The 70,707-nt window shown below is 39.6% G+C and overlaps 6 protein-coding genes, 1 long non-coding RNA gene and 1 pseudogene across 7 annotated transcripts; 3 read left to right on the plus strand and 5 right to left on the minus strand.

Annotated features, from left to right (window-relative positions):
• Nucleotides 1-12,388: 12,388 nt before the first annotated feature.
• Nucleotides 12,389-15,209, minus strand: LOC115744069 (L-ascorbate oxidase-like). The gene is made up of 5 exons (XM_030679161.2): nucleotides 14,859-15,209; nucleotides 14,652-14,744; nucleotides 14,329-14,541; nucleotides 14,045-14,233; nucleotides 12,389-13,455 (listed from the first exon to the last, which is right to left on the minus strand). The coding sequence occupies exons 1-5, from the start codon at nucleotides 15,111-15,113 to the stop codon at nucleotides 12,490-12,492; spliced, it is 1,716 nt and encodes a 571-aa protein (XP_030535021.1). The 5' UTR covers nucleotides 15,114-15,209; the 3' UTR covers nucleotides 12,389-12,489.
• A 7,813-nt stretch (nucleotides 15,210-23,022) lies between these two features.
• Nucleotides 23,023-26,027, minus strand: LOC115744071 (annotated as a pseudogene).
• Nucleotides 26,028-28,839: 2,812 nt separating this feature from the next.
• Nucleotides 28,840-32,492, minus strand: LOC115744093 (putative box C/D snoRNA protein SPCC613.07). Its single transcript, XM_030679185.2, has 5 exons — nucleotides 31,887-32,492; nucleotides 31,430-31,631; nucleotides 30,421-30,489; nucleotides 30,144-30,276; nucleotides 28,840-30,004 (listed from the first exon to the last, which is right to left on the minus strand). The coding sequence occupies exons 1-5, from the start codon at nucleotides 32,116-32,118 to the stop codon at nucleotides 29,402-29,404; spliced, it is 1,239 nt and encodes a 412-aa protein (XP_030535045.1). The 5' UTR covers nucleotides 32,119-32,492; the 3' UTR covers nucleotides 28,840-29,401.
• Nucleotides 32,493-33,082: 590 nt separating this feature from the next.
• Nucleotides 33,083-34,066, minus strand: LOC115744095. Its single transcript, XR_004015782.2, has 2 exons — nucleotides 33,748-34,066; nucleotides 33,083-33,593 (listed from the first exon to the last, which is right to left on the minus strand). It is a non-coding gene; the product is annotated as an uncharacterized LOC115744095 (long non-coding RNA).
• Nucleotides 34,067-34,165: 99 nt separating this feature from the next.
• Nucleotides 34,166-38,935, plus strand: LOC115744103 (trafficking protein particle complex subunit 12). The gene is made up of 2 exons (XM_030679199.2): nucleotides 34,166-35,328; nucleotides 38,367-38,935. The coding sequence occupies exon 1, from the start codon at nucleotides 34,208-34,210 to the stop codon at nucleotides 35,324-35,326; it is 1,119 nt and encodes a 372-aa protein (XP_030535059.1). The 5' UTR covers nucleotides 34,166-34,207; the 3' UTR covers nucleotides 35,327-35,328; nucleotides 38,367-38,935.
• A 1,882-nt stretch (nucleotides 38,936-40,817) lies between these two features.
• Nucleotides 40,818-45,690, plus strand: LOC115744092 (bifunctional aspartate aminotransferase and glutamate/aspartate-prephenate aminotransferase). The gene is made up of 10 exons (XM_030679184.2): nucleotides 40,818-41,200; nucleotides 41,945-42,182; nucleotides 42,265-42,358; nucleotides 42,452-42,555; nucleotides 43,608-43,856; nucleotides 43,949-44,062; nucleotides 44,222-44,305; nucleotides 44,634-44,804; nucleotides 44,935-45,048; nucleotides 45,273-45,690. Exons 1-10 carry the CDS (start codon nucleotides 41,058-41,060, stop codon nucleotides 45,411-45,413), a joined length of 1,452 nt encoding a protein of 483 aa, XP_030535044.1. The 5' UTR covers nucleotides 40,818-41,057; the 3' UTR covers nucleotides 45,414-45,690.
• Nucleotides 45,691-47,008: 1,318 nt separating this feature from the next.
• On the minus strand, nucleotides 47,009-54,853 carry LOC115744072 (chalcone synthase-like). The gene is made up of 3 exons (XM_030679162.2): nucleotides 54,697-54,853; nucleotides 53,613-54,602; nucleotides 47,009-47,052 (listed from the first exon to the last, which is right to left on the minus strand). Exons 1-3 carry the CDS (start codon nucleotides 54,851-54,853, stop codon nucleotides 47,009-47,011), a joined length of 1,191 nt encoding a protein of 396 aa, XP_030535022.1.
• A 7,959-nt stretch (nucleotides 54,854-62,812) lies between these two features.
• Nucleotides 62,813-65,673, plus strand: LOC115744073 (omega-hydroxypalmitate O-feruloyl transferase-like). The gene is made up of 2 exons (XM_048272448.1): nucleotides 62,813-63,250; nucleotides 64,608-65,673. The coding sequence occupies exons 1-2, from the start codon at nucleotides 62,813-62,815 to the stop codon at nucleotides 65,469-65,471; spliced, it is 1,302 nt and encodes a 433-aa protein (XP_048128405.1). The 3' UTR covers nucleotides 65,472-65,673.
• Nucleotides 65,674-70,707: the final 5,034 nt, after the last annotated feature.

Here is a 70,707-nt window from a genome sequence, read left to right on the forward strand (position 1 = left end):
TTATTAGACGTTATTTTCATGCAAAAAGTGAAGAGAAATATGATTTAGCTTAAGAAAACGTGACATCTTTTTTTGGGATTTTTTAGGAAATTATTTAAACCATGAAAACAGTGAAATTTGAACAAAAATAAACAATATTGCCCATAAAACACCTTTAAATCCGAAATTCCGATTTTTATTCATAACATCCCCCAAGATTAGGGTTAGCAAGTGAATATAGTATAGAATTACCGTCGTCCCTATATACATAGGGCAAACTTTGAAATTCTATTTAGGAATTAGCGATCCGCTCCTCGAGATCGAGGATTTGATATCTAATTCACACGTACGGGCACGATCATACTTTGAGATCGAAATCATATGTTGCCTTTAATGCACGTTTTCCGAGGGACAAGGCACAAATAGGGAGCATGTGTTATGGGCAAGATTGTTTATTTAAGTGCAAATTTTAACAAACAATCAATCACATGAATAAATAAATATGCATAAGGACATAAAATGCAAAAGCCAAGGTTGATTGAAGGTGATGCAGCAAAGCAACGTCTCAAAAGTCCTTTGACAGTCAATTAAAAGTTCATTCTTTTATGATCGAAAGGGTTTGCTCTATCAACTTTTAATTACAAATTGATGCACGTTTAGCAAGATACAATAGTATAAGTGCAAGTTATCAACTGAATAAGCATAAATCCACAATCTAAGTTGCAACATGTTACCTTTTCCAAGTTAAAATTCTGCACATGCACAAGTTGTAGATCTCGCCCGATACCGCACCTTTTGCTCAAGACGAACTCCGGATTCACCTAATCTTTTCCAAAGCCTAAAATTCTGCACGTGCGCAACCTTGATGATCCGCCCAAAACAATCCCCTTTTGGTTCAAATCGGACTCCGAAATCGCCAAAACTCTAACACAATGAGTAACTTGGTGAGATCTTCAGAATCAAAACAAAAGGAAGCTCTTTTACCACCAAACAGGGCTGATTTACGTCCGAACAGTGAGCTGGACCAGCAAGCAACCCAGATAAACGGTGAAGGACTTGGGTGGCTTCGGTGAGCTTGAACAAGGTCACGAATTGGGCACGGCACAAAGGATGAATGGGGGTGATCATGCGAGCTTGAAACAGCAACCTTAATGCACAAATTTGATGGAGCCCATGCACCAAGACTCAACCCTTTCTTTATATGCGTCGAAATTTTCCAAGGTTGTCGACCTCTCTTTCTCTCTTGTATCTCTCTTTTTTTTTTTTTTTTGGTTGTGCGTGAAGAATCTTCCCCCCCTTAAACCCTTGTACGAACATTATCTTATATAGGTCGGCTCACTGACTCCCTCTCGAAGGCTTCGAATATTTTCTTTCCTTTCTTCCATGATCGTGCAAATATTCCAACCTATCTCTTCATTCTCTTGGTTTCCTATTTTGCCTCCTCTAGCCATTAAGTCACGTGTATAGGCCTCCATTTTTCTGCATGAATTGCTGAAAATATAGTCAATTGCTTGCCCTCACCAAAAATTCAGCGAAGATATAAATCTTTTGTCGCTTTACATGCCAATAACTCAATATTTATTCAGCCCATATTTCCTTTTGTCTCATCAAAGAATATATTTGTCTCATCTTTCCTTTTCTTGGCCGAATATATGTTATTTGTATAAGATTCAATGAAGATTTGCAATATAACCTTTCGCCATGAGAGAAAAGCAATGAGTTAGGCCACATTTCCAATTCATGTGGGCTACATCCACTTAATTAAATTAAGAACATATAATCAAATTCAATCGATCGCCGCCGATCCAATAAAGTGAGGATTAATGCAAATGCTCCCTATTGCTGGTGAAAATCTCATGATGGATTCAGTCCATTGCCTATCAAATCAAGTCAATCTCGCATCGCTGATGCATATAAATGCAAATGCAAATGCGTGAACATAAAATTGAGAAACATTAAATATGTTATGCATGAAAATTATTTTTGGCGAGAACTAAAGTTAATTCTCGAAATATGACTGATTTAAGGAAAACGAAAATTTAGGTATCAACAACTACATTCTTACTACTCGTACTCCATTATAATCTCATATTACATAGCATAAGGGCGCATGCGGAAGAAAAGAAGAACATACATGAGGCCGTAGCTTACGTAATTAATCAAACCAATATGCGTGCCAAAAGAGTATGGCCATTAGAGGTTCATCTAACATGTACTTGTTAGATGAACCAGTGGATACCACAAATCCTAATTTACATTTATTTAAAGTTGTCCAGTTTATACTCCAGATTACAAAAAGGGAAAACAACTGGGAAAACAACAAGCATCTTCTTCTGATCCATCATTCTTATCTTATCATCCATTGTTGTTACCACCACTTCCATCCACGGTTACTACTATGCCTGGATATCGTTCAAAAGTGTCTAATGGCTCCATCCTGTTGCTAGTCTGAAATAGATGGAGCTCAATGGGAGTGAGTATAAAACTCAGCAAGTAAAGTACCTAATAAATCGACTTTATCATGCACCAACCACCCAATCAAGCAACAACAAGCCAAGACCCGTAGAGAAACGCATAAAACCATGACTACGGACAATCGCCAAGAAAAATTGGACAACGACTCCACTTTCACGTCGAATGACCTTTACCATTCCATAAACCACACACATTTAGTCTTATTGTTATTGTCGAATAGGACAAACCCATCTCACCATAGGACCAACTCGTATTTCGAGACAAACCCGACGGTCAATTCTAGGATCAATCTATACCTTTCGGAATCCTTCCGGGCTTCACACTCCGCGCTATTTAACCAAAGATAGAGGTGCCAAAACCCAAAGAATTCAGGGCCGAACGTTCCTCTATGGAAGTGGACAACTTCCTCTATAGTATAGAGCGATACATTGATGCTGTCGGATTTCATGACGAGGCAGTGAAGGTATGAAATGTTTCTTTGTTCCTTGATGAAAACGCCACATTGTGGGGGTGGTTTATGTTTGATGAAGCCAGGAAAGGTGAATCCGATCCCATAGAAACGTGGAATGATTTTGTCAAGGAACTTCGGGATCACTTCTATCCCGAGTTTGCTCCACAAGAAGCTCGTAGCAAGCTCCATTGTTTTGAGCCAAAAGGCACGATTTGAGAGTACGTGAAGGAGTTCGCCGAGTTCAACGTCCAAATTCCCAAGCTGGGTGAGGAGGAGGCTCTCGGAGCGTTCATGGAGGGACCGAGGTTATGGGCGCAACTTGAATTAAAGCGAAGAGATGTTCGGAGCATCACGAAGACAATCTCCATGGCCGAGTCTCTGATCTACTTCAACAAAATCGATTCGTCTAAGTCCAAGGGGAATGGGTGGAAGGATCGAATGCAAAGATGATGATAGCTATTCAAACCGTAGCCAAAAAGACCATGGAGAAAGAGAAAGGAACTGTGGGAAAGGATTGTCTAAACCTCCAAACCAACATCGGAGTAACCGATCCCAAAACAATTACAACCTAGAGGACAAGTTCAAATATCCTCTATCGTAGCCATGCGGCATTTGTAAAGGTGCTCATTGGACTCAGCTATGTCCGAAGAAAAAATCATGGGAAAACTCTATACTCCGTCGTCGGCAAGGAAGGTGATGAGGAACTGAAGCAAGAAGATGAAAGGGTAGTGTGACTTGGAGGCATAAGGAAGCTCAACTCCTTGCGAATTTGATCACCGCCAAAGAATCCTTGAGTGGAGTAATGCTAAACTTTGTAGAAGTAAAGGTGCGTGACAAGCCCTTATTACCTTGGTTGACACGGGGGCGACAAACCTATTCCTCTCGAGTGAAGCGGCGAAGTGGTTGGCACTCTGCTTTGAAACCTCCGAACATTGGTTCAAGACGCTCAATTTAGATGATAAACTAGCTAATATTGTTGCTAGAGGCATCGAGATTCAAGTCGGCAGATGGAAAGGCAAGCTCGATTTCTAGGCAATTCCGCTCGATGATTATGATATCCTTTTGGTTATGGATTTCCTTGACGGGGCTAAAGCGATGGTTCACCCGAGAACCAAGTTGATCATCATCAACGATCCCGAATGCCCATCGATCGTGACCATGTTCATTGGGGTGAAAGACACGAAGAATATTAACACGATTTGACTCATGGAGAGAAAACCAAGAGTTCGGACGCCGAGTGAGTCAAGCATGAAGACCCAACATTCAAAGAAGCCAAAGGAAGAGTGGGAGCTGCCAGCACAAACTCAAGACACCCCGCCAATCCATGTGCTGTTCCCGAAGATGGAAGACATTGGAGCGACCAAGACAAAGAATGAGTCGCTAATGACTCGAGATGTGGTTCCAGGACCGACCAAACATCAAGTCCCGAAGCCAAAGAAGAAGAGCTCTCGCATGACGAAAAAAAAAAAAATCAAAGAAGTCGTCTATCTAGGAAAAGTATGTATGCGTCAAAGCAAAGATCCACCCCGAGCAGTGAGCATTGAGGACGGTGCTCAAATGTGGGGGGGAGAATGTGACGGCTCGGTATTTTCTTGGCCGGACCGGTCAATCCCATGACCGAGAGCTATCCCAAGACTTGCTGTGTCTCGGCGACCAAGGGTTTCCAAACATTCTCTAGGACTCTCTAGAACTTTCTCAAGGGCGGGCAATAATGCAATTGTCCCCCTCTCTAGAAGTTTCCTATTTATTGCCCGTGGTTGGGAAGATGGGAGATGTGAACTTAGTTGTTGGATGAGACAGAGATCTATGGTTGAAATCCGAGGCCCTCTACTATATAAAGAGGCGCCCTCCTTGTCATTTGATCATCTACAAACCAAATACCAAAAGAGTTGCTCCTATAGTCTCTCTCTCTCTCTCTAAGAACTCTCCTCTCTCTACGTGATCTGGGTGTAACATCAAGAGAAAAGGCTTGGCTTAGGCACTCTAACGATACAAAGGAAGCCTAAGTTGCCGCACTCGTCGACCCTCAACTCCCAACACGTGACAATTGTCTATTGGATCAGTTTACTAAGATGAAAAATTGAGCATGTTGTCATCCCAACTTGGATCGTGACTTCGATTTGTCTTTCTCGCTCTCTATTTGTCGGTTGTGTTCCCTATTGAGTTGCTGGTATGTTTTTTTTTTTTGGGTCCAAAGTTGTTGGTATGTTTAACCGACATATTAGGTGTTTATATATTTTGACACTAAATCATCTTAACTAGAAACGTGACTTGCATTGATGAGATACCTGCTGTTCGTACTTAAATAATTTCGTTCAAATTTGTTTTCATAATTGATAATGAGAATCATGGTCATAGATTGCATATAGTTGATCCTCGAGGCTTTGGTCTACTCTCCTTTTGATTAGAAAGTGACGTACATGCTCGGTTCTCTGCTTGCACTGCCTATTGGTGTTGTACATGGTTCGCATATTTTAGATTCCTACATATTGTTTATGTAAATGTTCAGAATGTGGCTATAAATCTTGTCATGCTTAGAACTTGCTAAATACATTTTCACAATTGTTGTTCATGCCTTGAATTGGTTGGATAGGTGATTGTACAAGCTGTTCATGGTTTGAATTTATTTGACTGGTATTCATGCTTAGTCACCGTATACATTTTTGTTCAAATAATGAGGATTTGGTCCTAGTTGGATATTATTTTGATAGCATCAAAAATACGTTCAAGTGGAATGAAGTTTTTGGAATTTATATTATAGATTGTGAGTTCGGAAACTTGGTTATGCTGGACTTGGCTATCCAAGGACTTGGTCATACTTGCAATGCATGAAATCTATCTAAACGCAATGACAGGGAAAATATGCAAACCGTCCTAATGGATGAAAATATCAAGAATTTAACTAACTACATGACTAAACTAATGCGCGACGGTCTAATTAATTAACCTATTATACAGCTACATGACATGCAAATTAATTAAATGACCCAAACATGCAATTTTAAATTTAATGCAACCTGACATGCATACTATATGACATGTCATAATGTTTTCCATTTTTGTATTGGCGGAATTAATTAAATGACTAAGTAAACTATCTAGCAAAAATGATACTTAGCCTAGATTATGCATGAATTGTGCCTAAGCTTATCCCATCCTAAGCAAGCTGATTTAAACATGCAAATGTAGCCTAAATATGTAGACATGAACTAAAAATGCAACGGTTATCTTAAATGCATAAACTTGAGAAAGAGAAATCAATACACAAGGTTTATCCTGATTTACCCTTGAACTAGCGTATGATTTCACTATAGTTAGCGTCTCGCACCACTTCTTATATCACTCAATTACAAGTAAAAAAGAATATATATATCAGTAGCTATTCATGGGCCCAATCTCAAATTATCAATGAATATCCGGGTTCAAATTATAAAAGCCATTTAGTGTGCAATGGAGACTGCTCCCTTGAGATCCCCGTCGAGTGACTCCCCTAGATCTTTGCCCACTCATTCCCGATATTTCGCGGTCGGTCCAACTTTTGTGCGGATGAATGCAATGCAAAAATTGAACTAAATTGTATGCAATTAATATACTATATGGATGCACATTAATATGAATATTTTCGCTAGGGACTATGGTTAGGCCCTAAATTATTATGCAATAAATGACTAAATGAATAGCCAAAATGTAGGTGTCAATATGGTACGAGATTCTTGGGTTGGATTTTCATGTTATTCGAGGAACCACAAATTATGGCATCATACATAGTGTTGTAAGTTGGAAATCAGCCAAACAAAAACATAGGGGAAATGACAATCCTGTTTCATCAAAAGTTAACTTGGTTGAAGGAGATGACTTTGATGACATAATTACTGTGGTCATTTCCAAGCCAATATTGTGGCCAATGCGAAAGAATGGTTAGTAAACTCAAATGGTACCATGCATATATGTAACAACAAAATGTTTTATCCTCCTATATTCTAGAAGGGGAAGGAGAAGAGATTATTTATCTTGGTGTTCAAGAACTGCTCAAGTTCTTGCGGAAAGGAAAATTCTTCTCAAATTCACATTTGAAAATGAGATTGAGTTGTTAAGAAACTTCTTAGCATATATTTCTTTGGGAATGTGACCGACACCTTCAGTGTCTAAGCATTGTGATTGGTAAGATGCAATAGCCATTGCAAAAAGTGAAACTTCCAATCTCAAAAAGAAATGCAATCGGTTGAAAAATGATGTGGTACAATAATTACTTAAAGATGAAATTATAGCTATTGATTATGTAATGTCAGAAGTGATTTGGGCCGATCCTCTAATTATATATAAAGGGAAATGAGAGTTAGGCCAATTGAAGAAAATAAATAGTGATGGTAACTCAACCTATGTGATTGGCGAATATGAATAAAAAAAAGTCACCTGTTGATTTAGTAAAGCATTAATAAAAATTTCGACGGAAGGATACCACAAATGCCAAAGTTTGTGTACGGCGCTCATTTTGGTGCCAAAATTTTTTGCTAGGTCACTTAACTCCCAAATCGGAGAAAAAAATAGACGTAGCATTTATATTTAAAATATTTTAATGCCATGTCATTTGTAATCAAGAAATAAGTTTATGTGACAAATTTTCTTTTATAACAAATTAGTCCACGTGACAATTTTTTTTAAAAAATAGTCCATGTGGAAATTTCTTTGAATAATTCAGCCTTAAATTAAAAAATAAGCTATAAAATGAAAAATAAATAGAGATGGGTTGGTTGCGGTGGCGGGGCACCGAGGGCTTGCACAACCCTTGCCGCCAATGCCCCATTGTTGTCGGCAATGACCGGCGGTGGGTGGGGGTTGATCGACGGGGGTCACCGAGCCCCGACAAGTGGCCGACGACGCCCGCCGACCGCTAACCCTCAAAAAAGCATTTTCAAGATCGGAACTTGGTTTGGGCATTTTGTCGAACAGCTGGTGTGCATTAGCATACCCAAGCCAATTTCTCTTAGTTGTGTACATGGCCTTTGATCTCAACCTGGAGATATTATTAAGCACAAATGACGCAAAAATTGATATAAAAGTTCACACCAAGAGCATACAAAACTTAGTAACAGATTACAAAACTCACCTAATCGTGCTTAAAATCCCCTCAAATGTCACAGGTTTGATTGTTCCTGCAAGTTTGGGTTTGAACCCGGAACAACCAGATCCATAAACTACCCAGATTCACGCCCTTATATCTAATACACTAAAGAATTCGAGAAACACACACTCGACCACCATTAGCAGTCGGCGGGGGTCCCAAGGGGCTCGGCGACCCCTGCTCACATTACCGGCTATGGCGGGACGGTGGCGAAGGTGCAAGCCACACCCTCGCCGCTACAAGCAACCCATCTTTTAGCTTATTTTGTAGTTTTTTAATTTTTCTTTAACTTTTACATTTTTTATTGCTGATTGGATCCTCTAACGAGTCATATAGATGTCACATAAGATTTTTGGCTAAACTCATCGGAGCTGATACTTAAATTATGGTTTTTAAAAGAAAATTGACACTTAAGTGATTCAAAAAAATTTTGGCATCAAAGTAAGCGTCATACAACCTTTGGCACTGATGTTGTCCCTTTGTCTAAAAATCTCTATCCCTCCTAAAGTGAAAATAGTGCAAGACTACAATGGAAAAGAGGCTGAGCTAAGCTCTTAATGAATTTCATAGCCATTATTGGTATTGTATCAAAATCCAGAATACACATGATGGAGTCACCTATATAAGCATGGAGTGTTGCCACTCCTATGAGAATTTTTTGCTAAAATCTCTTGAGCACTATGAATAAAGAAACCATGTGCATGGCCTATTAATGCAAAATCGTACTGAACAACAAAACTTGTGGGAGTGCAATGTGATTGGTAAAAATTACAATTCACAAAAAAAAATTTCTTGATTCATAAAAGTTTCAAACTTACCAATGGTTTCCTAAATTATATTTCATTCTTTCTAAAGCTAGTTCATAGCCTAACGAACACCGATTCTGATGCATTATAAGCCAATAACTTAGCAATATTCTATTTTTACTCTTCAAAACTTCTTGAAATATGTGGAGGATTGTTGGATATTTCAGCATGATAAAAACGATTTTGATAGTAGTTATGATGTCATGAAAACAATCATTTCGTAACGGTATTTGCAACGGTCGTATAACGACTTTCTACCGACTATATAACTTTTGATTTTAATTCCTCATAAACCCTCTATTATTTTACAATGAGTTCATAACGGTTTCTTAACGGCTATACTTCACTTGAATATAAAATAAAATTTCAGAAGACAATCGTGTTTGATACACGAATTGAGAAAGATATATTCTTTTTCTTCTAAAAGCATTCATTTTTTTGTTGGGTTATACTCATGACGTTGTTCACGTTTCTTCTAAGGTTCAGTGCAGAGTATAAAAGAATGTCTGTCGTAGATTGAGATGATAGCCGCTAGTGCCTATCGCATCGAATTCTGTACTTTGATATGCAGAATTTATCCTCAATGATAGTGCTTGCACGTCTCAGAAAATTTTATGTTATTCTCTCATTTTTTTCAACAACTTTTATTTTTGCGTAATATGTAATAGTTTTTCAACATGTCTTTCTCACTAGTCTGGCAATCACTTCTTTGTGACTGAAGCTAATTTCTTCCATGACTTTCTTCGCAACTGAGCCGCTAAACACGCTACGAGGTACCATCTAGCATGTCCATCAAGAACACGACGTGAGTGCCTGGGTCCAATTTTCGCCGATCCTCCCTCCAAGTCCTCATGATAGTGACGCATGACATGACTCCAGTTGACCGCTACTCCTTCCTAGCGCTAGGCGTTTCACCATTCAACGAACGAATATTATTAGGACATAGGGGATTAGCTTCGTCCTCCATCCGCATTAGTTTAGAAATCATACGATTTTCTCTTCCGTAATTATAGAGTGATTATATTTACTAAGACATCGAAAATACCCGACGCTACCATCTGACCACCCCATAGAAAATTATAAAGCTAGGGTTTCTGCTCTCCCTTTTCTCCCATAAAGACATATATATTATGGATTATGCGGTGAAGTTTTCCAAAATGTCCACATCGGTGCTAGACGTGCCACGTAGGATGGTCATCGTTCATGTTAGTGATTTTTAACCAAAATTAACCGGATAGACTCAATTGAAAAAAGAAGAAAAAGTTTAGTACTCAATTGATAAAATTAAAAATTTTAAGACTGAATTAATAACAGTGCGATAGAACTTTCTGGATAATTTTCCCAATTTAATGTTTCACTTTTATCGTTGACAAGGCACAACAGACTGAGGTTTGCGTGGTTCAGCTTTTTCAAGGAGCTTTTAGCCTTCAAAACCCCTTGGGAGAATGCTCAAGAGCTTGGTTTAGCTTTAGGTCAACATTTAGCCAAATATTGGTATTGGAAAAGCTGAAAGCTCAATACTGGTAGGGACCAATATTGGACTTTCAGCATTTGGTCAAATTCTAGAAGATATTTTCTCCTTTCAAGACTACCCTCATAAATTCCCTAATTTTTCTATTTTGCCCCTTCAGTTACTGTCCACCTTCTTCACATTTGAGGAGGCTAGATCTGGCCGGCGAGGAGCCGACAATGGGACAGCAAGAGGTGGGTGAGGGCCACCTAGGTCACACCAACTAGGTGACGATCGCCCGAGGAGGCATGACCTCGGGGTGACGGCGCCTAGGTTTGCACGACCTCGGGGCGACGAAGCTCGAGGTCGCACGACCCAAGCGCTGTTGCTCGAGATCACCTAACCTCGGGCGGCCCTCACCTAGGTAGCGTGACCCTCAACGGGGCTGGCCTGAGGTTGGGTGATCTTAGACGATGGCCGCCGGTGCTAGATTTAGCTTTCTAGTGGCCTGAAACCTTCTTTGGTCTTGCGAAGGGTTTGATTATTTTAATAAAAATAAAAACAAAATTACATTCAAAGCCCTTTTGTGAAGTTGTTTTTACCAAACATCATTTAATCCAAAGCCCATTTCCAAATGAATTTTTAACAAACACAATTAACATTTTCTCAATCCTTTTTATGTTCAAGGCATTTGCATTTCCTCAAAGCCCGTTTGAAATGCTAAACCAAACCCTCAGTGTGAGAAAGAGATAGGTATTAGAACTAATCATTTGATTAACAACTAATTAAAGCTAGTTGACCGATAAAATTTACCATTCTTTGGACGTGGTTTGCTGACGACTTTCTCTCCGCTGTGTGCTTAGGTCCCATCTTGGACCTGGCCAAACCACGCAACTGCACATGCACGAGACCATGTCCAAAGCCAGGACGAGACAACATCATCTCCAATGACTTTAATCGAAAGGATCACGGCTAAAGAAAAAGGATCCAATCAGCAAGGAGGCAACTCCTCCTTCCCATTCATTGACCGATTGGGTTACACACTCCAATTAATTCTTGTTAACATTTAAACTAAATTCATTGTGAAGTCGCCGATTATACAAAAAAGTTGTCAATCTCAGTGAAAAGTTGTCGATGTCCATTCAAGATTGAAGTTGTTGATTGTCGATCAGTGAACCTCAATGTCTATTCATAATTGTCAATTAGCTTGTCAATGTCTGTTCGGTTTCTAAGACTGGTGCAAGAATTAAAGTCATAATTAAGGACTCCATTTTTTTCTTTTCTTTTTTTTTTCTTTTTCCTTCTTCTTCGGTCGATCGCCCACAAGTGAGCGAGGCTAGGCGTTGTAGGACTTGGCTAGCGGCGAGCCTTGCTGGAGCCTCGTGGCCCCGGCTAAGGTTGGCAAGGCTCGACCGCTAAAATTTGGTGAGCACGAGCCTGCCAGCTGGTGGCGAAGCTTGGCAACCGGTCACGAGCCAAACAAGAAAGGAAAAAGAACATAAAAAAAATAAAAATCAAAGAGAAAAAAGATAAAAGAGAATAATTAAAAAATCATTTTTTTAGAAATAAAAATTAAAAAAAGTTATTAAAAGGCATCTACAATGGAAATTGATTTTGTTTACCAAACGGCAGAAAATATTTTCCAGTTCTTTTTCAGGTTTAAGCCAAATATCGAAAAATATCGTTATGTTCCTGGAAAATACTTTATGGAAACACCACATTTTGCATGAAACAAACGGAGCCTAAGAAGTTTTTTTTGTATTTCTATGTGTAGTCCTTTGTTTTTGAGAGGTCCCAAGAATCTATATCCTTGGAATGCTAGACGCGCTTATGAGTCATTTAAAAGGAAGATCAAGAGTCGTGTAAGAAGCCTATACATGTGCAAGTCTTGTAATCATTTCGATATGGGTGAATTAAGGTGAAATAGAGAGAAATACAAAGGCCCATCAACTTCCTCTCCTTCTTGAGTTATGTGAGTTGTGAGTGTTTCGCCTTAAAATGGTCCCATCACTCGTCATAATGTGATAAGTTTAATTTAGAGTTAAGAGTGAATTAGGAAGAATGCTTAAAACCTTCTTTTTTTATAAGTCCAAGATATGCCGGAAGATTGTCACATGTTTATAAACAGGAACAAGAATCGGTGACTCTATAATAAATGAACGAACGGAACCCTAAATGTATACAAAACAAGTGACAAATAGTTCAATTATGGTGTCTTGAAGCCTTTTGTCTCGCCACATCCCATGATCTCAGAAGGCAACTTTCCCACCTTGTCGACACCTTCTTCAAACACCGCGCCCATGCCCATGTAGAAATGAGACTCTACATGGCAATGGAACAACCAAACGCCCGGATTATCTGCGATAAATCTGAGGGCAGTCCACCCGTAAGGATGGACGGCTACCGTGTTCTTCTTTATCGGGTTCGCCAAATTGTACTTCTTCGGGTCGTTGTCGGGGTCGAATTTGCCTATCCCGTACCCAAGGACCCAGAAATCGTGGCCGTGGAGGTGCCATGGGTGCGTCTCGCTGTTGTTCACGATCATGGAGTTTGCATTTTGCAATATGATGTCCACTGTAGTGTTGAACTTCAGTCTATAGATCGCGTTGCTAGAGGTGGCATTGGTGTTGTTCGCGACGCGGTAGATGGGGTAGTCTGCAAAGCCGGGTAGCTGGTCGGGAAGTGGGCGCTGATCGAACACGTGGTGGAGATTCTCCTTGAGGGCAATTAGGTACGGCGTGTTCGGGAGCGAGAGTGATACGTTGTTCAGGGACCAATGGTAATAACCGTCGATCTTGTTCTGCGTGTTGAGGAACACAATCACTCGGTCCGATTTGGGCGGCGGAGTGTGGATGTACCCTTGGCGGGCTTTGATCGCCGAACTCTGAGCCAATCGTGGCGCGACGTCGTTCCACATCGGGCCGGCGGGTGGATTCGTGGGTGGGACCCTCTTCGGGTGGTTCGGGTAATAATTGAGGACGGCCAGACCGGGAGGGGTCGTGGCCGTGGCGTTCCGGCCAACAATGTTGGTCGTGATCCAGTAATTTCTTGATGGTTCTTGGTCGATTTTGATCAAGACAGAGTACGTCTCGCCCGAGTAGATGAACAGATTTTGGACCACAATTGGCTCTACGTAATGCCCGTCTGCTTCAACTATAGTCATGTTGTGACCCTGCAAAATATATTTATATTTGTCATATGATCCAGCATCGAATTCCAAATTATAATTACATATTTCACTTGATTCCGGAAAAAAATAAAAATGAAACGAAGAAATTTCTTTTTTTGGTCGGAGAAGTCATATCTCAAAATTAAGGTGGGAATGTAACGAGCATCCAACGTTGTTTTACTTTCTTGGTACAAGTGGATATTCTAATTTGCTCAGGATGTGGACACATTTAATAATTGGCCAACACCGAGATTGCTGTTTACCCTTTATTTCGTTACTGTTCCTCGACTTCTAAATTTTGTGCAAATTTTTAAATATCCCATCCAAAAAATTCAACTTTAGACCAAAAAAATAAAAAATAAAAAACCAAAAAATTCAACTTATAAAGTGGAATGAAACTAAGAGGTGTATAAGGTCATTATAAGGATTCTTGTGTGTAAACTTGCAAGACAATTTAACACATCATCTCGTGTGTAATCTGAAATGAGATGTTAACAGTGAAGGTCTTTCGTCTTCGAGACTTTAAAATCGCTCTAGGAAGCCACGAAAAAAGAAGAACCAAAGGAATAATTTTTAGGTGATGAAAGTTTACCTCAATTTGAAAGCTGAGAGCCGAAAGAGTGGCCGTACTCGAAATCCTGAGGCGATATTTTTTACCGGGGACGACTGTTAATACGTATGGCGAACATTCGGGATTGGTAGCATTACAAGCCGATGGATCTGAGCTTGGAGGGGCCAATTTGGAGCAATCAAACTTTCCCTTCCCATGAATTAGCAGTGACTACAATTCAAGCAAAAAAGGTAAAAAAAAAATATGAGCAAAGAGTGAAAATGGGGTTTAAGTTTTGGAATTGGGAAGCAAAGAAACTTAATTACTTGAGGCTCCCCAACCCAACCGAAGGGAATGGAGGATAGACCAACAGCTTGTTCATAAGTGCTGTTGTGGTACCAGTCGCTGAGGATGATGCTCTTGTCATAGTCGTAAGGGAACGGCTCGGCCATGCCGTCCGGCAGCGAAACCCGGATCGATCCATACAGTCCGGCCCCTCTTTGCATCCCGTAATGAGCATGGTACAAGTATGTTCCGGCCTACATAAGGTAAGAAGTATAATGTCATCCAGAGCTGCTTGATATGACGGTTTAGAAAAGCTCGCATGAACAGGGTGCGAACGATAATCTTTGTATTGGATGAGACTCACCCGGTCAACGATAAAGCGATAGGTAAAAGTGTCTCCAGGCAAAATAGGGCACTGAGTCACACCCCCGGTTCCGTCGCTCCACGGGCTTCCAATCTGCAATTTAGTCCAGCCGGAATCATCATCTCAAGAACTTATCATCACCAAATCATCACGAAACACTCGACCGAGACCTTCTTAACATAGTTTCAATTTGGTTCACCATAATACCTGTCTGATTCCGTGCCAGTGAATCGCGAGATTCTCGGTCCCCAAGTTGTTGGTGACTTCCACGACGACGGTGTCCCCCTGTTGTGCCAGAATGGCCGGACCCGGGGTCTTGCCGTTGACGGTGATGGCCAGCTTCTCATAGCAGTCCGGCGACTTGAACTCATACTTCACATCCCACTTGTAGTGACGAACTCTAGCCTCCGCCAGTGCCATCGTCGCGAGGACACATAGCGACAACGTGATTAATCGACTCATTTTTCGGGGCTTATGGCGATCGAACTGCACGCACCGTATCGAAGAATCGCTCGAACGGACGGGACTTCTGCGGCGAATGTCAACAATGAGGATAAAAGAAGAAGGAGGAGGTGGTATTGGAATATGCCACGGTCTCTTGGGCACTTCGTCGATGAAAACCGAGAATGCTCTTTCGTCGTTATTTATAATGTCCAAAGAGAAACAATTTCATCACGTTGTACCGTATGTCAAGTTACTTAGTCGCATATATTGTCCCTTACTATTCAACGCGTTTTGCCCTGGAGTTTTGACCTGCCCAATACGAATGTGTCGATCAATCCAAAAAAATACCCATCAATCGAAAATGCTTGGTGATTTCCGTAACTTTCAGGAACTAAATTGTTCAATGTTAAGTACCAATCAATTAAAATGCCGCGTAATTTCCGTCACTTTCGGGAACTTAGTTGTTTAATGTTTTCTGGGGAAGAACTTTTCCGCCGTCTGGCTTGTCGCCATTTTCTAAAAATTTGATTCTTGTTTATTTTGTGGAAAGGAGAAGTGCATTTACCATATTGGCCTCGGTCAAAAGTTAGAAGATATGTCGCCGGGTCCTGGTCCGCACTTCCAAATCCAGAAGGGGGGAAGTATTCTTTGGACCCGAATTCGATAAGGCTTAGGGCACCCCTGTCAACTTATTAACGCAGATATAATTTGTCCGCCATATTCATTGTGATTTCATTTATTTTGGGGGTATTTTCTTCGTTAGAACTAGAATGTTAAAGAAAAAGCAGTTGCACACATGTCCTGTTGCCTATGACCGGCCACCGGCGAAAAAAAAAAGAAAAAGAATAAAAAAAGTTGTCAAAAAAATTTAAAAATAATTGTCCATTTTAGTTCGAGCCGCTCCACATAGGACGTTAGTGTCCACGTTAGCAATTTTTAGCCTAAATTAGCCGGATGGATCAATTGTCCAAATGTGAAAAGGTTTATGACTAAATTTGAATATTTTTATCAATTATTTCAAAACATGTAGAACATTTAATCTCAAGAACTCAACATCTCTTGATTGTACAATGATATTTGAATCTAAATCAAGAAGCCTATAAACTTTAGTGTTTTTAGCATATCCAAGAAAAACACTTTTGATGGATCTTGGATCAAATTTTGTCTTCTTGGGATCATCTAGAATATGCCAAACAACCCCGCACTTTAAGGTGTGATCATAATATGAATGTATGCAGTATATGATTTTCAACACTAGTATGCAATATTCTATCAAACATAGTAAGATGAGTTCAGAGATAGAGAAAATTGCACACTATGATTATGGTGGTTCGACTTAGATCAAATCTACGTTCACTCTCCCATACCGACAGCCGATAAGTTAGATTCTGCTAGACGAATCAAAAAGGGTTTACAACAAGTAATGATTCTCTCTTTGATAGATCACATTATCCTCTCTCGATCACTTTTATAAAACCTCTCAAAATTATTCTAATGTATATATCATGATGGCAAGTGTATAGAATCTTAAGTGCTCTTTGAACTTTGGAATTGTTGATTCTAATTCACGCTCATAACTGTGCCGTTGATCTCCTTTCATACTCCTTTCCTTCCAAACTAGCTATTGTAGGTCTTCAAAGGATCCCTCTTCCACCTGAAATAGAATAGATTAAAGTATTTACCAAATGCAATAAGGTTAAGGATAGTTTTGTTAATATGAAAATATTTTAGAGAAGTGTTTCTCAACAACATTCAGTAAGCATACCTCTTCCGAAAGATTGATTGGTAGCTTTGAATTTGAAAGCATAAAATTAACTATTTTCCCTAAAGACCTATCATTTCTTTTAGCTAAATCATTTTGTTGTCGAGTGTACGATGCTGAAACCCGATGAATAATATCATGTTCTTCACAAAAGGCTGAAAAATCATTTAAGAAATATTTTCCACCTCTATTTGAATGTAGAACTTTGATTTTCCTTTCTAATTAATTTTTTTTACTCCAGCCTTATATTTCTTAAACATAGTAAATGCTTCGTTTTTTGATCTTAGGAGATAAATATATAAACACTTAGTGCAATCATCTACAAAAGTAATGAAATATCTTTTGCCACTGCCGATTAACATGCCATTGAATTCATTTGTCACTATGCACCAATTTCAATAAATTTATCTATGGTTTTGCAGCAAATGATACAGGTAAAAAGTCTATGTATGATTTGAAATAAGCTTCTAAACAGTGGTACTTAAAGTTTTATATTATTGTTACTTCTTTTGGGTTTATTGAAAACAAACTGGATCGGTCTATATACCGCAAGGTCAATAGGAGCAAATTTATTTTTCTTGTTTTTTATGTTAATGGCATCTTGCTTGCTAGCAACAATGTTGAATTATTGCATGAGACAAAAAGAATATTGTCACAAAGCTTTGATATGAAGGATCTTGCTAAGTCGTCTTTTGTCATTGGCATTGAGATCCATAGGGATCGTTCTCGCCGCATATTGGGCTTATCTTAGAGGGCATATATTGATCGTATTTTGGAGAGATTCAATATGCAGCAATGCAAACTATGAATTGCTTCTGTTTGCAAAGATGATAAATTGAGTCTTTCATAATGTCCTTATTCATATATTGAAAAAGCACAGATGAAGAATGTACCTTATGCTAATGCACTTAGTAGTATCATGTATGCTCAAGTCCGTATTAGGCCATACATTACTTTTGCAATAGAACTTCTACGCAAATATCCATCAAATCAAGGACACGATTACTGGGTTGCTGCCAAGAAGGTTTTAAGATACTTAAAAAGGACTAGAGATTATATGTTGATTTATATATATGTTCAAAACCCGTAGTTAGTAGGGTATTTAGATTCAGATTATACTGGCTGTCAAGATGACAAAAAGTCAATAACATGGTACATTTTTATGCTAGCAAGTGGTGTAGTATCATGGAAAATTGAGAAACAGAAAATAGTATCATCCTCTACTATGCAAAAGGAGTTTATAGCATGCTTTCGGCTGCTACTCAAGCTATTTAGCTCCGGAATCTCATTAAAGAGTTGCATGTGTTTGATTTCGACGATAGACCCATATAGTTATATTGTGACAATAACTCTATAGTGTTGTACATTAACAACAACAGAGATCTCAAGGGGTTTAAGCATATGGAGGTCAAATTTTTTACTATAAAGGAATCCGTACAAAATGATGACGTTATAGTATAGCATATTTCTACAGATGATATGATTGCTAATCTACCGACTAAGGGTGCGTATGGTAACGTTTCTGTTCCCGGAACAACTTTTGGAACATAAACACTTTTTTCTGTTTCTGTTCCCGGCAACGATTTTTGAGAACAGAAACGCGTTTGGTAACTATAAAAAAAAATGTGTTCAAAAGCTTTGATAAAAAGTTGTCGTCTTTGAGAGTGTGAAGGAATAGTCCAGGAACAGAGGGTTGCAAAAAGTGTTCCTCTTGCGTTATAAAATGTGTTAAAATTTTTTGATAAAAAGTGTTCTGGGAACAAAGAAACAAGTATTTTTTGTTTCTCGTTTCTGCTCTAAAAGTGTTCCCGTTTCTGAAAAGTGTTCCCGGAACACTTTGGGAACATTTTTTTACCATACGCGTTTCTGGAGCGTTACCATACGCACCCTAAAGGTCTACGTCTTTGTGTATTTGAATGACGTGTCATTAACATGGGCTTAGAAGCATTAGGGGATGCCATTGTTTAGTGGGAGCTCTTTAGTTTTTGCTCTAATAAAGTTTACATCTATATTATGTTACTTTTAGTAACGATTTTGATATGTATTGTCTCTTTTACATTCAATGAAGTGTTTATGAATGTGTTGTTTTTATATTGAATACATATATGTTGAAAATCTCAAGGTATTGTGTAAACCTTGACTAATGGCTAGGGTATTTATTTTTAGCCATAAACGTATGTATTGTTACATATAAATTATAGTTAACTATAAATATAAGACATATATAAGTTCGTTAAAACCATAAAGATATTCTCTAATGGCACATCGGGTTTCGTGGCACTTAAAATAAGATAATGGTGGTTGACAAAGAGGATAACATATAAAGTTTCTCTATCATTTGAGATGTTATCCGTTTGTCAATATACCATATTAAATCCATATCAGTAAAGTTAAGAGCATTTGTGACCATGGATGGCTCTGTGTCTTTTGATGCGGTTTCTGCCATGATTCGGTGCTTAAGAGTTTATGGGATCGGATTGATTATTGAGAATTATCTCTAGATCAATATAAAGATACGCATATATAGTACAATTTCAATTAATATAGCTCATGTGGAAGAATTTTAGAATATATTTTTATGTGGCCTTTATTAATTGTTATTGTAAATATTAATTGATCTAATAAATAAAGATATACAGTTTCCTATTTAGTCTAAAATGGAGCTGGATAGTATGTGTTGAGATAAGCCTTATCTATAATGAGAGGATATGTTACAATTTCTATAAATAGAGCTAAAGTTCCTCCTCTAAACCCTAATGTCCACATAAACTCCGATAAAGAGTCGTCAGAAGCGATACGTGAGGGGCCGACTCATTGAAGCCAGTGTATAAAAGGATTCACAAAGAAAAAGCTCTTGAGCATCGGATCTTCGTAATTTTGCATTAAGAATGATGGATTCAAAACAAGGTGCGTCAATTCTTCTACTTTGTGAAACTGTGATTTGAATATCTGTACGTGATGATCTTGGGTCGTTGCATAAAGTAATCAATCACAACTTGCAAAAGTCACATTAGAAGTCTTAATGAACTCTTCCACAGGTGTTGCATTAGTATTTGTGAGTATTCATTGAGTATTATGTGTCATTAGCAAGTCAAAATAGTAATTTTTTTTTAATTACTTCTATTTGTAAAATTTGGGACTTTTTACGGATCTTGCAGGATCCATACTTTCCAACATTAAAATAAACAATTTGAGTCACATACTATTTATGGAAAGCCATATATACAAATTACAAGTTGCTGACAGGTCAGTTCACAAAACTTTCAGTTTCAGAAAGAAATAAAAAACAAGAAAAGTTTCTGAAAATCATCCAAATAAAAATTCCCAAGAATGTACTGTAGAACCGCCTCTCGTCACCATCGGTGGACCTTCTAATGTTTGTAGTCATTTGGCAGTAAAGCTGGAGGTGGATGGACTATCATGAAAATGGCCAATAAACTTTTGCCAATACAGTGGTTTGAATCTTATGATTCCATGACCGAGTTTTGCCCTGCCTTGCCTTGCCTTTTTTCGATGACAAATTCTTCTTATGCCTTGCCCTTTTTCTAAGGTGATCAGTTCCCAGTTCAATTTTCGAGCGATCCAATAAAATCGGTAGATTATTATTAGGGGTAAACAACACGGACTTTAATTTTAATATATTAATTAATATCAAGTTTACATTTAAGAAATAAAAAAGTAACCGATAGATTATTGGGTTTACATTTAAGAAATAAATAAAAATATATTAAAAAATAATCGTTCGGTCCGAGCAGTTCGGGCGGTCTGGTTTCTCTCTAGAACCGGGAACTAGAGCAAAAATCACTACTTCCAATTTGCCGGACCAATGCCTTTTGAAACCGGACTGGACTGGTGGTTTCTAATTCGATCAGTCCGCCTTGCTCCCTCTTAATTTTTTTTTTTTTATGTCAAATCCTTCTCCCACCACAATATGCAAAGAGACGACCTTAATTTAGAACCCCACGGACACGGCAATCTCAATGGCGGTCACTTTCACTCTTAGTCCAAGACAGAGAAAAACCATCAAGAAATTTGCCAATTTTCCTACTCTGGTCACTCTTGTCTTCCTCGGAATCTTTGCTCAGTCAAGCATGAAGCAGTCCCAAATCAGAAAATCTAACAATAATCCACAAAGAAAGTGCAGAACCAATGAATTTAACTATCGTAACCTTCTTACAAGGCTTCGTATGGTTAAAAGGTGACTTACTAGACTGACTCAGGTATTATCCTCTCTTACTCATATCTACAACCAAGCCTTACTCTTTTTTGCTAACGCCATCACCTAGAAGCGATGAATAGGTGAATATAATTACACTGGATAAAATAATATAGAAATAAAATCTTTAAGTTTGATAGGAGCGAATGTAGTGAATAGAAGTGTGAAGGGCTTCTATCGGACAACAAATAGATGCGAGTAGAGAGTATAAGACAATGCACAATAGATTATAGTAATAGTTCTGTTCACTACGTCCAATCTCTCACACTAACAACCTCCTGGCTGGATTTCACTAAGTAATCAAAATGAGAAATTATAGAATGATCATAAGCAATTTAATGGAAGCTAGTGTTGCTTCTATCAAAGCTATCTCACTCTATAAACTAGAATTATGAATTTCATCTCTCATAAGATCTCACTCATAATCTCGAATAGACAAATCAAAATAAGTATAGCTCTCTTGAAATATGGATAATGATCTGTTGATCTCTCTTACTTCTCTTCGAACATTGTGCTCCTTATATCCTCCTTGTCACCCAAGCTTCCCTTTGGATAGAACTACACCGATAATTAATCTTCAAACTAGCTATTGATAGATTGATAGATAAGAATCACATAGCCGTTGAGGTTGAACACGTCATAGATTTGACAGACTTATGCCCATACAATCAAATTCTTGAACTCATAAATCAAGCTTTCAATAAAGGGAAGTTATTTATAGGGTGATTGCCAATCAATTAAAATTCCTCATATAAAAATTTATGAGAATATCATTTGGATTGTTGGTCAATCAATAAAACTTAGGAACAAAATAACAAACTGGATTATTGACTGTGAGTGAGGGATATTTTCCTAATAAACAATTGATAATAGATTTATAACAACAATGAAGATCAATTGAAGATCGAAATATATCTCGCCACAAATGTCTCGTATGAGTCTGTCTTTGTCCATGAAACCTGCTTCAATCTGAATAAAACACTTAGCAAATTAAGCATAAAAGGCATAGTGATCTATTTGTAAAATATCCTCAGAGTGTTTTCACAGAGTCTTTTCAACATAATGGAGTAGTTTTGTTTCCTCCAAAATCTAATATAATTTCTTGAACGTTTACAACTTTATCCTAAGTTATAATTTGATGTAGCTAGATAAGCACTTTCTCTCAAGAAGCCATCCATTTTGGTAGTGCTCTAACTAGAGCACACTCTATGTTATAGTTCTAATATTAACCAAAGTCGTTACCCTATATACACCTATTGTAAGGTGGTTCTGTTTTCACATGCCGACAATACCTACTTCTTATCTGTCATATGTCACTCTTATCTCCTTTGCCATCTTAAAAGTCAGGCAAGAGACAACTTTGTCTGAGCTGTTTGGCTCTAACTATCATTCCCCATCCTAATCAAATCAAGTCATTTCGGACAATAATAAAATGTTTGTGTTGACACATAACTATTCAATTGGAAACAGGATTAAGTGTACTCTACACATACTTTTTAGAGCTTTTATTATACTTATTCTTGGCGACGAGTAGATACGTATCTACTTCAGTAATAGTAGTGGGAAGGCTCGTTATATTGTTATCGGTCAACCTTTTCTTATCTGTTGTGTAACTCCACACCCTTTTACTCACATGACTTTGGTGATTGGATTCTCAAAATCCTTTCTAATTACATGGTTTGAAGAAGCAATTTTATTCAATAACTCAAGGATCTGTTGTGAAATGTACTCGAGAGTACTTATAGCAATTCAATTAGGGTACTAGCCGAGGCTATTCCATCTAATGCTTTGCAGACCAAAAGAAAGATTTATTTCCAACTATTACATTGAAAGCCCAATTCGTCAGGCATCACCAATCTTTCGTGCCGTGTTGAAGTCTAAGGTTGCTAGCATCTACACCTCTAACTTGAACATGTTCTATCGCTCTTAGGGATGTTTTGTTTTTCGTATCATAAACGGAACCTTAATTGTATACAAATAAGTGACGAATAATTCAATTGTGGTCTCTCGAAGCCTTTTGTCTCCCCACATCCCATGATATCCGATAGCAACTTGCTCACCTTCTCGACACCTTCCTCAAACACCACGCCCATGCCCATATGGAAATGAGACTCTATATGGCAATAGAACGCCCAAACGCCCGGGTTATCCGCCAGGAATCTCACGGCGGTCCATCCGTACCATGCTCTTCATGATCGGGTTCATCAAGTTGTTCCTTTTCGGGTTATTGTCGATGTCGAATTTCCCCGTCCCATACCCAAGGACCCAGAAATATTGGCCGTGGAGACGCCCTTGGTGTGTCTCGCTATCGTTCGCAGTCATTGTAATTGCATTTTGCAATATGATGTCCACTGTGGAGTTGAACTTTAGTCTATAAATCGAGTCGCTAGAGGTGGCATCGGTGTTGTTCGACTTTTGGTAGGTGTCGTAGCACGCGAAGTCATGTAGTAGATCGGGCTCGAACACGTGATAGAGATTCTCCTTGAGGGCGATCAGGCACGGTGTGTGTGGGAGCCTGAATGGCATGTTCTTCACGGACCAACGGTAATAACGGTCAATCGTGTCCTGTGTGTCGAGGAACATAATCACTCCGTCCGATTTCGGCGGCAGAGTGTGGATGTATCCTTGGTGGACTTTGATTGCCAAGCTCTAAGCCAATCGCGGCGCGATGTTGTTCTAGATTGGGCCGGCGGGAGGATTTGTGGGCGGTGAAGGGATTTATCGGAACCGAATCGGATGATCACACAGAGAATCGAGAAAAATTGAAAGACGCACGAGATTACCCGGGTTCACCCCAAGATTAGGGCTACGTCCCGCAAAGAGATTTTCACTATATTTTTCGGTTTACAGCCAATTCGCAAATTACAATAATAAAACCGAGCAAAATATATATGCCCAAAAACAGGCTAAAAAACCTAAATCTCTTAATCCCAACCATACGGGCCAGCTTAAATAAAAGCCCAAACCCGTAGAGGTTTCGGGGGCCCGCCCGCTCACCGACGAGCGGGGCAACTGTCCGCTAACCGGGCAGCGGAACCCCCATCGGGAGGCTCTCGCCCCGCATCCTGCGCGCAGGGGTCACATGTCGTTGGGTAACACTTCGGTTTCCCTAAGCTCACGTGGGCGTACCCGGTGTGAGAAACAAGGGTCTCCGAAGTATTCGCCAACTCCAACAGGCGGGACCCGTTTAGGATGGTTCGGCTAGTAATTGAGAATGGCCAGACCACGAGGGGTCGTGGCTGTGGCATCCTGGCCGACAATGTTGGTCGTGATCCAGTAATTCCTCGACAGTTCTTGATCGACTTTGATCAAGATGGAGCATGTCTCGCCCGAGTGGATGAACAGATTTTGGGCCACAATCGGCTAGTCTGCTTCAACTATGGTCATGTTGCTTGTGAGCCCGCAAGATATAGTTAAATTCCCCGTATGATGGAAGTAGTAAATTCCAACGTACAAGTCTTGCCATGTTGTATCCAAGAAGCATTCTAAATTTTAATACTATATAAAAAAAATCAAATAATATCTCAAAAAATGTGTTTGTACCTAAAATGCATAGCAGGTTGTTTGACTTTTCTTTGATATAACTAGATATTCTTATTTTCTCAGCAAGTGAAAACTCATTTAATATGGGGTTAATACCACTAAAAACCTCAAACCGATACACCTGCGATAAATTTATCCAAAATTATTTTTTTGGCCACAAAAAATCCCAAACTGATACACCTATGATAAATTTACTCCAAACTGGTACAGCTTGTGATAAATTTACCTTCCATTAGTTTCCGTTAAACTTTACCGTCAAATTGCTGAGTTAAATGACACGTGGTAATTGTTGGGTGTACATATTACCCTATATTTGCTACAGATGTACTAATTTGAGATTTTTCGTGGTATTAACTCAATTTAACGGAAACTAACATAGGGTAAATTTGTCATAAATGTATCAATTTGAGATTGTTTATGTTAAAAAAAATTATTTTTGGGTAAATTTGTCACGATTACACCGGTTTAGGATTTTTTATGGTAAAAAAAAAATTGGGATAAATTTGTTATAAGTGTACCAGCTTGAGATTTTTTATAGTAAAAAAAACTAGTTTGAGGTAAATTTGTCATAAGTGTACCGGTTTGAGATTTTTCGTGATATTAACCCTTTAATATTTGACCGACATCGAGATTGCCGTCTACGACTTTTTTTGATATCTTGACCTCCCTCCTTTCGCTGACTCCAACCAATTTGGCTCATCGATTAAAAAAAAAAAATCTTTTTATCATACTACAAAATGTCAATTTAACTTTTCGTTACCGTTCCACCAACTTTAGTCTAATGAAAGTTTTTTGTCATACCAAACAAAGTGTTATAATTGAAGATTTTTTTGTCTTTGAGACTTTCAAATCATTATAGAAGGCGATGAAAAAAAAAACCAGAGGAATGATTTGCTGGTGATGAAAGTTTATCTTAATCTGGAAACTAAGAGCAGATAGAGCAGTCAAACTCGCAATCCTAAGACGGCACGTTTTATCCGGGGTGACCGTCCGAACGTACGGCGAACATTCAGGATTGATCGTGTTACAAGCAGTTGGATCGGAGCTTCAAGTGGCCAATTTGGAGCAATCGAACTTTCCTTTTCCTTGAATGAGTAACGACTAAGATTCAAGAAAAAAAAAGAAGAGATAAAAAGAAATATGGCCAAGAGATAAAAAAGAAATATGACCAATGAGTGAAAATGATGTTAAAGTTAATCATAACTGAGGAAAATCAAATAAAGTTAATTACCTGAGGCTCCCCAACCCAGCCGAACGGAATGGAGGATAAACCAGCAGCTTGTTCATAAGTACTATTGCGGTATCAGTCGTTGAGGATGATGCTCTTGTCGTAGTCGTAGGTGAATGGCTCGGCCCCGCCGTCCGGCAACGAAACCTAGATCGACTTGTAAAGTCCGGCCTCTCTTTGCATCCTGTAATGCGCGTGGTACAAGTATGTTCGAGACTACATAGGGTAAAAGTATAGAGTCATCTAGAGTTGCCCTTGCAAAACGATAGGTGAAAGATCATCTTCGCACTGGATATAGGGACTAACCCCGTCGACGACAAAACGATAGGTAGAAGCATCTTTGAGAGTAAATACAACAGGCTTAAGACTTTTTTGATACTGTTCTTACTATTCTCAATAGGAGGCTTTCACATAGTTGCCGACAAAACATTTGCTTGGGAGGGTTTACAATTATGGAAAAGTGAAACCCTACTTCTTACAATTCTGTGTGTCCTAGCCAAAAGAGGATGCATCTCAAATGACTTATTTTGGAATCATCTATGATTGCACTTCATCTCAAACCCTTGAGGAGCCGCGCTTCCAAATTCTTGCCCTTTTGTGGCTCTTATCATCCATTGAAGTTCAAAATCACATCCTCCTTGTGAACTTTGGATACCATTTTGTGTGAGGATACTTCACCATGTACTCTCAGTCCACCTACACTCAAAAGAGTAAATGAGTTCTGTCTTTTATATCGAACAAACAAAAGTTACACTAAACATCAACTGAAGGCTTCTATCGTGATACGGACTCTGCTGTCGGCAATTCATCTTTACTGGCAAGCCGGTCTGTAAAGATAACTCCGGGGTGCCCGAGGCAAATTTTTCGCATTCTCACACAACGTCCTTACTTCTTACTTTCGCAATTCAAGCACCTATTGAGTCGGGTCGGGTTTTATTCAATTGATTTTAAACCTAAGACAATATTTCAACAAGGAAAATCTATTGTTAAGAAATACATACAAATTGTCCCTCTCCTTGGCGACTTTCTTTTCCTTGGAAAAGCAAATATGGTCAAATAAATGGAACCGGAACGAGTATTACCTAGATTAGGTTCATCATATCAACAATAAGAACTATTTTATAAGACGGATGATGGGAATGCGAGACTGGGTTTACGTGCAAAGATCGAACAGTCACTATGACTCGTGTTACGACCAATTTCAAAGACATTAAGTCATTTTTTCCCATAATATAGGAAGAGAAACCACATTCACACTTGATAATGACGCATGATATGCTGCGTGTTGACCATTAATTTTCCTCAGATCATATGCGTATCGAATAATTGGCAGACTTTTAATAAGTAGAGAAATGAAATGTCACTTAGTCAAATATCGCCCATTGCATAGATATTACTTTGGTTAATGTCATCTGCACAGATCAAAGGCCATGATTTGACCGATTGATGAGAATTCTACGACATTTTGTAGCCCTTCGTGTAATTGGGCATGTGCACTCGTGCTCTTGGATTATAAAGAGAAAAGGCATATAGCTTGTTTTGTATTTTACATATGGCCAAAAAAAAAAAACATGTATATCGTCCAAACTTTAATTTTATTGAAAGAGACACTGAATAATTTAAATAATGAATTTTGTATCAAATCACTTCATTAAAGGATAGTTTGATCAGTTGACAAAAAAAAAAAAAGTATGTTTAAGATTTCGCTGAAAATGAGTTTTTTTCGGAAAATATTTTCCAGTAAGTCGTTTTTCAGGAAAATCACAATCTTTTTAAGTATTGGGTTGGAATCTAAAAATGACTTGGAAAATATTTTCTGTTGTTCGTATGGAAAATCGGATTTGATTTTCCTTCATGAACTTCTTTTAATAAATTTTATTTATTTTCATTTTTCCTTTGTTTATTTTCTTTTTTTCTAAATTATATTTTTTCTCTTTCATTTATTTTTTCTCTTCTCTTCTCTTCTCTTTTTAAATTTTTTCTCTTTTCTTTTATTTTCCCCCTCTTCTTCGACCAGTGGCCAACGATCAGCTCGCTTGCCCACAAGAAAAGAGAAAAGATAAAAAGTAAAAAAAAAAAAAAGCTAAAAGAAAAGAGGAGAAAAAATAAAATTACAAAAATAAAAATTTCAAGTAAAAATAAAAACAAAATAAAACAATTAAAAAAAGAAATGTGAAAGAATGATGGAAGGGAAGACAATGGAAAATGTTTTTCTCTTCTTAAAAAGAGAAAATCATTTTTCCTACTTTTGAAAGTGTTTTTTCCATCAAAGGAAATCATTTTCCTTGACTCGTTTATTTTCAGTGAAATAAGCGCTGAAAAATCCGAAAAATATTTTCCTAAAAATTAATTTTCGAGAAAAGAATGGAACCAAGGCATCGGGATTTCTAGAATTCATGGTTGTCAGTCCACGAAAAAATAAACTTATCATAAAACAAACAATTATAAATGACACAGTGTTTCCATCTCCTACGTCTCCAACTTAATCGGCCTAGCCCCAAAAATTACATTACGAATCTTTCTTCCGAAGAATATCAAAGTCAACCCTACTTGCATTAGGCCGAAGTTGCCTCACAAAGCATGTGATGATGAAGTAGGGAAAAGAAAAATATAAACCGCGTAGATCAACTTCATTTCAAAAGTTGATCACGCGAGCCAATGACCGGATCAACATAATGAATGATTGAGATGATATTCGTTCGCATGATATCTACAATAGATGCAACGATTTTTTCCAAGTCAAGACCATTTGCATTGATAAAAGGCCATGACTTTACCGGTCCACGAGGTTTGCAGAAGAATATTTCATGGTCTCTTGATAACCCCGAGTCGAAAAAGAAAATTTACATGAGCCGAAATATCATCCAGACGTCCACTCATATGAGAAATGAATTTTATCACTATCACTTAAACAGCCTTGGCCACCATAAAATCTCTTCTAAAATTAAGCAAATTAGAAGATCATGCCAACAATCAAGTTAGTTATTGAGGGTAGCATACAAGAACCTCAAGTTCAAATATATTCATGTCATTCATACAGGTGCAAATAAAGACCTACACAACGTATGTGTAGGATCCAAAAGGAAAAAACTACAGTGCATTTACGAATTTGCATTTCGCGGGTCACTCTCAAGAGCACCGAAGACATTAATTTTTGCATCGTTTCCACAGCCGTAATGTTTAAGGAACATGAAGACGGTGATCCGAAGGATTGAGGAGAATCGGAGTTCAAACTACAAAACCAAAGCACAAATATGAACCAGATATGAAATCAAACTCCACTCGCCCACTCCTATTCCAAACCAAACCCAAAACTCAGCTACAAAATGGGTTACTCTGTTGTAGAGAGAACGAGAAGCGCGCCTCTCCTAAAGTTTGTTCAATCTTCCTGCAAAATATGATGAAGAGGAAGAAACAAGGAATTTGCTGTAGTTGCAATTCTAACATCAAAAGGACTCCTCAATCTTGCCATCTCAGGCATCTCAGGTCACGTGATATTACCAAAAACCGAAGATATACAGAACATAACAAGCGAGAAAAGTCGTGAGAGTGGCTCCTCATTCCAAAATCTCTCCTTCCTCTAATTCATCTTCCACTGCTGCCAAGTTGCACCCTCCAGGTAAGCCTCTTCTTTCTTCTCTACCTTTTCTGGCAATCTCATCATCCAATTCAAGAAAATCATCAGGATTCATTTGTGCGATGAGATTTGAATAGGCATCTAGAAGTCCCTGATCAAATTCGAATTCCATGTCCTCAATAATCCCCGAATCCCCGACACTGGAGGGAAGTGGTTCACTTAGTCCAGATACATGTCCTGCCAAGGGCCCACTTGATGCCTTTGTATTTTGATGGGAAAGTTGAGATTCTTGACTTGAGTTCCATTGCTGCATTAGGTCACACACCCGCGATTCCAAACAGCCGTTATCTTCAATAACCTCCTCCTTGAAGTGGACACCATGCACATTCGAGTTATCATTTCCGACAGAGCACTGCAAATCTGATTTGGGATTGATGGCTCTCCTGTCTTTCACGACTTCAAAATCACAACTGTGTGATGGAAGGAAGATGTGTATTACAGGATATTCTAAGATGACAACGTTTGCCAATAGTTGCCTGAGAGGGGTCCTTATGTCCAACTCCTTGAAAGGTGATTTGGGACCCTGGATTGGCAAAATGTATAAATGAACTCACTAGGCTGAACATTTACGCACCCCCTCCACTGAAGAGAAAGATTCATAGCATGAACAAGCACAAGGAAAGACTAAATTTCATGAGCACGTTTGAAGAACGGAAAATTACCTTGGGATATTTACGAATAAAAAATCTGAGATTGTCCAGCTGTTCATCACAAAATTTCTTTAGCTGATGGCTCCATGGACCAGGTTTCAGATGTTTCTCAATGACGGTACAAAGGGTCATGTCCTCATGTATTCTGCAACAAAAGTGATCCTCAACCACTGTACTTGAAATCATTGCTTTTTGGAATGGACAGTAGCACAAATTAATTCTCATCATTAGAGGTATACATAGATGCAGCACATCAGATTTCATCAAGATTTGACTACACATGACTCACCCATGGTCACAAAGAACCACATCTGTCGAGTGAAAGTGCCATTCAATCGTCCAAGAAATAAATTTCTTCCTGAAACAATTAGAAAAGCATAGTTTACAGATGAGAACCTAAAAAAATTCAAAAATCACATGCCAATGATAAATCTTCACATGAAAGAATATCTTAAAAAAAGAGAGCTGATAAAGGGAAAAAGTATTAACCAAAAGCATGGGAATGCCAAGGTCAAGCAGACTGAAAAACTGCTTACAAAATTCAATGAAAATCATTCTTAGAAAACACCTGACATTTACACACACTTTAAATCTGTAAATCAAAAGCGTGACATAAAAAAAATCAACACCCGACAAGTCCTGCACTTCCTAATCTCAGAGCAAAAGAAAATAACACACAAATGAGATTAAAACCTAAATTAGGGGGTTAGATAAGTTCAACCATGCTAGTTTAAGAAATGTTCCTGATAATGAATGTAAATAATAAAGAAGGAACACTTCCTCATAGCATTTTCTCAGTTAAATGATCTATTCCAAGTATTTTTAGGAACTGCTACTTTGATCAAGCTATAAACCCATACAACGACAATTCGGAGACATTATAGAGATAGAAGAGCTGATCTTACCCTTCAAGGGTAACCTCTTTTATCATCAAATGGTTTTATAATTGACTTAAGGAGTAAAAAAGATAAGAAGTAGCTCACAACATCACAGGTAGAGCATACACTGACAGTGTTCTCGCAAAACCCCTAGACGAAAATCCGATTTTGAAGATAAATATTAAATGCCTTCAGAAAGACCAGCAGATTTAATGTTGTATACCCAGCCACGAGAACAATCCCATGCAATATAATCAAGTAACTATTAAAAAAACAGAAGAAGAAGAAGAAGATGAAGAATGCATAAAGCCTACCACAAGGATAATCTACACCTAATGTGAAGGACTTAGTATATCACCTTATAAAATCGATAGCATAGTATATATAGACCACTCTAAGGTCAAGATTGTGATGTCACACCTTTGATCATATCGAGACTGATTTCTTGCCCTTTTTGACAGTCCACTTGGAAGGAACCAGAGTTTTGTTCTCCTACTAGCAGCGGCACGCCGGAGGTTTTGGAGGGGAAATGGCAACTTAAAATGAGGATGCACACTTAATTTAGTCCTCATTCTGTGAGCAGATTCAGTCACCCTCTTCACTTCCTCAAGCAAATTATAGTCTATGTCCATCATGAGTTTGAAAGAATTATAACCATATAAAAATCAAGAATAAATAAAAGATTTCTTTAAAAGTAAACTTGAAATTAGAAGTAACCTTTAGGCTTAAGGTGATTTTCTGAGGAAAAGAAACCATTCAGATAAAGCAGGCAATTACCAACATAAATTTGTGGCTTAATAATCATACTCAAGACAGCAGAAAAACTAAACTTTGGATACGCATGCATGTGCAGTGCAGAGAAAGTGAGAAAGTATACCAGAGAGGAGAACATTGTCATTAAATTGAGAGAGAGGGATGAACTGAGTCTGATTCCTCTTGCCACTGCAGCCAGTACGGTGTTTATGAGCATTTACGCACGGAAGGCTACATGAGCGGAAAGAACATGCAGGGCATTTGTATTTTGATGGGTTCTTTTCACACTCTTGACATGGACAAGCTTGTTGCTTTGCATGTGACATTCCTACTTCTTCTTCCGCTTGATCTCCCATCTCAAGGAAATTTTAGAGAGCTGAAAAGAATGGTATTTGGAATACTAAGAATAATGGGATTGCAAGAAGAATGGAGACTGTGATGTATGATATTTAAATAAAAAAGAAAACTAATATCTAGTCAAGAAGGTAATAGTCAATTCTCCGATTATTTCACAGCGACAATCCTTAGACAGTAAGAATTAGATCAATAGAAAATAAAGGCATGTGCCAGAGATCTTTCAAAATCTTGACCAGTAAAGTCCTCGGTCTTGACAAATGGCCATCATTGAGAGACTATGCCAGGTCAGCTGCATTTCGGAAACTTTTATGATAGGACAAAGAATCTGAGGAATCTCTTATACTCCTACCTCATTACGTCAATCACTAGAAATAAGGCAGAATGTTGTCGTGTTCTATCTATTCTGGAGTTTAGCGAAAACAAGAAACAAATATTAACAACAAAATACACATTTGTATGCAGTTCATAAGAAGTTATCTTATCATTATTGACCCTCCAAAACAGACGGCTCGCAAAAATGCACACTACTCATCACTAAACACTATGTTTTCATTATAAAGCTAAAAGATACAATCATAGATCAAATCCATGTCCAAGAACCATAATAAGGTGGTTGAACTGATGCAGATTCTACCTTTGCACGAGCCACATACGGAATGAGACACCATCCCAACAACCCATACAAACATAAACAAAACATTGAAAACAAGTACCAGAATAAAAAAAAAAAGACATAATTCTAGATAAGAGAACTAAGTTGAAGGGGAAAAAGGATGGCTCTGAAAGGACTCACTACCCAACCCAAGCTAAACTAAAAATTAACCAAATGGGCACAAGCAGATCTGCATTTTGAATATACCCAGTAAAGGGAAAAGACAAAGGCGTTAGAAGCAGCCACAACTCAGCAAAAAGGAACATTTTTTTATAAATGCAAAGAATTGCTGCTAACATTGTCATCCAGACCTCAAAACCGCACAACCCAGATTCACCATTAAAGCCAAACGTTCTTGTTACCCAAACACAGATTGAATATGCACGAGGAAACAGGAATCTAAATGCATAGAGCATCGAAACAGTAAAAACACAGTTATCCAAACAGTAAGGATATTCAAAATAAGGGCACTGGGACATTAAACGACCTTAAAAAAAAGGCACATTTTTGCAGACAAATCAATGGACACCATAGTTTTGAGATAATGAAGTAAAGAGAAGTGCTTTCAAAGCTAACATAGCTTCTAATCTCTGTCATCACTAACATATATACCACCAACGATAGTCAAAAAACTCAAAATCGTAAGTTCAGAGATAGAGAGATCGCATAGTATCCAACTTCTAAAACAGCATTGCAGTGAAATACGAAGTCAAATTCATCAAATTAAACAGGAATTCCCGGAAACAGAACAAGTAGCACCCAAGGAATATGAAGCCATTCAAGAGAAAACACTGTCCGGTCCCGATCGAAAGCTTCTTCGACCTACCAAAGTGCGAATTCAACACACAAAAAAAAAAAAAAACATTCGGGTAAATTTCAAAACCCTCCGTAATTTCCCGGAAAGGAGAACACGAATCGAGAAGCAGCGAAGCTAGGAAGAGCAACGACAAACTAAAGACGAGGAAGAGGAAGGTACTTGATGCAAAGGGAGACGACTCTGTGACGGCAACACGCGTCCGGGAATCCTACATGAGCAGCGTGAGCTAATCAACGCTGAAGGGTAACGAGACCACGAGGGTGTCGAGGGGTGACAGCGGCGGTTCTCTGGTGATTCGTTGAAAACGGAGGAAGTAGAAGGAACGATGAAAGTGAATGATTGAAGACATCTCCAGGGCGTCTTGGGGTTTCTGAGAGCATTGGGGGCTTTTAAGTTTCGGGCCTGAGTTAAGGCTAATGGCACCGGCCCTTCAAGGAACAGTACCAAGGCCCGGCCCGAAAATTACCTAAATTTTCAGGCCGGGTCGGGTCGGTTAGGTTCGGGTCTATTTGGGTCAGTTCGGTCCGGGCCGGGCCGGCACGGCTTGTTTTTTTACACTTCCTCCTCCGTGTGTAGGAGTGTGTGAGAGAACACTCGAAAAACTAACACGAAGAAAGCCATGGAAGAAGCTCCGAACTCACCACCGGCCCTCGACGATCCACTGACCAACCCATCCTCCTCCTTCTCGTCCCTCGACGACCTCGCCTACGATCTCTCGTCCCTCGAGGACCTCGCCAACCGTGGCTCGTGGCGGTCCTTAATCGACAAGGTCGCTCGCGCTCGGTCCCTCTCCCTCCTCCGCCACCCCCACGACCACCTCGCCTACCTCTCGTACAACGCCCTCGCCCTCTCCAAGCTCCGCCGCTTCACCGACGCCTCTGCCGAGCTTGACTCCCTCCAGGATCTCGACTCGTCCGAGTACAGGTACGAGTCCTACCCCCAAATCTACCCGGGCCGCTCCGGCTCGATGGTGCCCTTTTGCCTGCGGTGGCTGAATTGCGTGATTCCGATCAAGTTGGGTAGTCGCCAGGAGGGCTTGGATCGGTTCTATGCGCTTCTGGATTTCGTTAGAGGGAAATTGGAGGAGAGAAGAATCAAGGGTTTGTCTGAGGAGGACGAGTCGGTAAGGGCTTGGAGGAGGAGGGAGGTTTCGGTGATGAATAGCATTGTGGGTAACCATTTGAGTTATAAGGAGTTCAGTGTGTGCTTGGATTTGATCAGGGATATGTTCAGGAGGGGTTATTCAGAGGACCCGGTTCTGGTGTCGAGGTTGGGGTATATTCAGATGCAGATCGGGGATTTGGAGGGCGCGAAGAGCTCATTTAAGCAGATCGAGGGGATGGCAAGTGAAGGGAAGGATCGTGGTTCATTGAGTGAGGTCGAGTTGAAGAATCTTGTGAATAGAAATAAGGCCTTGGTGTATTTGGTGGGGAAGGATTATGTGTCGGCTGTGAGGGAGTATGAGGAGTGTATTGAAAGAGATGATTCAGATGTGGTGGCGATCAACAATAAGGCGCTTTGTTTAATGTATTTGAGGGACTTGTCGGATTCAATCAAGGTGCTGGAGAATGCACTTGAACGGGTTCCTACCGTTGCTTTGAATGAGTCTCTCGTGGTCAATCTGTGTAGCATGTACGAGTTGGCATATGTTAACCATGCGGATATTAAGAAGACTTTGAGTAATTGGATTGCGCGAGTGGCTCCTGATGACTTCGATTCTTCATGTACCAGGATTTGATGGTACTTTCTTGTTTTCTATCATATGACATCTTGCATACTGACATTTTGCTTACCCATTTCATCGATTTTGTGAATGATATCTGAATATGCTTACTTTTTTTTTTTTTTTCCTGAGAAAAGAAAAGAGTGAATTACCTTAGTGTATCGTCTATATTGGGTTTGTGCTAATGGTAATGTGGAGGTGATTGCCGTATATATGGAACCAATGGAATGGTTGTTTTGTTTCCACATCTCTAATTCCTTGGTAGAACTACGATACGGTTTGGAGGACATTCTCACATCATTGGTTAGAATATGATTTCATTATGTCCTTGTTTACTTGAATATAGATGGAGTCCCTCGTGTCTCTGTCTTGTGCTTCTCCCCTGTGTATGATTCTATGTTGTCCAGTCTGACTTAAATATAGATTTGGTCCATTGTCGTGTCTCCATGTTGCGCTTCTCCTTACCAGTGATCGGTTCCACGATTGGTTGGTTCTCACCTTGGAATCAGGAACTGGACCAAACAGGGTTGCTTTCTAGTTTGTGGAACCGAGAGCTGACTCTGTTCCCCCTAGAATTGGCTATGGTCCGGTCCAGTTTTTTTTTTTTTTTTTTGGCTTATGCTATAAATACTTTGTCTTCAATTTTCTTTTAAGGTTTCTTCAATAAAAGATATAAACAAAAACAAATTTTGTACATACTTTGGGTCGCTTTTGCCTATTCGGTCCGGTCCAGTTGGTATGGTTCCTCCTTGGGAACCGGGCACTAGACCAGTTATTTCTTGGTTCCTTAATTTTGAATTGGAAACTGGACTGATTCTGTTGGAACCACCCAGAACTGGCTGGTCCGATCCAGTTTCTTAGGTTGTTGGACTGAGACCGGTGCATAACCCTACTTCTTCCCAATGTTGTATTATGTTCTATTGCTTAAGGAATTGTTCAGGGTGTAAGATATAGGTAAATGAATTAATAGTTGCTCCATATACTCTTTATGTTATAGACTGCATATTGTTATTACTATGAAGTCTGGGCAAAAGAGTGATGTTATGTAACCTTTGTAATAAATGTGTAGGGCTCCACAAGCTTGTTTAACCATAATAGGCAACACGTGAGTGCTTGTTACGTGATGGAGTGCTTGGATGAGCAATAGCTTGGTTTGCTAGGGTTCATATAGCTGACCACATGTAGTGGGATAAGTCATGGTATGTTGTTGTTATTGTTTTAGAGTGGGTACATGACAGCCTTTTTCATTCTTAGACCATAGATGTCAATAGTCTTGAATAGCTTTGTCTTGTGAGAGAAACTTAATGTCGGTACCAGCCCATTAAGTTAGAAAATCTAGAAATGATGCCTGCAGAGGCTATTAATTATTCTCCCTCTTTTTGATCTTGTAATTTTTTTAGTCCTTTGAGGTGCGCAGCAAACCTTTCAATTCTTTCCTTCACTGTGGTCAGAGATTGGAAGAGGAGTGATGTTTTTACTGTAAATCCACATTCCATAGGTTTTGAATAGGGCATCTAGTTGCGGGTGTAGGTGACCGAGATTTGTGCTCTTAAATATTGTCATAAGTTTCTTGGAATTGCATTTGTGAGCATTTCACTGGGTAATTGTTGAAGTAACGCCAGATTTTTTTAGCTTTAGCTTAGCTTTGTATCTCTGTCAGAGGAACTGAGTTTTACTTCTATTTAACTGTCCCTGGACATCTGTTTTTTACACAAGCTGTTGCTTCTGAGTTTCAGTGTGAACAATTGCTTGTGAAATGATACCACCATTTTGACAAATAAAGTTTACAAGTAGTATAACCTCTTTAGAAAAACAAGAGTTGAGTCATTTATTGTCAATCTAGTCTTGCTGTTCCATATTATGAAGGTGCTATCTGGCACACTAATAGTGACATATTGTTAAGTTCTCCTTATTTGTCTGGAGTGCAAACCCATGGCATCTTCGCCTTGAATTTTTTTATTAGAACAACTGTGAAATTCTTTTCCTACTAATTGTGGTGGATTGCTTCCGTGGATTGTTTTGTGCTGTTATGGTGTGTGAATACCTTCCCTCGAAAGTGAGGTCTATAAACTCAAAGTCCCTTTGTGTGGTTTGTGGTGATGTTTTGCATTGTGAAATAACATATTTTTATAGGAGCATCTTGTGAGTCCTTTTTACCTATTGTTTTCTCGTCTCGTCCTCTATCAGCACCATGCGAACACATACACTAATTTCTAACTCGGTCCTTTATTTGAATACCTACTGATCCACTGGACCATTCTTGCCTAGGCTACGCACATATAATGTACATTGGGTGCCTTTTCTTTTTTCCTGTTGAAATGTACATTGGGTGCTTGGCAGCTTTTGCATTTTGGTGGATTCAGCAATTGAAGTCTCATCTGGCAGAAGTTTCTCTCAAGCTTGATTATTAGCCTGCTTTGTGATATGTTCGCATAAGACTTGCAATGCGCTTGACCTTTTAATCTTGTCTTGCTTGCATTCTGTGAGTGAGATCTCCTTGCACGTTGCCAGACTTACATTTTTTGTCCTTCCCCTCCTTATCTTTGCTACTGCTTAATTCATACCTTTTCCTCTACTAAGACTGCATTTCATATACTCTGTTGTTGAATCTATTTCACTAAATCCTCTCAAATCCTAAGGCTTTCTTCATGAGTTTTTCATGAACTCAGTAATTAGAAACCTTCTGCTATTGCTTGTCATGTCCTAGGAAAGTGGAAGTTGATTCTTCTAGTACCCAATTTTGAAGAACTTTATGGTCATCCTAGAATGGCTTAATTTGGGCTTTTGACTTCAAAGCTTTAAAGCTTGCAAAAAGGGCTGGTAATAGCGAGTTTGTGTGTGACCACTAGCAGCTACTAAAATTACTAGTTTTCTATGTTTCAAGTGGTTCTGCAACTTGCCAAATGGACATGCACCAATGCAATGTCGTGGGTGTTTTGTTGTTTCATCCCTTAACCAATAGTTTCGAGCTTCTTGCTCTATCTTTGATGGCCTTTCATCTATATTCTTCTGCCGTTCATTTGTGATGCAGATATGTTCAATATTTTGATTTCAGGGAATGGAGGAGAAAGAAAATCTTTTTGGGATTAGCAAAGCAACTCCACGGCTATGAAAAGCACTTAAAAAGAGGATTTTTGGATGGATAGGTCTGGTGGAAAGTTGAAATAAAGGGTGTCTTGCATTTGAATAGAAAGTTAACTCACTGCATTCAGATACTGACTCCAAATTTGAGGGAATGGTTTGATTTCCACATGTCGTAAACTGTCTATTATTGACGGTATTGAAATTTCAAGGAAACATCCAAGGCTGAGTCGAGGACATTTTGGTTGGATATTTACCAGCATGGGATCAGCAAGTACATCTGTGACATTGTTTGAGCTCAGTTTTTTCCTTTGGTTGACAATCTTTTCAATATTTTTCAGAGCAAGGATTGTTGGTGACAATATATGTATGTAATGCGCCAAGACCGCGCAAATGGATTTTTCTCTCTCTCTCTCTCTCTCTCTCTCTCTCTCTCTCTCTAAAGCATGCGAATTAGTTGTCAACTAGACTCCTGCCTTATGCTGTAGGCTTTTTGAAGATTTCATTTGAATGAAGGAACAAACATGATATTTCCTCTGGATTGTATTTTCTCACATTGATTATACTTGTCTACTATCGCTCTGTTGGGTCGAGCTAGAGGAGAAGAGCTTTTCCTTACGCATCTATTTGGATGACCCGACATTCATTTTTGGAGGTCGGCTCCAGTCTGATGTCTGTCCCTCTGTGTTCTTTGACGATAACGTGAAAGAAGTGGATCGACCTTTTACTTTGCCCTCTATCTCTGTGTCGTAGGACACGAGCAATGAAATAATTAATCTGGGGTATTGAAAAATGCGGTCAAAATGGTTTGTTAGAAAAGTGAGATTTGTGGGTTTCTAACAAAAATTGTACTTTTAGTCTATTTGTGACTTGAATTAGTCACATGTAAATGTGAGAAATCTCCTGCAGGAATCTGGCGTTTTGGACAATTCCCGTCTTGGCGAAGCAGGTGTTAGCAGAAGGTCCCATGTGAAGTTCCCAGCTGGGGTCACCAACCAAAAAACGTAAGCGAACCGGTCAATAGCGCCTGCTCATCACTCGTCGGTCATCCATCATCATCTTCTACTCTACTGAACCGGTCGTTCCCGTGCAACCGACCGTAAGGTCAGGTTACAGCATTCTCACATCTTCTCTCTCTCCCTCTCTGAAAAATACTGGACTAATTAATTGAGCTACAAGTTAGGTTACCGGCGTATTTATCTAAAGTAAAAAAAAAAAAGTGTTTTTTGGGTGAAATTTATAAATAAAAAAAAAAAGTTAAGAGTTATGAAAGTATCGCGAGTTTTGGATGGCCTAAAAGATGTTAAAAAAATAAAAAGAAAAATGCATGAACCGCAAGATTTAAACAAATTAAAATTTTAAAATCAATCTAGACAGTTACTTCCAACCCCCCCCCAAAAAAAAAAAAAACTCTAGACAGTTTTGTTTTTTTTTATCAAGAAACTCTAGACAGTTCCTAAAGTCCGTTTAGGCCAAAATTGAAGAAAATTCAACTTTGATTTTCTCGCTTGCTGCTCATGTCCGGCCATCTCGCCTGGATCCTCACGGCAATCACTTCACATGGCAATGAAATATACAGCGGATGAAAAGTGTTACACAAGTCTCATACTTATTGTAGTGATACTGATTTAGTCTTAAGTCTTTTTGCATTAATACTAATTGAGTCAATCCAAATAATTTTAGTCGGAAACTACCGACGTGCACGCCAACCGTACTACATGATTGTCAATGCCGACTTGAACATTTTAGTTAATTTCTTTTTCAACTTTTAATTATATTTTTCTTTCATTTTGGCCAACAAGGATCGTGATATGGGCGAGGGTCGCCTCACCCACAGCCGCAAAGGTCCTCGCCCTAGGCCTTCGAGGTTCCGCCAACCACAATGAAAGAAAAAGAGAATCACACAAAAAAAAAATAAAAATTTTATTTTTAAAAAAATATTTAGAAATATACACGTCAACTTCAACCTCGTCACGTAGAACAACTAGCGTCTACGCCTACGATTTTAGGCTAAAATTGACCGATTTGATTCAATTAATACAAATTCAAAAATATTTGAGACTAAATTGATATAATTGAAAGATTTAAAATTGAATTGATATGAATGATAGATTTATGTTTTTTTTTATACCTTTTCCCATAAAACGGTGCCCCTATTAAAAATAAACACTTTTCAGATTCAAATGTAGACTCGACATGGCACTTAGACATTGCTGGGAGTAGGATTGGCTCGTCACATTGCGGTGGGCCATTGACAGTTGACACTGGAAGCATTTTCTCGCGAAAGAAACATCCTTCTGGGTCCCACCAACAGGGGTGGCCCGCCATGATGACGTGGCGGCCGAGATACACAACTACTCGAATCCGGACCGCATGATTTCCAAGACAGAAAACCTTAAACAGATGCTACCTGGGCGGTCCACATAGTCGTCGACCGCTGGTAGGAAGTGCTCAGGACGATTTGGAACTGTCCCCGAGAAAGAGATGAAACAAAAGGTGTGGGATTTCGAAGAGTGCTTCTCAACAAACCCTTTGCTGGTTTTTCCCACCAACCCCTCAACCAAATTCTTTACCAACGAAGACAATAAAAAGTGGTGCTTTTGACATTTGCTGTCGAACCCACCAACTGCACCAGCGAAGCTCCAGCTGAGCCCGCTAACCTCCCATGGCTGCTAGTGTTGGTGCTCCCTCTGGCATTGGCCTTTCACAGTCTCACGCTCATCCCAAGCATCAATGTCTTGTGTTTAGCCGTTCGAGTTGGAGCATCGCCTCCAAGTTTGTTTCCTTCCCTTCCAGTTTCTCCCTCAGGTGCGTCTCCTTCGTTCCTTTGATTGTTGCTTTCCGCTGGGATATTTCGAGTTTTGGTTCTGGATTTGTGTAGAAACGCAATGGGCTTCTGTTCTATCTCGAAGTCGATTGATCCTTGTGTTGTATGATTGTGGTTGGTTCTGGATCTCCTTCTGCGAGGGGGCCTTAGCTGGTGATCTGGGCTGTTTTCCTCTGGATGACGAAGCTTATCCTCCATCGTCTCACTTACGAGAATACCTTGATTGCTTAAAAAGTTCAATTTTTGAAATGGGAATTGTATTGCATAGTCCCCAGCAGAGATGTCCAGATGTGGCTTTGAATTTTCAAATTGCAGTGGGAGATGAGTCAAGTCATTTGCATATTAGTGTTCCAGGTATCGGCTGCAATGGCAATTAAATTGTGGTTTGGGGGGGAAGATGGAAATTGGTGATATCATGCTAGTTACCGCTTATCCATGGTTGATCACCACGATCCTACTAATAAAAGAAAAGATGCAAAGGGAATTTGTCAGTGAAGAAAGAGCAGATGATAATCTATAATGTTTGTTTAACCAAAAGTCGCATGACCAGCACTTAACTGGTGTTAATATGATACTGTATGATTTGCATTTTCTTGCAGTTTGCACAAGTTGAAGGTTCTCTATTGCTGTTTAAGCAGTGCATTGACTCTTGAATACTTTCATCTTTCCATAGTTTAGTCAGGGGTTGTTGGATTTCATTGCTGACGATCCTTGTCATCTGCCAGATCTGTTGAAAATACTAAGGAATTACAGTTGCCTAGATTAACTGCAGTGGTGAAAGCACGAGCTGGTCCAGGACACATGGACGTTGACCTCAGTCTGAGTCCAAGGGTGAATTCTGTGAAGCCTTCGAAAACTGTAGCTATAACTGACCAGGCAACTGCTCTTTTAAAAGCCGGTGTACCTGTTATTGCGTTAGCAGCTGGAGAACCTGATTTTGATACACCTTCTGTCATAGCAGAGGTAAAATTGTTCAGGTCCCTTTACTATCTGATCTATACAATCAAGTGAATTGTTATGGGCATCTTTCACTTTTGTTCCACAGGCTGGAATTAATGCTATTCGGGAAGGTTATACAAGATATACACCAAATACAGGCACATTGGAACTCCGCACAGCAATCTGTCGGAAGCTCAAAGGTTTTTCTCTTTGTTCACTCCATTACCATCTAAAAGAACTGCTGAATGGATGTTCTTGCTTTACTTATTCATGCTTTCTATATCTGTTTTTAGAGGAGAATGGGATCTCATATACACCAGATCAGATTGTTGTTAGTAATGGTGCCAAACAGAGCATTCATCAGGCAGTTTTGGCCGTCTGTTCTCCGGGAGATGAGGTCTGCCCATTGCTTAATGAAATCATCCTTGTGATTTTTTTTTTTTTTTTCTGATTATGATATATGTTCAGTTATTTCCTTCTTTTAATTCCAATTCCACGAGTCGTCATTGCTGGAGCGAGGCAATTTTGCCTATTGTTGGAATCCATGATAATATTTGAACTTTTGGAGTAAATTGGCGGTTGAAAGCAGCTTTATGCCACTCTTTGTTCGATGCCATGCCTTCTGATAGGTGATAGAACTTTACATCTGTGAAGTTGATGAGTGATGACATCTTGGTCATATAGTCTCAGTAGTTTGTTATGAATCCGGCTGAAGAAATAATTCCACACCCTTGTTGTCAGAATTATAATTTCTTTGTCGCAAGTCTTGCTCCTGTCAATTATTCATCCTCTTGAGGACACTTAATTTGATTCCAACATATGATGGAGTATGTCATGATTGGCTGGGTCTTGGCCTGGAAGACTACTGCATGCTTTAGATATGTGATTTGGCCTACTTTACTTTGAATATCTTCACAGCTCTATGGAAAGTCTGAGATACTGTTGGGTTTTTGTTGTTAATATGAACTAAAGGAATGTGAAATTGTGGCCTACGGATAGTCTTTCGGTGAAGTTAGACAAAGAGAATTTCCCCAATCCAGATGTAGCAATCTTACGGATACATATCTTGTGTCATTTAGGCATCAAAATCGTTCTTTTCAATCATCCAGTCTAGGCAGCTAGTCATTCAGTTCTGATCGAATGTACATGCATTCTGTTACTCTAGTCCTTATGCAACGCTCAACTTTTTGCTTTGGAATTTTACCTGTCACTTTTAGTCTTGCCACAATAATTTTCCCTTATAAAGTCCCCATCGCTCTTGTCTTGGCCAATGATGTTAAATCATTAATTTGCATTGCTATTTTTTCTTTCCCTTACGTTACCAGTACTTTCAACTTGCATGAACTTTCCTTGCATAATGTTCCCTGGAGGAACGTGAAGTGCTGTTCTTCTAATTGTGGTTTTGTGTTTCTCCCTTTTGTATTTACGTAATACGATTCTTGTCCCCAGGTTATAATTCCAGCTCCCTTTTGGGTGAGTTACCCTGAAATAGCAAGGCTTGCTGATGCCACACCTGTTATTGTTCCAACAAGCATCTCTGAGGATTTCTTGATGGACCCTAAGCTTCTTGAAGACTCGCTTAGTGAGAAATCCAGGGTTCTGATTCTTTGTTCTCCGTCAAATCCAACAGGGTCTGTGTACCCTAAAAAATTGCTTGAAGAGATTGCTAAGATCGTCGCAAAGCATCCCAGGCTTCTGGTATTAGAAGCAGACTAAGATTTCCTTCGTACTCCTTACTAATGTTCGATTGAGTTGACAGTTTATGGAAAAATTCCATGCCAAATTTTCAGGTACTGTCCGATGAAATATATGAACATATTATGTATGCCCCGGCTGCGCATACAAGTTTTGCATCTTTGCCAGGCATGTGGGAGAGGACACTCACCGTGAACGGGTTTTCTAAGGTAATTGGAAGCCTTTCCTTCTCAAGAGCTATTCTCCTCCTAAATTTCAATCTCAGAACAATTTTTATTTTTCATCTAGTTCTTGCTTCTATCCTAGAATATATTCTTCTACATGCCCTTATAAAAGTATCTAATTTTAAGATGTTGGAACATCTATAGGCCTTTGCAATGACTGGCTGGAGGCTTGGTTATATTGCTGGTCCGAAACACTTCATTCAAGCTTGTGCAAAGATTCAGAGCCAGGTACAGTGCAGCATCAGAAATCTAATTTTTTCATAGAAAGAAACACTGTGCAAATGATGAAGCTGTCAATGGAGGCTGGGAGTTGATTAGAATTAAACTTGGCGATAGAAAATTTTATGTCATGAAGAACTTTATATCACAAAGAGAGACCATTGGTTTCTGACACCCAGCGAATTGAAGTAGAGTTAACAATGGATGAAGCAAAGTTGTTAAGGTTGTAAGACAACCTTTTGAAGTGATTGCTTTCTGATTCAGTTCCCCGAGTTTTGTGTCTGGCGCCATCTATTACCATAGGGTGGATGGTTGAATGTGTTTTGCATTCTTGCAGTTCACTTCTGGTGCCAGTAGCGTATCTCAAAAGGCTGGACTTGCCGCTTTGTCAATGGGATATGCTGGAGGTGAAACTGTCGCAACTATGGTAAAGGCTTTTAGGGAACGGCGAGATTTCTTGGTTAAGAACTTTGGGGAACTGGAGGGTGTGAAGATTTCAGTACCTCAGGTACTAAATCAGAGATTGACCCGGCATACAAACTAATCATTCTTATTCGGTCTTCCCCTGGCCTTCTCCGTTTTGCTGTTTCTCATCACTTTTCATTACAATCTCATATTCCACTTGCTTCTATATGCAGGGAGCCTTCTATCTTTTCATCGACTTCAGCTGTTACTATGGAGCTGAAATCGAAGGCTTCGGAGAAATCAACTGCTCGGAGTCACTTTGCCGATACCTGCTTGAGCGGGCCCAGGTATGCATCATTCAAGTGCTTGTTTATCTTCTCCTAGTCTCTCTCCCCCTCACCCCCTGCGCTCTCCCCCCCTAAAAAAAAAAAACTCTTGCAGATGTGTTTGTACTAAATTCCCACGTTGCCCCTCTCCAAAATGTTAACATCTGAAATGCTGATAATATGTAACATGCTGGTGCCGCTTCCAATTAACTTTTGGGGAATTTTCCTGATGTTATTTTGTATAGGTCGCATTGGTCCCAGGGGGTGCATTTGGGGACGACACTTGCATCCGCATCTCTTATGCCGCTTCCCTCGCGACTCTACAAGATGCTTTTGAGAGGATTAAGAAAGCCCTTGTTGCGCTTAGACCTGCTGTCCCGGTTTGATGATCACAGAGTTGCTGCAGCATTTGGACACGAGTTAGCTGCCGCTGTTGTTACTTCCTATCATAATCATTTGATGGAATAGACTCCGCTTGTCATAATTTATTTAGTGTCGTCTCCCTTGTTTTCTTAATCATAATTAGCAAAGATAAGAGGAATCATTAGATGCTGATTTAAGTATGTTAAGTGTATAATTGCATTTCATTCCAAAAGAGAATGTCAATGTACATGTTATTTCAAACTTATCACTCATACGTGACATTTTACTGTTGAAGTTTTATTCACCTGTTGAAGTAGATTTAAAGTTTTCGACCAAAAAAAAAAAAAAAGTAGATTTAAAGTTAGCTCCATTTGTTTCGCGAAAAGTGGATTGTGTAAAAAACATTATCCTAAAAATGAATGCATGTATCGCTTAAAATAATTAAGCAATGAAAAATATTTTCATTTCAGAATAATAATTTGTGTCTAAATATTTGCGTAAACGATAAAAATATTTTTCGTTCATTCATTATTGTTAGCGATATAAACGATTATTTTTTAGAGAATTTTTTTCAAAGCACTCATTTTTTGCAAAATAAATTGAGCCTTAAAAAAATTGATTTTACAATACAAAATCCCGCCCATCCCCCCCCCAAAAAAAAAGACAAAGAGAGAAGAAAATAGTGTTATGCATCATGTCCAATCCCAGCCTTTTATCTATCTATTCCATTATTACTGGTAGAGCGAAAATTTTGCTCACCAATTGAACGCATTTTTAACACTTGTTCCACTTTTGAAAAACTTGAAAGGATTTTCCTCTTACTATAAATTTCATTTTTGTATAACCAAGCTTGGTTGAGAAAGAGTAACAGGGTCTCTCGCCCCTAGATATTCTCTACCTACCCACTCAGGCCGGGACAACTGTTTATAAAAAACACAGGTCTCGGCAAGGTAAAAAATGCGAAAATAAAAATCGGAATAAAAAAAGCGTGTTTTGCAAAAAAAAACAAACAACTCAAAAAATATCTTTTTTTTTTTTAAAGAGTTCGTTAATGTCACTCATGACTATGAATAAAAATAAAATATTTTCATCGGTCATAAAAATATTTAAATATAAATTATGATTAATAATGAGAACATTTTTTATTAACTGATTATTTGTGAATTTGTATATGAAAATTTTTATTTGAAATTTTTATTTTTCGTGAAACAATCGAAGTTAAAAAAAAAAAAAAAGGATTTCAACATAATGGCAACAACCGGTTGCCAGCATTGGAGGCCAAGACTTCCCAAAAGACGGGGAATTGCCACTTCAACTAAGAGACCACCAGTCTCCCTCCATTCATGAATTTAAAGTTTTCGAGTTTGGTCTTTCCAAGCGTAAGCTCTCCAAGACGACGACTTCACGTTGCTCTGCTAATAGTGCCGGTGCTCCCTGACATTCACATTGGCTTTTCAGAGTCTCAACCTCATCCGAAGCGGCGAGGATTCAGCCATTCGAGTAAGTTGGTTTCCTTCCCTTCCACTTTCTCCCCTCGGGTACGTCCAGTTCATTCTTTTGGTCGTGGCTTTCGCTGGGAATTTTCAAGTTCCGATTCTGGGTTAGTGGGGAAACGCAATCAGCTTCCGTTCTGTCTCGAAGTTGATTCGCTGCTTGTGCTGTCTGATTTGGGTAGTTCTGGATCTCCTTCGGTCAGAGTGAGAATGCGTTGATTGCTTAAAAAGTTAGAATTTTTTTTTTAGTGGGAACGGTATTGCGCAGTCGCTGGCAGAGATGTCCAGATGTGTTTATTCGTTCGCATATATACCGGACGCCATGGCAGTTAAATCGTGGCGGGGAGAGATGTAAACGGTGATATCATGTGAGTTATCGCTTATCCATGGACTTAGGTTGATCACTCTGATCCTACTAGTGAAAGAGGGAAGAAAAGGGGTAAAGGGAACTTAAAAGAGCAATTTGTAATTTATGCTGTTTGTTCCACCAAAAGTTGCATGGCCGGCATCTAAATGGTGTTGATGTCATAGTGTATGTTATACATCTTGTCGCGGTTTGTGCGCAATGGAGGTTCTCTATTGCTGTTTAAGCAGTGTACTAACTCTCGAAAACTTTCGTCTCGCCTTATTTTAAGCGGGTTTTGGGATTTCACCTCCGACGCTGCTTGTCACTTGCCAGATCCGAAGATAATACTAAGGAAATATAGCCGCCTTAAATAACTGCAGAGGTGAAAAGCACAAGGTGGTCCAGGACAAACGGATGTGGAACGAAAAAGGCTCACTTTGGCTTAGAAAATATTATAGAAAGTCTTAATGTTGGTTATCATTGCTATTTTGTCACCAATCTTGACCTTATGGATCTGTCTTCTGCTTTGATCTTCTAATGTTACCATCATTGCTTGAGGATGGTGGGCTTCTGACAATACAACAATCTTTGGGGATGGTACAGACTTCTGATGGGAATTGAACTTTGCAATCCAACTTCTATGGGGAGTTTTCTTTATAGCTCAATCCCTTGGGAATTTACAAGAAAAATAACATACAAACATGTACATTCAAATTCTGAAGTATTTACAAATGAAAGCGGATCTTTTCCTGCTTGCATTACATGGATGGTACAACGGGCATTAACTTTACTTTTGATAGGCACTCTGCTTTCATAATCCTTTAAATTTTCTATGGGATTAGGCCTTTGCTTATTTATTTATTTTTTTTGTGACAAATCTATTTCTTTTTTTTCTTTTATTATTATTTTTATACGAGAGTTGGCTGGCCTCGCTTTTTATGATCCCATAAGCTTGAATTCCTACAACATTTTTCCATTTTACCTTCTCAGGAATTACAACGATGTACAAAAATTGTTAAGAGTATTTTTGTACTCTCTTCCCTTCTCTCTCGCCCGCCTCTCGTCGCCCCGCTTGTCCTGCTGCCGGTTGTCTCTACCGCCCGTTGTAGCCGCCACCTCTCGGTGAGTTCTCCTAGCCCATTTTGCTTGCTCTTCGAGTCACAACCGAGGCTGCGAGATCTAGGGTCGTGACCACTACACTTGTGGTAGCCGTGCTGTAGCCACCGGATTTACAGCCACTGCCTAACATTTGGGTTCACGGCCTCATGTCATGACTATTGCTGGACTGAGCGATCGGCATATTATTGTCGTCTGGCCCTGCATTTGACTTTTAAAAATTGCTCAGTGATTTGTTTGTTCGGTCTAATAATTGAGCATTTGCAAGAAATGATGAAAATCTTGTAATACTGATTTATGTCTTTTGCTCAGAGTGTTACAGCGGAGTGGGATCAACTTAAGGAGAAGCAAGCGTGCTGAGGGGACCTTTGCCGTGTTTAGTTAGATTGACTTTATTGAACTTTATCATTATGCTGTCGAATATATCAATGTAGTGACATTTTATCGAGCTTCTTCATATCTCGTCGAGTGAAATTATGAATTTTTGAACTTTATATTCTAATTTTCACATAAGAAGACAATCACATTCTAATACCAATTAAAAATATGAACCGTATCTAAAGCGACAAAAATAAAAATATCTCCTTCCACTCCTGGTCCAAAAAATAAACTTAACGGGACAAAAAATTATCAAGGGCGACACACTTTCATTGCCTTTTGTGCTTAGTTGGCCTAAAAATTAACCTAAGGTGAGCATTCTTTGGTCCACGAAGGCTTGACAAACACGACCAATTTTTGTTGCCTTTGGGGTTCAAAGACGATAGAAGTTATTGTTTGCCGCCTTTTGTACTAAAGGCTCGTCATTTCCAAATCTGAAGGTGTCGTGGGCGTGAATGATAACTATTTTATTTCTCTATTTATGTTCCAAATCTATTTCGAGAATAGATTTAGAATAGAAATCTGTTTAGTAATGTAATTTTGTTTTTCTATTTTTGGAACAAAAATTTGTGCCATAAATTGGTTTGGAATAGAAATGAGAAGTTAAAATTTTTAACTTCTTTGTTTTTGGAACATAAATGAGAAATAAATATTCTTCTCATTGCTCACTTCCTCTCTCTTGCATCTCGATCGCCGATCGCTAATCCACTAATCGCCGGTCCGCTATCCCTATGTTTGAAGGTCGCCGATCCCTTTGTCCACGGTTTGTCAATCACCAGTCGTCTATCCCTCGGTCCGTTGGCCACTAGTCACCAATCGTTGGTCCACCATCCCTCGATTCTCCTGTTGCTAGTTCGTCGGTCCCTCTATTCGCCGTACGCCACCCTCGGTTCGTTGGTCACTGGTTTGCCGACTTGCTGGCCACCGGTCACCAATAGCCTCGCGTACGTCCCTCGCCTAGGCGGTCACCGGTCCACCGTCCCTCGATTTGTCGGTCGCCCGATTCATCAGCCCCCCACTTGCTAGTTTCTAGGTCTGCCATCCGCTAGCCGTCGGTTCGCAGTTCACTAGTCCGCCATGCCTCGATTCGCGGGTCTAACATCCACCGGTCACCGATCCTTCGTCCCTCGGTTCGCCGATTCACTAATGTCCTTCGATCTGTCGCTCTTTGGTCCACCATTTGCCGGTTGTCGCTTTGCTGGTTCGTCGATCTGCCGGCCCCCGATTGTTGGTTTGCTAGTCCACCGTCTTTCGGCCACCAATCGCCGATTCGCCATCCCTCGGTTTGCCGATCGTCGGCCCCTGGTCCGCCGATCGTCGGCGACCTTGCAAATTTTATCTTGTTATCAAACAAATTTCCATTCCGAAAACAAAAATATTGTGTCATTATCCAACGTGTTTATCTACTTAGAAACATGTCTAGAAATTGATTTTAGAAACAAAATGGTTATCATTCGTGCCCCTTGTTGTCGTCAATGGCAACGAAACGAATCTTGCATGGAGGTTATCACACTCTATAAGGATGAGCTCGACATTGACACTAGCTCCACTATTATGATAAAGAGGCTCATAAATGAGAGGGAGGGGTTGTAACATCCATCAGTGGGGCTTACGATGGCAACTATATAGGTATGTTTGCCAACTATATGATGGTTGGAGATGCGTATTAGGTTTGGAATAAAAATGAGAAGTTAAAATTTTCGGTTTCTCTGTTTCTAGAGCAAAAATAAGAAATTAGAATTCTTCTCATTGCTCACTATCTCACTCTTGCATCCCGATTACCGGTCCCAAGGTTAGAAGGTCACCGGCCCAAAGAAAATATTAAGCAAAAAAAAAAAAAGAATTTGAGAAGTCCACCATTTGCTTCCAAAATTGAAATATCAAAATATTATCTAAGTTTAAAAACTTATGAAAAGTTATATTCCATTATGTATATCCATGGATATATAAATTTAAAGACTTTTTTTAAATATTTGGGGTACTTTGCATAATTTGTTTTGGTTTTGGTCAACACATATTTTGAGGGTAAAGTATAAAAAAACTCGTAAATACATTTCATTGGCACAAATTCAGTCCTAAAACATTTCAATTGGGCTAATTTAATCCTAAACCTTTGAATATTGATATCAATCTAGGGCTGAAAATTTCTGATGTGGATGCCGACGTCTTACGTGGCATGATCGGCACCGAAGTAGACATTTTCTTTTCATAATTATTTATTTATTATTTATTTTTTCTTTCCCTTTTCCTTCCGCTAGTGGCTGGTAGCCAACAAGGGCTAGCCTTGCTTGGGTGTGGGTCGCCCTCACCCGCCATAGGCGAGGTTTGGACACACCAAGTCACGCTTGGGCGAGGGCGAGTGCCCGTGAGGTCCCCCTCGCCGGATCCGGCATGACTTGACCTAGTTAGGCGCTTTTCACCAAATCAATTGTGATGGCCAACCTCATGATGCTAATTAGAGAGAATTACAACAATTGGAGGGCCTTGAGTCGACCAGGTTAATTTGGGTCAATAGGGTTGGACCCAAACCGACTTGACACATTGGGTCGAACCACTTTTATGGCCCATTTGGATGAAACACCCCAGCCCAATAGCAAAAATTAGAGTGACTTTAGATAATTGGAGGACCTTAGGTCAACCCAGGCCGACGCAAGTGGGCTCAATCCATTGGGCTAAAATCCAATAGGGTCATCGGCTCGGTATGCTGAATCTCCAACCCATTCAACCCAAAATGGCCGCCGCTCACTTTATTACCAAATTGCCACTCATCACAAATTACCAAAATACCATGCCAACTCATCAATCTTTGTGACGCCCAATCTTAATCCATTGCTCATTAAATCTAAGTCATAGAAGACTCCATGTCACCCATTCCTATACATTTTAAGAGCCAATCGATAGACCATGTATTGGGCAAGGATTTTAAACCCAAAATCTCGCCCCGCATTGACTTTTAAATATCGTTTAGTTATTTGTTTGTTTGGTTTAATATTTAAGCATACACAATACCTGAAAAATATATTATTTCATTTGATATAGTGAAATTATTTAGCGAACTTATTCATGTTTGACAGTGAAATACTAAATTTTCGAATTGTATAATCTGATTTTCAAATATGAAATTAATAAACGACAATCACATACTAATTCCAATCAATAAGAACAAACCGTAAGTAAAGCGGAAAAAATAAAAATATCTTTTTCCATAGCTACTCCAAAAAATAAACCTAACTCAACAAAAAATGAGTCAAAGGAGACGAATTTTCGTTATCTTTTGTGCTTAGTTGGCCTAAAAATTAACCTAAGGTGACCATTTTTTGGGCCTCAAAGACTTGATAAACGTGACCAATTTTTAATGTAATGTATGATTTTGCTAAGACGCGTAATATTTATCCTGATTTTGGTAAAAAATTCTCTTTTAATATATTATATGATTTTTTTCTACGATGAACTGTATGTTACCCGCAAATTTGGGACTAGCTCCACCGTTGCCATAAAAACTCAAGAATGTTTGTGTATGAATGAGTGAGAGAGAAGAGAGAGAGAGGATCTAACGACCATTGGTAGGTTGGACAATGACAATGGAATTATATTAATATGTTTGTCAACCATGTGGTGGTTGGATGTGCGTAATGTTTATCTTCATTTTGTTAAAATAATTTTTTTCAGTAAACTATTCGATTTTTTCTAGTGTGAACTGTATGATTGTTTCTACTATTTTACTTTATGCCAGGCGGTACATTGAATGTGTACCTTCGCCGAATGGAAGGTGAAGGTTCAATTTAGAAACCAAATGTTTATGCTTGTGGGAATAGAGAGAGACAAAATCATCCGCAAAAACTGGTGCGCAAGAAGCGGATGAGCAACGTGCAATCGTGCATACCAATTTTGTTTACCAAACCTGAAAAAAAAATTACAAAAAATTGTCCATGCCAACGTCCAATCAATGATTGAAGAGCGATCCTTTGAAGACCTGTCCAACGGCTAATTTGGAGGTGAAAGGTTATAAAAGAAAGATCCATGGTGACCATAAGAGAGAGACTAGAATATATAATTCCAAAGTGCTTAAGTTGTTCAGATTCACATACTTGTTCTCGAGAGCTAAACGTCTTATCTTTGAGAGGTTACGTAAAATTGATTAAAAGCGATATCTCTTGTAACCTCCATTAATTCATAAAGCGGAATCCAGTCAATCGGCTGTCATCGTGGGAGAATGGACGTAGGTTTGCCAAGCCGCACCACTATAAACATTGCATGCAATTATCTTTTTCTCTAAACTCTTCTTACCGAGTTTAGTTCATTTGCACGCCATTTTACCGATCCTATTCGGTTTGCGTTTTGAAACTATTTAATTTCCCGATTGAGGTTTAAAATTGTTCCGAATCACTTATTCACCTCCCTTTAGGTGATATTGTTAGATACAACAGTATTATCCTTGAAATAAAATCGGAGGCCTGATTGGCACACCTTTTCCCAAGTGGATCCGCGTCATATTAAGACCATTGCATACATCTCATGCACTCATGCGTACATTTGCATTTATTTCTACAATTTCAAGTTACAAAGGAGACCCCGAAAGGAAGAAGGACAACCTTGGATCGATTCCATATAAGTTCACAAGGTGAAACATATTCGTTCCAAGGTACATTTGTCACATCATATACTTACCAAAAGTGTTAACCTTTTTTTGCAGAGAAACACCCAAGATTTGGGGAAGCACATGCAAAGGCTGATTGGGATCATTGTCATGGAAACATAAGCTGGCGACGGAACATGTAAGTAAAACATTCCACTTTATTCTGGAAATCGAAATCACTCTTAGAACTTAGAAATCAACCTTGGATAGACCCTTAGTCCCTGCCCTTCCGGCGATGGCAGGGGCAAACTACGTAGAACGACGGTCTCGATGGTGATTCCCGGGCCGAACCCCAAGAGCACCCCAAACTCGAGCCCATCTCCTGTCGTGGCCTTCCCTGCCTCAGTGGATCTCTTCCTCATTTCATTCAAAATGAAGGGCACGGTCGCGCTCATCATGTTCCCGTACTCTTCCAGCACATGCCTCGCAGCTCTCGTCCTCTCTTTCGTCAGCCCAAGCGTCTCTTCCACCTCGTCAAGAACCTTCCAGCCTCCCGGGTGCACGACCCAAAAGATGGAGTTCCAATCACTAACGACGCCACCCTCGGTGGCCGAGCTAAAAGCCTTGACCAAGCATGCCTCCAGGGTGGAGCAAATCAATCTGGGCACCTCCCGCGCTAGACATACGGTGATGCCATGCTCCCTATACTGGCCTCCGATTGCTCCGCCGGTGCCTGGGATGAGCGTCTGTGAAGCGGAGATGATTTGGAAAAGGGGCCGTTCACCAGTCGTGCCTGGTGGAGCGACTCCGATAATCATAGCCGCTGCACCATCGCCCAAGATCGCGCTGTTCAGTAACTCCACACGATCTTCTCCTCGAGGTGGTTGAAATAGAAGGCAAGTTGACTCAACCCAAACAGCAAGGATCCGTGCCCTGGGGTTATTCTCAGCTATGTCCTTGGCAATGCGGAGGACGGTTCCGGATCCCTGGCAGCCAAGGTTGTAGAGCATGAGCCTGTTGATGGAAGGCGGGAGGTCAAGGAGCTTGGCAAGTTTTGCGTCTGCGCCGGGCATGTCCACCCCTGACATGGAGCAGAAGATGAGGTGGCTGATGGCCGATTTGGACTCACCCCACTCACCAATGGCCTTGATCGCTGCTTCGAACCCCAGTTTTGGGTGCATGTCGGTTGCCAGATCTTGACGTTGGTTAAGCGAGGCGGCACCGGAAGAGGTCATGCCCGGGTTTTGCTTCAAGATATCTTCTGTCAAGAGGAAATAACGCTTCTTTATGCTAGATTTCTTACCTGCAATTGAAGATAGGATCAGTCTAGAAGGGAAAGAAACGTATCTTTTTTTCCCTAATGCTCTCAGTTGTGTGGAGAACAAAGCTTCACTTACATAAGCGAGTGAACCTCTCCTTGAGATCTGTCAAATGCTCAGAATTTGTGACCCCAAAGAGAAAGTCAGGATAGTCATCCTGAAATATACAGTTTGAAGGATTGGCGGTGCCGATGGCAAGAATTGCTGCTGGAACTTTGCAGTCTGAAGAACCCATCGTTCGTTACCAATGGTAAGAAGGAGGAGTAGGAGGAAAGATTCTGCGAGAATTGAGTTCGAGCGGGGGATCCTTTTATAGAGGTAAGTGTAGGCATGCACGTGCTTTGCATGGGAGGCTAATTCCTGATTAAGACAAAATGATGTTGAAGATAAACTCGGCAGAGCTTATAGCCTGCATTCTTCGCTCTTTCTCTCAGTCTCTCGCTCGCTGATCACTCCGCCTATTTGTGTCTGCACAAAATGTTCAACGGAGGAAGTTCAATTCTGTTTAAATGTACAAGAACCGATGGAGCATGGATTTTCTTTGCGAAGCCGTCAACTAGCAGTCCATGGGAGTCTCGGTAAACCCCAGTTACAGCTCCCATCCGTGATTCTCCGCACCAAGATCCATCAACGTTTAACTTCCAAGACCCTTTGGGCGGTGGGATCCAACGATCTGGAGGTAAACTTCCTTCACAAGCTCGTTTTCCTGTACTGGGATTCCATTTTGCGAAGATTTTTTGTGAGTTTAACACTTCTTCGATGAGGTGGCTCGGGTTCGGCTTATGGTTACGAAACACCACAGCGTTCCTTTCCTTCCAAATTGACCACAGTGTGCTGGCGAAGAGAGATCTCTCGGAGGGGTCGGCTCGGGAAGTTAGTTTCTCTAAAACCCTTTTCTCGATTCTAGTTACTCTTGTTGGGGAGGTGTCACAATTGAGCCAAAAATCTGACCATATATTTTTTGTCCAGTCACATAGGATGATAAGGTGTTCAGGAGATTCTGGGGCTAGCCGACAGACCAGACAAAGCGAATCAGGTGCCATTTTCCTTCTATAAAGGTTTTCCTTAGTTGATAATGCATTGTTGCAAACACTCCAAAGGAAGAACCTTATCTTCGAGTAGTGTGAATCTGCCATATTTGTGGTCCATAAAACTCTAGGAGGCTTGTATGACGGTGACGCCTGGTTGGCGTTAGGAGGTTTGACCAGGGAACATAGGCTGTTATAACCGCTTTTAACTGAGTAGCACCCTGTCTTGTTTCCAGTCCATATCAACTTGTCTGTCGTTGGATTAGTGCTGAGTGGAGTTGAAAGTATCTCTCACACCACATCCTCATCGAAGAGTCCAATTACCTTCTGGGTGTTCCACTCTTTAGTCTCCTGGTTAATCAGTTCCTCAACAAGTTGGGGTCAGTTAAGTTTGCCGGACCACCAATTCGACCTATAGGTAACCACTTGTCTTCCCTAACTTTAATTCTCTTTCCGTCTCCCACTAGCCATCTCACTTCCGGCTCAATCGCCTCCCTACCCACCAACAAACTTTGCCACCCCCAAGAAGGGCGGTGGCCCTCATTTGCTTGCCAAAAGTCCCCTTGCGGGAAATAGATCCCTTTCACCAGTTGGCTCCACAAGGCATTCGGTTCTTGTATTAGGCACCAAGCCTGTCTCCCGAGCATTGCCTTATTGAAGGCAACAAGATCTTTGAAACCTAAACCTCCCGAGTCTTTCCTAGTCTTCAAAGTTTCCCATTTCCTCCAGTGGATTCCTCCTTTAGCTGCATTTTGTTTCCACCAAAAGGATGCAATTCTCTCCTCAATCGACTTGCAAATCGAAATGGGGATCTTAAAGATCGACATTGCATACTGTGGTAAAGCCTGAACAACTGTTTTGATAAGAGTCTCTTTTCCCGCCTTTGTGATTAGTTTTTCCTTCCACCCATCAAGTTTCATGTTGACTCTTGCTAGGACCCAAGCAAACATTTGTTTCTTTGATTGCCCCCAGTTAGAAGGAATTCCTAAATACTTGCCAGTCCTGTGTATGATTGGGACTCTCAGCTCGCCTGCCATATTCCTCTTCAATTGATCGGGGCAGCCATTGCTAAAAAAGACCCCAAACTTGTTTAAATTAATGGCTTGTCCCGATGCATAACAATATTGGTTCAGGGTATTTGACACATTTTGGCATTCCCCGACCGTCTCATCCAAGAGGAAAATGGCATCATCAGCAAATAAAAGGTGAGATAATGTCGGGCACCACCTATTCAATTTAATACCTCCGATGCTGCCATCCCCTATTGCCTTGTTCATTAAAGAGGATAGTACGTTGGCCAGAATGATGAATAAATGAGGTAAAAGTGGGTCCCCTTGCCTGATCCCTAGGGAGGGTTGGAACTGTTGAAGAGATTGCCCATTAACTCTCACACTAAAGGAGACTGTGGATATGCATTGTTTAACCAACTTTTCCCAGTTGTCACAGAAGCCCTTTCTCAGCATGCATTCACATAAAAAGTCCCATTCCACTCTATCATATGCTTTTTGCATGTCCAATTTGAGGATCGCTTGGAATTTCCCCTCTTTTCCTGATACGCAGCTGATGAAGCACCTCCTGCACTATTAGGATATTATCTTGAATCTGCCTACCTCTCACAAAGGCACTTTGCTCCAAAGCTATGAGTTCGGGAAGCCATGGTTTGAGACTGTTGACCATGACTTTCGAGATAATCTTGTAGCTGAAATTGCATAGACTTATAGGCCTGTATTGTGCGATACTCTCTGGATGCGCTACCTTCGATATTAGAACAATATGTGTTTTGTTTAGACTCGGGTTGAACGTACCTGAAGTGAAGAAGTTATCCACCATTCGGTAAACATCATGCTGAATATCCTCCCAGTAGTTTTGGTAGAATTGCCCATTAAGACCATCTGGACTTCGTGCCTAAGTTGCTCCCATTTGAAAGACCACTTCCCTAACTTCCTCCATCGTCACTTTTTTCAATAATGCCACATTCATTTCATCTTTTACTAGGCGCGGGCATTGATCTAACACAGGCTGAAAATTCCTGGGACCCATGGTGGCATATAAAGACTGGTAAAATTGGTTTATGTGTAGCTTCAGCACTGTGGGGTCTTGACACCAACCTTGGTCATCCAATCTCAACATTGAAATCCTGCTGCGTTGCCTGCGTTGGACCGTAGTGGCATGGAAAAATTGTGTTCCTGTCCCCCCATCTTAGCCAACTAATTCGGGATCTCATACTCCAATACATGTCTTCCCACCTCCATAGTTTATCTATATGCTCTTTGATACGTTCGATCTCCATCCTACTCCCATCAATGCTAGGGCAGTTTGTCAGCTCAGTAAGCTTCCTATTCAAGAGTCCAATTTGATGGTTAGCATTAGAGAACTTCTTTCTATTCCATTCCACCAACGGGCCCCACTTTTCTCGATTTCCTCACAATGTCTACCTGATTGTTGTCTTGATCCTTCCAAGCGCCTTTGACAATATCAGCGCATTCTGGATCATCTAGCCAATATGCCTCGAATCGAAACTCCTTCTTTCCTTTGACAGGCGACGGGTGTAAAGAGAGAAGAGTAGGGCTATGATCAGACCCAATAGCCGGCAAGGCGTAGGCCTCCGCATTAGCAAACAAAACCCTCCAATCGCTGCTACATACGGCTCTATCCAGTCTCTTCCTTACTAAAGCTTCCCCTTCTCTATTGTTAGCCCACGTGTAGGCACACCCCTTGCTTTCAATATCCATGAGGGAACAGTCAGTCAACATCTCCTAAAAAGCCACCAAACTATAGTTATCTGCCTCTCTTCTCCCAACTTTCTCCCAGTGAAATAGAACCTCATTGAAGTCTCCCATACAAATCCATGGTAGACTGTTACTCTGGTGTATAGACCGTAACTTCTGCCATAGGCGAAAATGCTCTTGGTAAATGGTAGGCATGAAGGTAATTCGCATTGTAATACCACTACTGGGGTCCCTTCATGTGATATCTATAAACTCCTCCAAACTTTCCTCCACTCCTGCTGACACCTCCTCGTCCCACATGACAACTAGTTGCCCGAAAATTCCAATTGGGTGGACAGTGAAAGACTTCTGAAACTGAAGCTGATTTCTAACTCTATCTACTACTTGTCTTTTATTTTTTGTCTCCATTAAAAACACTACACTTGGTCTATCTTGAGCCACAATGGCTCGGAGGTGCTGGAATGTCAGGGCAGATCCCAGTCCCTGACAATTCCAGCTCAAAACTTCCATCTATCCCCCGGTAGTCCCTTCCTGATTGGGTTGCACACCATGTTCTCTGCTTTCCACTCTTTTTTCATGGTATAAAGGAATGCCTGGAAGTTGACATTAGGCATAGTGTGGAGTAGCCCCAACAGAGTAAGGTTGCATTCTTACATTTTTTTCCTTCAGGAATTTCCTCAAACACCTTGGGTACATCATCTTCTGTCCACAATCTTCCCATTCTTCTTCATAGTACAACCATTCTTTGCTCTCTTTTTATTGCACTAACCATGAATCCTCTTATCTCATTGTTTCAGGAAGGATCCCCAGCACCAAATCAGAGTAAGAAGTTCGTTACCCGTCATGGACAATGGGCCAAGCTGAGATGCTATCAAGACCATCGCCTGTACATAATCTAATCACCATCAAGCAACCCAGAGCAACATAGAGCAGCATGTCAAGCACAGAGGAACAGCTTACGGAGTAAATAGAGGGTGAGACTTATGGATGAAGGGAACTCTAGGTGCAAAACGCGACCCAGGAGCAACAATGTCTCTAAAATTTGGTTTAATCTTGAAGATTGGGGCTAGGGATTGATTGTGTATTTGGTATTGGAATGGAGGTGAGGAATGAGAAGAACATTCGCATTGCACCATGGTTTGGGTTGAGTATTACTTTTTCTTTCCCTTCTATTTCTGCCAATGGCTGATAGCTGGCAAGGGCTATCCTCACCTGGGTAAGGGTCGTCCTCACCCGCCATAGATGAGGGTCGAACTCGCCAGGTCGTGCTTGGGCGAGAGCGAGCGCCTACAAGGCTCGCCTCGTCAGATCTGGCATGACCCGACCTACTTAGGCCCATTTCGATGAATCAATTGTGATATCCAAGCTCATGGTGCTAATTAGAGAGAATTAAAACAATTGGAAGGCCTTAAGTTGAGCCGGCTAACACAGGTCAGCACGGCTGGACCCAAACCTACTTGACACATTGGGTCGAACCCCGATTAGACTCTTATGCCCACTTGCACAAAACACCCAACCCAATAGTGAAAATTATAGCGACTTTAGACAGTTGGAGGACCCTGGGTCAACCTAGGCCGACGCAAGTGGGCATCGCCCATTGGGCCGAAACCCAATAAGGCCATCAGCTTAGTATGCCGAATCACCAGCCCATTCAGCCCAAAATGGCCGCCCCCTCACTATATTACCAAATTGCCATGCCAACTCATCAATTCTTCTGACGCCCAATCTTAATAAGTTGCTCATTAAATCTAAGTCATAGAAGAGGCCATGTCACCCATTCCTATACATTTTAAGAGCCAAAATCTCGCCCTGCATTGACTTTTAAATATCGTGTAGTTATTTGTTTGTTTGGTTTAATATTTAAGCATACACAATACATGAAAAGTATGTTATTTCGTTTGATATAGTGAAATTATTTAGCGAGTTTATTCATGTTTGACTAGTGAAATTATGAATTTTCGAACTGTATAATCTAATTTTCAAATATCATATTAATAAAAGATAATCACATACTAATTCCAATTAATAAAAACAAACCATACGTAAAGCAGAAAAAATAAAAAATTCCTTTTTCATACCAAGTCCAAAAAATAAACCTAACGCGACGAAAAATTTATCAAAGGCAACAAATTTTCGTTGCCTTTTGTGCTTAGTTGGCCTAAAAATTGACCTAAGGTGACCATTTTTGGGGCCTCAAAGACTTGATAAAGGCGACCAATTTTTAATGTAATGAATGATTTTGCTAAGACTCGTAATATTTATCCTGATTTTGCTAAAAAAATTCTCTTTTAATATATTATATGAGTTTTTCCAAGGATGAACTGTATGTTAGCTGCTACTTGGGACTAGTTCCACTATTGCCATAAAAACTAAAGAATGTTTGTGAATGAATGAGTGAGAGAGAAGAGAGAGGATGTAAGGACCAGTGGTAGGTTGGACAATGACGATGGAATTATATTAATATGTTTGTCAACCATGTGGTGGTTGGATGTGCGTAATGTTTATCTTCATTTTGTTACAATAATGTTTTTTTCAGTAAACTATACAAGTTTTTCTAGCGTGAACTGTACGATTGTTTCTACTATTTTACTTTATGCCAGGCTGTACATATTATGAATGTGTACCTTCACCGAATGTTCAATTTAAACACCAAATGTTTATGCTTGTCCCATTATATAAATACGTTTGTCAATTATATGGTGGTTGGAGGTGCGTAATATTTATACTCATTTTTCTATAATATTTTGTCTTTAGTAAACCATATGATTTCTACTAGGGCGAGCTGTATGTTAATTTATACTTTGGCATGGGCTCCACTGTTGCCATAAAGACTTAAGAATGTTTTTGAGAGAGAGAGAGAGAGAGAGAGAGAGAGAGAGAGAGAGAGAGAGATGTCCATTGGCAGCGTCGACCATGACAGAGGGGCTATATAAATATATTTGTCAACTACATTGTGGTTTGACATACATAATGTTCACCCTTATTTTGTTAAAATATCTTTTTTAGTAAACTATACGATTTTTTGTAGTGTGAACTGTATGATTGTTTCTACTATTTTACTTTATGCCAGTCTGTACATATTATGAATGTGTACCTTCACTGAATGGAAGGTGAACGTTCAATTTAGAAACAAAATGTTTGTTCTTGTGCGAATAGAGAAAGACAAAATCCTAAGCAAAAACTGGTGCGCAAGAAGCGGATGAGCAACGTGCAATCGTGCATACCATTCCAACCAAAAAACATATTGAACGAAAGAAACAGAATTTGAGAACCCATCCGTTAGACTCCAATAAATTGGTAAAATAAAATCATAATAACATTCAACTTGTAAAAAATTATGGGAAGTTATGTTCGGAGTAAAATCGATTATTTGAGTGCCATGTCGGAGTAATAGCGGAGTGTCACAATTTTCATATGGTGCTGCTCACTTGAGTGCTATAATTTTTTTTTCGCTCACTTAAATGCCATGTTAGAGTAAAATCAATCATTTGAGTGCCATTTTCGGCAAATCAGGCTACGTGGATTTTTTACTTAATTTTCGATTCCGACGTGAAATTTTTTAAAAATGAAATATAAGAAAATGAAAAATTTACAAAAATTGTCTAAAGTTAGCGCCGGTGGTGCCACGTGGGGACACCAATGTCCCCGTTGGATGTTTCAGCAAGGCAAATGGACGATGACGCTTAAATGATTGACTTTTCAAATTTATGACACTCAAGTGAGCAAAAACAAAAGCTTATGACATTCAAGTAAATGCCGTACCAAAGTTACGGCACTTTTGCTGTTTTTATTCCTAAGATTCTACATATCGATGCATAAACATTCCTGAAAGCTTATCTTAAATACTTTTGGGTATCTAACTAATTATAGACAATGTTAAAGTTTGCCACATGGCTTACTTATGGGATTTATAGACTTTTCATATACATATAATCCCACTACATCTATGAACGTAAGAAAATGACTTGGACACTTTAACACGTTATTAGAATAATTCGACTTACATGTGAGAGGGGTGTTAAAATATCACATTGCTCGTATAATGGACAAACACAGGGAACACGAAGGTCAACGTACCCCAAAAAAGTCGTTAGCACTTTCACCTTCCGAGAAGCTGCTCCAAACATCCACATGATCGACCCACCAATAAATTTTCATATTAAACCATACATAACGGAGACTCTGGGTCTATTTAAACGGCCCAAAAGGAACGTCCACTTCCCAACATCCGAAGCGAGAAGCCAATCTGGTACGTTCATCTCTAACATCTCTCTCAAGTTGTTCATGGTATCCCTACATTTGACAAACACATCCTGCAAGCTGCAATAATTCTTGCCTTCAGTAAAGGAACTCTCCATCTAACGATTCTGTTTGAACGTTCAAACCCATTTTGTTTTCTAAGCAAGAGAGCAGGACAGAGAGTTCCGGACTTCTCCGATGGAGGCCTTCAACACCATTGCCAGCAACATCCTAACAGTAGAAAGATCCGCCCCTGTCCCGGTCCTACCGGAACAAGACACACCCGGGGGTTCCATTTTCTTAAGTAGCATTGACAATGTGGCTTTGACAATCATGTCAACCGTTTATTCCTTCAACAGGAGCGATGCGGATGTGGCAGGCGTGATTAAGCAAGCTTTATCCAAAGTTTTGGTTTATTACTATCCTCTCGCAGGGAGGTTAGCCAAGAACTCTCAGGGAAAGTTGATTGTCGATTGCCAGAAGAAGTTTGCAGTCCCATTTGTGGAGGCATCGGCCAATTGCGACATCGAAAATCTGGGCGATATCCAAATCATGGATTCTGGTACTTTGGGAAAGCTCGTTTACAGAGACCCTACTGAAAATATGCTGGAAGATGGACCCCTTCTAACAGCACAGGTGAACAATTTCTTTCTCCGTTTGCTGGTAACAATTGACAACACTTTACATTCTATTTTCTTTCGCTTTATCATCAATTGTAATGGTGAATTTCTTTTGGTAGTCTTAAATTCACATGGGACTAGATAATATCATGTTCCACATGCATCCTTGATGTAGTTCGTCACTTCACTTAAAGAAGGAAAATTACCAAAACCGTCATAAACCTATTGCAATTGTGTGAATTGAGTTATACACCTTTTTTTCTTTTTTTGCCAATTGAGTCCCTAAAACTTTTACATTTATGCCAATTCAGTCCATCCGACCAACTTTTACCAGCCGGTGTTAACGTGAAAATTTTTAATAATATTTCAATATTTTCTCAAAAATTGTTTTTCTTTGATGCTTTTTTTTCTTCTTCTTCTTCTTCCCGTAGCCGGTAGATGGATAAGCAATTGGCCAGATTCGAGGGCCAGTGAGGGTGAGGTTGGCCTTGCCCAACCGGATCCGGCAAGGCTTGCACTCCCCATCGCTATGCGAGGGCGACCTCGCCCTCGCCTCTAGCTGGTTAAACATGTGGTGACCAGCTAGAGGAAGAAGGATAAGAGAAAAATTAACAATATTAAAATATTTAAAATACTCCACATGAGCTCCAGCCTGCCAAAATTAGTCGGATGGACCGAATTGGCACAAATGCAAAAGGTTTAGGACTCAATTGACAAAAAAAAATTATTTAGGATAGAATTGTCATAATTGCAATAAATTTATAACTTTTTTGATAATTTTCCCCACTTCGGATGGAGTGATTATTTGCATCTGTAATTAATGCGTTAAATCTTTCCAATGTTGTTGGTGAATCTCCATTTGGGGAAAGTCCTCTTAGTATAAACTGGGACTTTCTTCATAACCTCCCATGATCGAGAAGTAAATTTGACTCTTCAGTTTTTACAGTAACTAACTTTTTTCTAGTATGTTTAGCAACCTTTCATATGGAAAATCTAAGTATAGGCATATTAGTAAAGAAAGTAGTATTTTCGATGTGGTATGGAACTTCTTTTCTATAGAAAGAATAACTACCAATATACTTTGCAACATAAGAATAGGCGTATTAAGATACAGTTTGCAACAATATTGCCAATTTATCATGGTGACAATATTTCATTAAAGATAGTAACTATCGATCATCAATTTATCACCATTAAATTAATTCATGCATGTTGGCCCCCCCATAAGAACTTTAGATTCATAGATTCGATGTTTATTTGGATGTAAGGAGCATGCACTCAATCCCGGAAAGATGGCAAGAGGTTATTCATATAAGTTACCATTATTGCATGATATATCGGGATTATAGTAACTTTGGAGATTGCATAAACAGGTTACAAGGTTCAAATGTGGAAGTTTCACTTTAGGGATCGCACTTCACCACTGCATGGTGGACGGCATCGGCGCATTTCAATTTGTGAACTCGTGGGCTGAGTTAGCAAGAGGTAAACCATTATCCATGGTTCCTTGTCACGACAGAACAATTTTGAAGCCACGGGTGCCACCTCAAATTAGCGGTCCTTATGACGACTTTGTTCACGTGAGCGATGTATCGAACTTCATGGAATTATACCAAAGAGAGCAAATGGTGTATAAATCTTTCCACTTTGATGGTGAGAAGCTGGCGACCCTAAGAAAAATGGCAACACCTGATGGACATGTTATGAGCAACTGCTCCAACTTTGTCGCGCTCTCGGCTCTAGTATGGCGGTCTCGAAGCATTGCACTCAAGATGAAACCGCACCAACTGTCGAAGCTTCTCTTAACGGTCGATATCCGACCAAAGCTGGGAACATCAATGCGCGATGGATACTTTGGGAATGCCATAATCGCATCTTCCTGTCTCTGCACCGCTGGACAGCTGATTGATGAGCCGATCTCTTCCACAGCGGGAAAAATAAATGAGGCGATCGAGAGGGTGACAGAGGACTACGTGCGGTCGTCGCTCGATTTCATGGACACGTACCAATTTGATCCTTACTCAGTGAGCTCCCTGTTGATAAGTTCATGGTTGAGGCTGGATTATAGCTGCATAGACTTTGGATGGGGAGGGCCGAGGCAGTTCGGCACCGGCAACCCACCACCGAATCTCTGCATGTTTATGAGGGAAGACACTGAGAATAAGAAGGGCATTGTGGTGGTGTTGGGCTTGCCACTTTCGGCTATGAACACGTTCCAAGAGTTGGTTCAAATATAAGCTCATTACCAGAGATTGAACCCCTTCGCCACTTATTATTCCAATAATTCTCCTCATTCATTTGTGTTATTTGTTTGGGAGAAGTGCAAACAATGCTATATTGATGTTTTCTGTTTAATTAAGACAAACTAAATTAGCCATGGTTTATTTTTGCTTACTTATTTCACCATCACTGTATGCAACATGTTCCTATTCGCTCTATCGAAATATCCAACATCGCTCTACAATGAGTTTATTTGCTATCTATACACATGTTATCTCCCTCCATTTATGAGCTTAAGCTTTTGCATTAGACTTTCTTACATAAAATTAGAGTCGAGTCTGCCTCTTTCACATGTGCATCCACTCTCGTGGTCTCCCCGTCACGACCTAAAATTAGGCTAACGGATTATCGGGTCAATTGAATCAACTAACCTAATTTGGACCCTCCAAAGTCCTACCGAATTGCAACTTAGGTTTATTCATGAAAAGATATTCAATTGGAGCCGCCACTAATCATTTACGGAAGGTTGATTAGAAACCTTAATAAAATAGAGGGAGAACTATTTTATTTCTGCGCACTGCAGAGAAATGGGTTCGAGGACTTGGTTACATTAATTGGAAAAATTAATGCCCTTTCGGTACCAATTTCATGAAAAATCCCTTTTTGATTAATCGATGTGATTTGAATGATTTTGATTTTTTTGAAAAAAAAAGTGTAATATGAGACCATATATTATGCGCCCGGAGGATGATTTTTTGGTATTTTCGACAATAAAAGAAAACATTCAAAAGCATTCAAAAATCTGAACAAAAATAAACAAAAATGCCCATAATATACCTTTAATTTTCAATTTTTTCGAAAATCTTCTCATTTCCAAAGATTTGGGCTAGAGCGAGATTTTATCCGCTACATCCTTGAGGATTCGAGCCAATATGCGGATATGTGTATAGAAAAACAACATCCCTTTTGCCGAAGGGCGTAACACGAATTTCTATACTAAATCACCATCCCATTCCACGAGATCGTAGCTAAGGTGTGTGATTTATTTTTCCGACAGGTCTAGGCACAAAGGGGAGCATATATTATGGGCATGTTTGTTTAAAATTGTGCAAATTTTATAACAAATCAAAACAAAACGAGCATGACAAAAATAAAAAGAAAATGAAAATCAATTGAGCTCGAAATTTCAAAAATTCAATGAGGGGTGGCCGAAAATATGGCATTGGGGATCCACCTTTCCTCATCCAAAAACTCAATCCATTTTTAATTTGAGAAATTATCTTTGAGATTTGAAAATCTAATTTTAGATAATCCTTATAAAAAAATAGATAGACATTCAATCCAACCAAACCTTATCTCTAATCAAATGTGTTCAGAAAATTCCCCAAAGATAAGATAAGATAACGACATATAACATCCAAATTGTTTCGCGCGTGTTAAAGATAACGACTAGCTCAAAAAAAATGTATCCATGAGTAAAAAGTTATCTAATTTGGCTAAATCAGACAAAATTTCAATCTAGTCGAGTCTTATCCACACCAGGAGATAACATCGAACAATCACAAATTCCTATTAATAACACAAGGTTATGATCGGACACCCAATGGATAAGTTCCAGTCAACCAACGTAGCGAAAAAGATTAATCCTCTACTCACATTAAACCATTCGATCAAACGGATTGCCTATGTGCCAAAAATTCCATGCTCAACATAAAATTCTGATTTTTTTTTCAATGCAACTTAGGGCAATAGATAATTACCACAACAAGACTCACTCGTATGTATAGTTCGACCAAAAGCGGGGCATATGTGCCGAGAATTAATCCAAAATTCTTATTTTTTCCAAATCTATCCAACTTGATAAAAAAAAAAAAAATCTTGACTTTCAAGCTCACGAACGTGCAGTTAACTTTTAGAACATGTAAGCCAATTCACAAGTTAAAGAAGATCGGCAATTTCATGAGAATTCAATCATCAATTTGAGACAAGTAAAGTTCCATTCTCAAAGTTCAAAATTTGCGAGGATATGAGGGAACATGCCGAGTTTCTTGAGCCAAAATTCACATTAATCTCCTGTAAACAATCAAGCAAGATGGAATCTAAAACAAAACTTTTTCCTTTTATCCCCACAATACACGATCCAGAATAGGCAATCATCCCATGATGTATCAAGATACGCAAAAACACTCAGTGAAGTGTGCAAGTCAACCCATTGAGCAAGCAAATATTCAACGATAGAAAATTTACCTTGAACCAAATATCGGCTTTGTTAATTGAACTTTGCACGAAACTCAAATATCAAGCTCAAACCTTCGGGTGGATCGGCTAAGGAACGTTGCGCACTTGAGGGAACTTGACGGAATGAATTTGCAGCAGCCAATTCACTCCTTCATCAGCACCGAATCAGTAGCAGATCGGTCATGAACAATGAACCCAAAAAAAAAAAAACTGCGCTGAATCGTTAGTGAAAGAACACCCAAAAAGATGCAGTTTTTTTCAACAAAATCGGCTTCGAAGTGCGAAGGATCAGAGTACCGAACAGCAAGCAAACCGAGCAAGGACAACGACAAATAATTGGCTTTGATCACCGGCTGGATAGCAGACTCTGTGTTCCCCAAGTTTTTTTTTATCCCCCCATATCCTCGAGCTCAAGCTCGTATTTATAGAGTTCAAACACTCACTAATTCTAGTAGGTGTAGCACTCGGGAAAAATACACTAGAAGTGCCATAACTTGTGTACGGCGTTCACTTGAGTGTCATAACTTTCAAAACGTTCATTTAAGTGCCATAAATTTCAAAAATCATTCACTTGAGTTCTACGTCGGAGCAAAATTGTTCACTTGAGTGCTACAGTAACTTTTCCGGCGTGTTACGTCAGCTTTCGGAAGTGCCACATCATCTTTCCGGCGTCTACAGTAACTTTTTCGGCATGCTACAGTAACTTTTCCGGCGTCTATAAGTAATTTTCCGGCTGCCACGTCAACATGGCACTCAAGTGAACGATTTTTAAAAGTTCTGGCACTTAAGTGAACGTTTTGAAAGTTATGGCACTCAAGTGAACGCCGTACAAAAGTTATGGCACTTCTAGTGTACTTTTCCCTGTAGGACTCATTAGAGACCATCAGATTGGTAAATGCAAGCCATAGGATTAAAAATTCTGATGTTTAAGAGTCCCAATCCCTGAGAACTTTCTGTTATTTTTTGGCCAAGTGGAGATAAGAGTCCTACTTCTTAAAAATTCTAATCTCCAACTGAGATAGGATTCCTAGTTTAAATAAATCCCGACTTACTTTTGATCCTTGAAGAGTCCTATTTCCCTAGATCTAATGAATTTCGGCCAAGAGAGGGACCTTTTATGGGTTGATCGAATTTCTATGTCTTGTGGGCTGTTTCGCACAATTTCAGGACCGCTTGAGCTTTATTTGATGAAGTTAACCATTAAATTAAAAAAACCCTCTCTTTAACTAATTAAGCTTGAGTGGTGCTTGTAATGTGGTGATTGAAATGGGTCAAAGTCCAACTTGTACCTAAACATGTCATTGATCTAAGTTGCAGGAGTGAACACCCAAGAGGAGCTAACGTGGTACTGTGGCAAACGCATGGCTCATGCCTACAAGGCCAAGGCGAAGAAGAGTGGTTCATGATGCCGCTGCAACAGTGGCATTGTTCGTGCTAGATTTAAGTCCAACTTGCTCCTAAATCGATGGTATAGGGTGCTACTCAACTCATGCATGTCTACTGTTGGAGGCCAAGTCAAGTACGTTCCCTTGGAAATTAATCATGATTTTTGTGCTTAAGGAAATTTGCCCATCCTCAACACACCCTTCATTATGCCTAGACAAAAATCACACGTGAGTTCGAGCCCCGCTGCTCATTAATTTAAGCTCAATTTCGCACCTTAAATACAATGACACGATTGACAGAAAATAATTATGCAATGCATGGGGAATTATTATTTTTTGTGAGAACTATATGTAATTCTCATTTTATGAAGTAAATAAATGAATTTCTAAAAATCAAAATTTAGGTGTCAACACTCCCTCCAATACATGCACTGGTACTTGAGAAAATTGAGCACATTTGTGTTCGCCCTCTTCAATGTTCTGTTCATAGTTCGACGTGAGAAAGTGTTGAATGCAAGATTTATGTGAAGAGTCATCAATCAGAATAAACTACACTACAAATGCAAAAAAAAAAAGTTCTTAATAAACACACCATCATTCTGTTAAACTATAACTAACATCGTATTTCTGAGTTTTAATCCAACTGCTGACAAACAATAAAAATTACAAGGAGCAACCCTCAAAGGGAAAGGAAGAAAAAAAGTATTAAAACTTGTCAAATTGATGCAATCAAGTTCTTCCATTAACACTGTCAATTTATCCAACGAGAAATGCTGACGTGGCATTTTTATATAAATTTCTCCTAACGTGGCATTTTTATTAATTTCTTTCTCAAATCTTATTTTGATAAAATAAGAAACTAAGAAAGACTAAAGTTTGATTTTAAAAAGCTAAAACAGAAAGAAAAAAAAAAAAGACGAGGAGAAAGAGGGCAGGGCAGGGCCTCGCTTATGAGGCTCGGCCATCGTTGCCCATCATTGGAGGGGCCAACAAAGTTTGCTAGCCTTGGGCAGGGGTGGCCAGCCCTTGTAAGCCCTAGGCAAGAGCCAACGAAACTCGCCTAGATCTAGGTGAAGCCGGCCTCCCCTAGAGCCAATGACCATCACCTACGGCGCGTAAAAATCTCATGTCAACATTTTTCATCAAACAAATTGACGGTGTTAAAAGAAAGATTCGATGACACCAATTTGATAAGTTTTATGACTTGATTGCACTTTTTGAAGGTTTAATGACTTAATTGCACTTTCAAGACAAGTTTTAGGATTTCTGATGCACATCTCTTTATTTATCTTTAGTATTAGGCCATATAGATTGCATTTTACGTTGTCATGTTAATTACTAGCATATAGACATAATTTGGAGTTAAGATTAAATTACATGCACTACATATAGTTTATTTTTCATTCTACAGTAAAACCGAAAGAAGAATTAATTAGAGTTGCATATTGTCTAAAAAATCTTGGTAAGGCTACGTACATTACTACTTTTACATACATTTGGAAAATTAATTGGCTCGAGATGTTTGAATCCTTGCTCTATTTCTTGTAATTAATTTATTTGATTGTTGATTATTGAGTGCTAATTTATTATTAGCCTACCCGCATGATCACCTCTCATATGTTAGTAGATC

This window comes from Rhodamnia argentea, chromosome 11 (assembly GCF_020921035.1).
Source record: "Rhodamnia argentea isolate NSW1041297 chromosome 11, ASM2092103v1, whole genome shotgun sequence".
In the NCBI taxonomy this organism is placed as follows: Eukaryota; Viridiplantae; Streptophyta; class Magnoliopsida; order Myrtales; family Myrtaceae; genus Rhodamnia; species Rhodamnia argentea.

Excerpts from the sequence above, each read along its gene's own strand:
- LOC115744069 (XM_030679161.2), bottom strand. The coding sequence starts at position 15,113 with ATGAGTCGATTAATCACGTTGTCGCTATGTGTCCTCGCGACGATGGCA. Across the intron at positions 14,745-14,858 it reads ACTGGCACGGAATCAGACAG|ATTGGAAGCCCGTGGAGCGA; the intron begins GTATTATGGTGA and ends ACTAAATTGCAG. Across the intron at positions 13,456-14,044 it reads CTCTCAGCTTTCAAATTGAG|GGTCACAACATGACTATAGT; the intron begins GTAAACTTTCAT and ends TATATTTTGCAG.
- LOC115744093 (XM_030679185.2), bottom strand. The coding sequence starts at position 32,118 with ATGGGAGATCAAGCGGAAGAAGAAGTAGGAATGTCACATGCAAAGCAA. Across the intron at positions 31,632-31,886 it reads TGACAATGTTCTCCTCTCTG|ACTATAATTTGCTTGAGGAA; the intron begins GTATACTTTCTC and ends TGATGGACATAG. Across the intron at positions 30,490-31,429 it reads CAGTCTCGATATGATCAAAG|GAAGAAATTTATTTCTTGGA; the intron begins GTGTGACATCAC and ends TAATTGTTTCAG.
- LOC115744103 (XM_030679199.2), top strand. The coding sequence starts at position 34,208 with ATGGAAGAAGCTCCGAACTCACCACCGGCCCTCGACGATCCACTGACC.
- LOC115744092 (XM_030679184.2), top strand. The coding sequence starts at position 41,058 with ATGGCTGCTAGTGTTGGTGCTCCCTCTGGCATTGGCCTTTCACAGTCT. Across the intron at positions 42,556-43,607 it reads TCTGTTCTCCGGGAGATGAG|GTTATAATTCCAGCTCCCTT; the intron begins GTCTGCCCATTG and ends TCTTGTCCCCAG. Across the intron at positions 44,063-44,221 it reads CCGTGAACGGGTTTTCTAAG|GCCTTTGCAATGACTGGCTG; the intron begins GTAATTGGAAGC and ends GAACATCTATAG.
- LOC115744072 (XM_030679162.2), bottom strand. The coding sequence starts at position 54,853 with ATGGGTTCTTCAGACTGCAAAGTTCCAGCAGCAATTCTTGCCATCGGC. Across the intron at positions 54,603-54,696 it reads GGAGAGGTTCACTCGCTTAT|GTAAGAAATCTAGCATAAAG; the intron begins GTAAGTGAAGCT and ends CTTCAATTGCAG. Across the intron at positions 47,053-53,612 it reads CATCGAGACCGTCGTTCTAC|ACAGCACAAGCAGCGAATCA; the intron begins GTAGTTTGCCCC and ends TACCCAAATCAG.
- LOC115744073 (XM_048272448.1), top strand. The coding sequence starts at position 62,813 with ATGGAGGCCTTCAACACCATTGCCAGCAACATCCTAACAGTAGAAAGA. Across the intron at positions 63,251-64,607 it reads GACCCCTTCTAACAGCACAG|GTTACAAGGTTCAAATGTGG; the intron begins GTGAACAATTTC and ends TTGCATAAACAG.